Source organism: Sander vitreus, chromosome 19, assembly GCF_031162955.1.
Source record: "Sander vitreus isolate 19-12246 chromosome 19, sanVit1, whole genome shotgun sequence".
Classification (NCBI taxonomy): domain Eukaryota; kingdom Metazoa; phylum Chordata; class Actinopteri; order Perciformes; family Percidae; genus Sander; species Sander vitreus.
Window position 1 is genome coordinate 14,743,615 of NC_135873.1, and position 65,000 is coordinate 14,808,614.

Below are 65,000 nucleotides of genomic sequence, written 5' to 3' on the forward strand. Positions count from 1 at the left end.
GTTAAATGACAATTAACTAAAGATGAATTAACAGCTAATTTACCATCTCATCACCAGCACTTTTTTGTTTGTACTGTATTAATGCAACAACAACAATAATTCAGTTCTTATTTGAAAGTTGAAATTCTGGTAGGTTATTTGTTAGATGATTTGGTGCTGAGAATAAGCAAGTATCAGTACTTACTGAGGCTGCAGAGAAGTAAAGCTGTTATCAAGGTGAAGTTCCTCATTCTGTGTTTAAACATTTCACTGCAAAGATAGATCGTACCGCTGAGCTCTGATAAAGAGAGTTTAGAGAGGCGGGGTGTCTTTAGATTTTTATCTTGCTGCTCACAGCGACCTGCCAATGCAATGCCTTTGCATTTTTGTTTAGTTTATTGGTTTACACACATACAAATACTACAGATTAATATACACATAATCAATAAAATATGTTGCGGAGGGATGCAAAAAAACTCAGAGGGGCTTAATCTGGCACACTCTAATGCTTACTATAATTAAAATATTGATAAGAAAAAGAAGAGAAGAAAGAGTAGAGAACAAAGCCCAAACTACTACACACAATATCAAATCAACAGAATAAATATGAAAGGTAAAATAATATTAGAGTTACATGGTTTTTTACAAGACATCCCATAGGGATAACATTGCACGGACAAAAACAACCTTTAAACAGCTTGCAGAGCCGCGCGCACATAGAGGTTGCTCACTCGACGCAGCGGCCGCAGGTCCGACTCTGACCTGCAGCCTCTTAGCCGGCGTGTCATCCCCCCTCTCTCCCCCTTTCATGTCTTTAGCTGTCCCATAAAAAATAAAGGCCTAAAATGCCCCAAAAATAAGAGTGAGGATGCCTGATCTTTGAGGAGAATGATTTTCATGCACACAGTAGATGATTCATAAATGCCCTTCTGAAGGGCAGTTAAGCTCAGAAACTTTTTTGGTTCTTGGAGACTTTTCTTTGTTTTTCTTTAACATTAAAAAAGCTTTAAGAAAGATTTTGGACTTAAATAGGTCAAAATATCGCCAAACATTTTTTCTACGCTTGGCTGTGGCGGCAGATGAAAACATCATATATGTGCTAAATCCAATGAGACTGTACTAATTAATACCTGAAATAAAACTCAAACACAATATTAAAAACGAAGCTTTCTACGTTGTTTTCCCATTGTTTGAGATTAATTTGGCACTTTTTAAAGTGCTCATATTATGCTTTTTCTTTCCTTTATTGTGTTATATATCTTTTTTGTGCTTGTTATAGGGTTTACAAAGTGAAAAAGCCCAAAGTCAAAGGGACTTACCATCTCCAACAGAAAACACTGTTCACAAAACTGCTCCAAACAGCTCTGCTGTAGAAACATGCATCACTTTGCACATGTTATAATGCCTCGCCTAGCTGCACGCCCTCACACTCTGCTTCTGACTGGCTAGTAGTCCTTACCTAGCTACTGTCAGGCACGCCTCATACTCTGCTTCTGACTGGCCAGTAGTCCTTACCTAGGTACTGTCAGGGCACGCCCTCATACTCTGCTTCTGACTGGCTAGTAGTCCTTACCTAGGTACTGTCAGGGCACGCCCTCATACTCTGCTTCTGACTGGCTAGTAGTCCTTACCTAGCTACTGTCAGGGCACGCCCTCATACTCTGCTTCTGACTGGCTAGTAGTCCTTACCTAGGTACTGTCAGGGCACGCCCTCATACTCTGCTTCTGACTGGCTAGCAGTCCTTACTCCAGCTACTGTCAGGGCACGCCCTCATACTCTGCTTCTGACTGGCTAGTAGTCCTTACCAAGGTACTGCGCATGTGTGACTCCCAACAAACATAATTTTTGAAAATTAAACCATGTAAACCTATTCTGATATTGTCACAAACACCAGGAAATGGACCCACAAATGTCAGGTGAGTAAAGTTCAATGGATTTTATTAAAGCACTAATAAAATTTACAGGCAACAGTGTCCAGGAACGACAACGACGACTAGTTGGTTGGTAAACCGTCTATAAACAGTGTCTGGATGGTTATTATAAAGTTACAACCTATACAAAAAAAAATATATCTATATACATACACACATATATGTATATACTGTGTATATATATCTCTCTCTATATATATATATATATATATATATATATATATATATACACATATACACACACACACACACACACAGTATATACACATATATGTATATACTGTGTATATATATATATATATATATATACACACACAGTATATACATATATGTGTGAATGTATAGTGAGATATTATGTATGCAGCTTTATAGTCAACCATCCAGACACTGTTTATAGACGGTTTACCAACCAACTAGGAACCCTTAACAAAGTGTTGGGAATATCTGGTCCTTCTATCTATGTATGTATGTTTACAGATGTTTTAAAATTGGTTTCTTAAAGGTTTACAAACGTTTTTAATCATTACCTGATACCTAATATAATATATGAGGGATATAATGTGTGTAACAATAAACTGTTAATTTACAGCACTACTAATAATTAGTAAACATTATTAATTATAATTTAATGGTTTATTAACAGTCAAATGACTGTTTGCTAACAGTTAAATGACAATTAACTAAAGATGAATTAACAGTCAATTTACCATCTATTAATGATGGTTATTATAAAGTGTTACCAAAGATGGTCTAATCATTTTAGATGGACTTGTAGGCCGTTATATTGTTGGGTAGTTTAATTTATAATAAAATATTTTGTTTAATTCATAAAATAACTAGTAACTGAAGCTGTCAGAGGAATGTAGTGGAGTAAAAAGTACAAGATTTCTCTCTGAAATGTAGCGGCGTAGAAGTAGAACGTGGTATGAAAAGATAAGACTCAAGTAAAGTATAAGTATCTCAAATTTGTACTTAAGTACAGTTCTTGAGTAATTGACATAGTTCAAGTTAACATGCAGGCAGCTTCATTGAGAGGACTGAGTAGAGATCACAGAGGAGATGATGGCGGCTGCACCCGCTGGAGCTTTGCTGTGATCTGTCATGTCTTAAACACGTGAATGCTTTCATATGAGGATGTGAGAGTGTCACACTGCTTCAGGCGTCTTTTCACAAGTTTGATAGATGCTCATGAAGATAAAGCAGCAGCGTTCAAGTCTGTCCAAAGTGTAAAGATACAGAGACAGATATCTTCCCTGATACTGTTTGTGACCACAGTTCAAACTGCAACAATGGGCATGTGGGGGTCAAGACATATAAAAACTATACCAATCTTTATAAAATACAGAGAGAGAGAGATGAGATTAAAATCTTAGTGGTTTTATTTGACTCTTTCCCCATTCACCCATAAAAGAACACAGCAGGAGATGAATATGATAAAGCATCAGTTCCACTCTGAGTCTATCTGCAGACAGCATAAACAGCATGAGTCTCCACTTCTCTCTCTGATGCAGGCCTCCTGTTCCTTATTGTTGCTGCATACAAACTCAGTGCTGCATCTCTCAGGTCAGAGTCCAGATTCTGGAAAGAGTCAGAACAGCTGAGTTAGTGAGAAAAACTAAATCATACCTCTGCTACCTTAAAACATATAATAGGAAATGATAAAAGTTGATTCACCTCAGGCTGTTGTGGATTCTGTTCTTCATTGGCAGCTGAATGAAAGAGACAAAACGTCCAATCAGGTCACTGACAATCATTATTCATCACTACATTGCTCTTATTCCAAGACGGTATTTTTAATCTATTGATTCGTGTACAAGAACACGTTTATCTCGTTTTTTTCGTGGTGGCCAGCACGAAATGGGAACCATCTATATGGTTGGGTTTAGGAAAAGATGAACGGGGAAAGCAAACGTCACACCGCGGGACACGATCCGCGGTCTCTGGGTGACACGCGACGACAACAACAACGGGATGGCGGAGGTTGGGTTTAGGAATAGAAGAACGGGGAAAGGACGCGTCACACGCCGGGAGACAGCCGCCGGGAGACAGTCGCCGGGGACACGCGACAATAACGGGGCGGTTGTGATTAGGAAAACAACAACGAGGAAACAAAACGCCACACACGGGCCACGATCCCCGGTCTCCGGGGTGAAAGTCCTGTGTTGTTTGACCCATCCACCACCCCAACCAACCTCCTTACACGGATTTTCGGCATTTCATACTACTCGCTACCGTAGTCGTGCTGTGATCACGACATATGCTTCCTATTGAAATACATTAGTTTACATTTTCGTGCTGGCCACCACAAAAAAAACGAGAACAACGTGCCCGTGTACACGAATCAATAGATTAAATAACGTGACCATTTCACAAACTGCCGTGAGACTGGGATGCTTATTCTGATTCAGCAAACATGACATTTTTTATTCTCTCAACATATTTACACAATTTTAGAGAAGTAATAAAATAAAAATAGAAAACAAGATAGAAAGAGTAGCTTTCAGGAAGTACCTTTCTGAAGTTTCCTGTTTTTAACAACCAGACCAATGATGACCATTAAGAGGAGAAGAGTCAGAGCGCCCAGGATCAAACTCATCAGCTTTGCTGTTCCATCAGACTCTGCTGAAAGAAAGAGAATAGAATGACTCTGTTTCCATTTACTGGCTCAGGAACTGTGAGAACATTAAATCTTTTATGTTGAATCTTACTTTCAGACTTCCTGTCGTCGTCATGAGATTCATCGCTGCCTTTTAACAAAATAAAAGATACATTTACTTTTGATTATACTTTGAAAATATTGTATCACTCTTATTTGGAATCTTTTCAAATAGTCACATGTGTTCTTTTTGGGCAATTAATAAATTAGCAAATATAGAAAGACGTTTACGAGAACATCAACCAAAGTTAGGACAAAAATGTGAAAGAGAATCTTACTTTCAGACTTCCTGTCTGTCATCATGAGAATCATCACTGCCTTTTAACAAAATCAAGATAAGTTCATGTCTGATTTTACCTTGGTATCACTCTATTGTTTTAAAATGATGAAATGTGCTCTTTTTTTGCCAATTATGATTAGCATTATATAAAAAGAAGAATACAGAACACAGGATTTTTATAATCTTACCTTTAACATTGAAGTGTATTGCGCTGAAATCATAACGTCCTCCGGTGTAAAATCCACATAAATACAGTCCAGAGTCAGATACTGTCACTGGTTTGATTTGGAGAAAGAGAGTGGAGTTGTTGGTACTCATGCTGAATCTTCCATTTTGAATTCCATCTCTGTAAGAAGGATTTGCTGTAGAGCTCAACATCGACGAGATCCAGCTGACCTTGGTTCTGTTGAACACTCTCAACCAGAGTGTTAGACCGTCTTGGCTGGACGGGTTAGAGCATGTGAGTGTGACTTCTTCACCCAGCCGACCCGCCACAGTCTCAGTGTGAGACTCAGAACCTGAGACAGAGATCCAGCCTGAAACAGACAGCAGAGACTTGTTACAGGAAGGTAAACAATACCTCTTAATAAATATAATAATAAGCAAATAAGTTTTAATGCTGGAAGTTATCAAGTTGAGAGAAAAGTATTGTCAGTACTTACTGATGCTGCAGAGAATTAAAGCTGTTATCAGGCTCCGTTTCATCGTGGTGCGTATGATCACAGCTCTGTGATGTCTAACTGAGCTCCAGGAAGGCTGCTCTCAACTTCAGAGGTGGAGTCTTTTGTTCTTGCTTATCTAGTTGTTAAAGTTGTGGATGCGCGTGGCCTAGCAGGGTGGAGACAGAATGGACCGCGCAGGGGAAAGAGAGAAAGAGAAAAAGTCGAGGCGGCGAGAAAGAGAAAAGCTGGAGCTGAGAGAGAGCACATTAAAAGAGAGAAAAGCCCTGGAGGTTAAGTGCAGCTAACAAACTAAAAAAGAAATGGTAGCAGGGCCGACCACAGCATGTCATACTACCCTTCCTGAGCTAACAGAGCTTTATGATGATCAACACAAGTCCAGTCGGGAAATACCACTCCAAAAGTATACACAATCATATATATGAATATTTGTATCTGTAGCCTTAATTATGGAAGTGCAACTGACTCTTTAAACTGAAGAGACTAGTTGGTTTTTACTATTGTGGCTGCTGTTTGAAGTACTGTTGTAACTCACCCTGGTGCTTGATGGAACACAGCAGTCCTCACAGAAGCTGATGTATGATGTCACAGCCCCTGTGTACACATCCAGACTGTTGGTAGCAGTCCTGAACACATCCCAGTTAGTAGAATCCAAACACGACTGGAGATCCTCCACAGCCTCACTGGTCCACTTCCTTGATGTCCTCACTACAGGTTTGCAGAGCTTTAGTTTCTGCCTGTAGGCGGGGATCAGGTGGACCATGAAGTGGTCAGATAGTCCCAGTGCAGCACGGGGGAACGGCGTGATAAGCATCCCTGACTGTGGTGTAACAGTCCAGAATGTTCTCCTCTCTGGTCGGGCATTTAATATGCTGTCTATATTTAGGGAGTTCATGAGTGAGGTTCCCTTTATTAAAGTCTCCAAGGACAATAACTAGGGAGTCCGGATTGGTCCGCTCCACACACAGTATCTGGTCGGCGAGCATGCGCTGTGCGTCCTGCACGTTGGCCTGCGGTGAGATGTAAACACCGACCAGAATGAATGAGTGGAACTCACGGGGTGAATAAAAAGGCTTACAGTTTATGATGAAATATTCCAGGTCAGGAGAACAATGCTGCTGGATCACTGTCACGTCGTTGCACCAGCCGCTGTTGATGTAGAAACAGATTCCTCCACCTTTAGATTTTTTTTTAGAAAGATCCGTGTCTCTGTCCGCTCTGAAAAGCTGGAAGCCTGCCAGCTGCAGCGCAGAGTCCGGTATTAATCCACAGAGCCACGTCTCCGTGAAGCACAAAACAGCAGATGAAGAAAAGTCCCGGTTTCTCACCAACAGCAGTTGTAATTCCTCCAGTTTGTTGGGCAGTGAGCGCACGTTAGAGAGGAATATTCCCGGGAACGCTGTGCGTAATCCTCGCTGGTGGAGACGCACAAGCGCACCGGCCCTTTACCCTCTCCTCCGGCGCCTCGCTGCGTGAGCAAAGGTTGGCGCACCTTTGACCAGAATGTCCAAAATTTCCAGTGAAGGTAGAAGAAAAGTGGGAAATAAGTCCGATGGTGTTGTTCCCCTGAAGTTCACGAGCTCTTCACTGGTGAATGAGATCTGGGTACAGAGCTTTATGATTATCAACACAAGTCCAGTCAGGAAATACCACTCCAAAAGTATACAACAATCATATATATGAATATTTGTATCTGTAGCCTTAATTATGGAAGTGCAACTGACTCTTTAAACTGAAGAGACTTGGCTGGTTTTTACTATTGTGGCTGCTGTTTGAAGTACTTTTTGTGTGTAGTAAAGAAACTAAAACATGTGTTACTGGCATAAGCTAAACTGATTTTCTTTCTTTTTTTTCAACAAAACAGTATATGTGGTATTTTTTCAATATGAATGTGGAGATAGGCCTGGGCTGACGTTAGATTCCCAGCCTGAATGTAGCTGATCAACAAGCTCTATTTGGATGTTTTGTATGGAGAGGGAGGGAGAGATGCTGTGCTGCTGCCAGAAGAACCACTGACTGAGTTTACTCTGAGCAAGAAGTCACTAAAACGGGTCTGAACGGAGCATGCCCACTGTACGAGACCCGACTGGCGACAGAAATCACACTCATTTATTGTCTGTGCACAAAGCATGCTGGGATACCTCGAAACGAACAAAGCTGGCAGTGCGACAGGAAGAACACGCCCTAGAAATGGTAGAACGTGCCGCCCATGTACTAAGGCTCAGTCCTTACCACAGCGGCCCAGCTTCAAGTCCGACCAGCGTCCCTTTGCTGCATGTCATCCCCCTCTCTCTACCCCCTTTCCTATCTTCATCTGTCATGTCAATTAAAGACCAAATACCCCTCTAACTCGTAACAGGGTGAACGGCACTTCTGCATTCACTTTGCGGCCCTCTATCGGCTATAACCGCGCTATGCAAGTTTGCCAGATCGGGTAGCGGATCTGTAGTTCCAATGACAGCGGTAATGGACAATTCCGCTTCCAACCTGTAGGGGGACCAAAGAGGAAAAGTGCTTTGTTGATGCTTTAAATCACATTCCCCAACTCCTTAGTCTATATCCACGACGTTCCACTTCCAGGATTGCTCCGTTGCTGTCGGAATTCCGCCGGATTTCACTATTTTCAGCCGGATGTCTGGTTCCTTCCATTTTGTTGGCATTCTAAACTCTGGTGGATTTCTGAGGACTATGGTTAACTGCTCCTCAGATCTCTGCAGGGTAAATCCAGACAGCTAGCTAGACTATCTGTCCAATCTGAGTTTTCTGTAGCACGACTAAAACTACTTTTGAACGTACACATGTTCCACCAAAACAGGTTCCTTCCCGAGGCTATTTTGCAGAGGCAACGTCGCTCCATCCGGCGCTTAGCACCGCCCTAGATGATTGCGATTGGTTTAAAGAAATGCCAATAAACCAGAGCACGTTTTTCTCCCATCTCAGAATGCTGTGTGGACTAGCCAGACCTTCCTCCGCAGCGCTGTGGAGGAAGGTCTGGCAATGAAAGACTACCGACTTCTCCACTTGTCTCCCTTCTTTGCGTCTTAGGCCGGCTACACACTGGCTGCGTTGCGTGAGCGTGTCAGCTCAGTGGGGTGTTTGTTCATATTTTGGCTCCCATGTTAAAAGGTTAGAGCTTACACACTGCCTGAGCTGACAAAACGCGTGCATGCTAGAAATAGAACCAACGCCTATTTTTCACGCGACACACAAGCGTGTCAGAATAGAATAGTAAAAGATGTTTATATGTCATTTTGACACGAATACATATTAATAAATGACATGTTGATATTTGAAAGTCTCTAGGTTTTGATAGAAATGCAGATAGAAATGTAATTGAATCGATTTTCTAATATTGCACCTGTCAATACAGAACAAAATATTCTGTAGCCTATTTTGCCGTCAATACTGCCGACGTTGTATTTGCTGTAATCAAATCAGTATATATTTATGTTTATCATGGTATTTCATTTTATCAATGGGAAACATACATTTGTACAGACAAGGCTAGCAGCAGCAGCGCCACGTCAGACACGTTTTTGGTGTGTAAAGACAGAAAGATCCACGCAGTCGCCACACAGCTGACACGCGACAGAAACGCCATGCTCACGCCACGCAGGCAGTGTGTAGCTGGCCTTAGTCCCTCCCACCGAGGAGGCACGGGAGAGATGCTAGTATATCATGTGAGGAGAGAGGCAACGAGCAAACGTGCTTTAGAGGGACGAGACGTCCTTTCCTCTGAAGCGTCACATGAATTTGTCAGCTGGGCGGAGTCAGCAACTCCTTCAGCTGCACGGCTTCCGGGAAGGCTGCTCTCGTGTTTCCTCGGTTATAGCTCCTCGATGATCCCTCCTCGATGCTCGCTCCTCCGTCCTCGGGGCAGAAATAAGGGCTTTGAGACGGCCTTCACAGAGGAGGGACAGAACAACTTCCAGTTCAGCCGAGGACCGAGGAGCTATCAAATAAGGCACGTGGGATGTACCTATAGTGTTGTCATCTGCTACAATGTGTGCTCTGGCTGCTTGTTGAACCCGAGTGTCCCATTTCTAGATTATTAAATATGATGCATGCTTTTTCACAGCCACTTTAATAATGTGTCTGCATCTGTAGCTTAACATTTCCTCGTTCTGCAAGTGAGGAAGTACCTTTTTTCTATACGTTATCCATTTGCAGACTTAAAGGGTTAATCAAACAGACGCTGCTCATGTTTGTTCTGCACGAGCTGTTGGGATCCATGACAGCTGAATTAAGAAATGTATTTTCATAAAATAAAAGTATATGGAATAGTCGTTTTCCCCCATAAGATGCTTTATAGTGTGAGAGTGTGAAGATGTGTGTTTACATTCACACCCACTTCATGCAGTGACTGGTCAGCTGTGCAGAGGTGAGAAAGTTAGCGGGGTCTGAACTTCTCTCTCTAACCCCAGCAACTATTTCTGCCACTTGTCCTATAACTACGTTCCTGTAACTACTTAGTTGGAAAAAGGCTAATGGGCATGCGGGTGTCAGACACATTCATACAAATCATAAATCAATCTTTTTAAAATACAGTATTGTTTTATACAAAACTTCTACACAGCTCTGGAGGCAAGAGTGCACCGTTTCTTGTCATATTTTTAGAAACCTTTAAGCTAACAGCCCTTATGCTTTTCACCCACAGACCACACTGCACTGTCTCTTCCTGTCACACAAGCCTCTCTCACACTTCCACCTCTGCTAACCTCCACCCCTAACCCACTTCATGCAGTGACTGGTCAGCTGTGCAGAGGTGAGAAAGTTAGCGGGGTCTGAACTTCTCTCTCTAACCCCAGCAACTATTTCTGCCACTTGTTGTGTGAACAACCAAGAGCAACACTAATCTGCCTTCCAGGAGAGGCCGTCTGAAAATGTACGCCTTCATCTCCATATTTAAATGATGCTGTGTCTCTCCCCCACAGTTAATGTCAGAACAATGTAACTACATTCTCTCTTATGTCGAGTTACTGCAGTAATGGGATTCTTTTTCTAAATGACAACGAGCAGGTGAAGGGAAGAAGTATGCAGATCCTTTACTTCAGTAAAAGTACTAATACCACACTATGAAAATACTCTGTTATAAGAAAAAGTCCTGCATTGAAAATGTTACTTAAGTAAAAGTATGTAAATATAATCAGGAAAATGTACTTAAAGTATTAAAAGTAAAAGTACTCCATGCAGAGAAATCCTCACATTTTAGAAACTGGAAACTATCCAAACAGTTGTGTGTTGGATGGTCTAATCATTTTAGATGTACTTGTAGGCCATTATATTGTTGGGTAGTTTAATTTATAATAAAAACATATTTTGTTTAATTCATAAAATAACTAGTAACTGAAGCTGTCAGAGGAATGTAGTGGAGTAAAAAGTACAAGATTTCTCTCTGAAATGTAGCAGCGTAGAAGTAGAACGTGGTATGAAAAGATAAGACTCAAGTAAAGTATAAGTATCTCAAATTTGTACTTAAGTACAGTTCTTGAGTAATTGACATAGTTCAAGTTAACATGCAGGCAGCTTCATTGAGAGGACTGAGTAGAGATCACAGAGGAGATGATGGCGGCTGCACCCGCTGGAGCTTTGCTGTGATCTGTCATGTCTTAAACACGTGAATGCTTTCATATGAGGATGTGAGAGTGTCACACTGCTTCAGGCGTCTTTTCACAAATTTAGCCGCTTTCCGACCGGAGGGATTTTTGCAGTTCCTAGAACATAATGTTCCTAGAACCCTTTTTTTCTCCTGTTCCGACTGGACCAATTTGGGGATTTTTAAGTTCCTCTGGCCACAGTTCCTGTAACTTTCAGCTCCTACTTCAGGGCAGGGTCTTTTGCCTTTTCCCTTTTCCGCATAGTGGTGGTTAGATGGCTGTGTTATAATAACAAAAGGTCAGTTCCTATGGCCACTTGGCCAGTGTGAATGCAAATGGAAAAAGGCTAATGGGCATGCGGGTGTCGGACACATTCATACAAATCATAAATCAATCTTTTTAAAATACAGTATTGTTTTATACAAAACTTCTACACAGCTCTGGAGGCAAGAGTGCACCGTTTCTTGTCATATTTTTAGAAACCTTTAAGCTAACAGCCCTTATGCTTTTCACCCACAGACCACACTGCACTGTCTCTTCCTGTCACACAAGCCTCTCTAACACTTCCACCTCTGCTAACCTCCACCTAACTCTCTCACACTCTGGACTGTCCTGTCCTCCATCAAAACGCACATATTTGACTAAACCCACTCTGGCTGAGAGAAAGTAAATGTTGAGATGTAAAGCTCTGCAGTGCTCGCTCTCTCTCTCTCTCTCTCTCTGATTTAATAATAACTTATTTCACTAGTAAATTGCTGTTGAACAACAAAAACAACCACCAGATGGTAAAGGACATTTACAATAACTCCAAATGCACCACGAGGCTGTAGTTTACCAGTTTCATTGAACGCACCATCTGTGTTGTTTCTCCAACGGCAGCTGCAGATTGTTACATCCCGGTGTTGAATCCTCTACAGTAAAACACACTTTTTTTTTCTCAGATTAATTAATCAAAATTAACGCGTTATTTAGGGCTGTCAAAATAACGCGTTAATTTCGATTACACGTTAAAAAAATTAACGCAGATTAATCCATTCCATAGTGACGTTTGCATACAGACGGAAATCTGTTGTCACTGATATGTCTGCTCTTCTCTCTGCTGCTCTGAAACAGACGATACAGGAAACACAAACACCGCTGCACGTGACGCTAGTTAACACTATACTCAACAGCAGCTAACGTTAGCCTACCGCTAGCTAGTAGCTGGATTAAACACGGTTACAATGCTGACAGCTAACGCTAAACGGTGTAAAGTGTGACTGTGTTTTACTGTAGAGGATTCAACACCGGGATGTAACAATCTGCAGCTGCCGTCGGAGAAACAACACAGACGGTGCGTTCAATGAAAACTACAGCCTTGTGGTGCATTTGAAGTTATTGTAAATGTCCTTTCCCTATCTGGTGGTTGTTTTTGTCGTTCAACAGCAATTTACTAGTGAAATAAGTTATTGTTATACATTATTATTAAATCATTTAATTTTGACCATATGGCCTTAGCAATAAACAAGCCGTTCTTTGATGTCACCAACTGTTGTTTATCATAAAAATAACCTAAAATGGTCAAACAGCTCCGAGCTTGTCAGTACATTTAAAGCCAACAATATATATTTTTTAACAGTCCTCTGCTGATAAACAGCGTGAAAGATGCAAATGTTGACATAATAGTCAACATGCTTATGGTGAGACTGAATAAAATGCCTTATGTGTAGTTGCACATCAAACCTAAAGGGGGCACTTATGCTTAACGTCTTATCAATCTAAATTAACGTCTAGAATATACATTATTTTTAGGTTGCCTACAGCTTTAGACAGTTATATAATAATCATTTACCTGCATGTAGGGCTGTAGCAGTTTGTGTATTCATACTGAACCGCCACGGTCCAGGGGTCACGGTCGGTCACAGTCCGGGGGTCACGGTCGGTCACGGTCCGGGGGTCACGGCAGGTCACAGTCCAGGGGGGGGTCACGGTCGGTCACGGTCCGGGGGTCACGGCAGGTCACGGTCCAGGGGGGGGTCACAGTCGGGGGTCACGGTCCAGGGGATATGGTCGGTCATGGTCCCGGAGTCACGGCCGGTGATGCTCCGGGGGTCAAGGTCGGTCACGGTCCGGGGGACACGGTCCGGGTGTCACAGTCTGGTGCATGCAGCCGCTCGTGGAACAGAAGTTCACAAGCCCAAAAATGTCAGCTGCACGCCATGCTGTTAGCAACACGTGCTCAGGTTAGCACAACAAGCGGATTGGTGTACGAGGCAGTCAAACTATTACGAGTGCAAATGAAACGCCCGAGCATAAAGACTGCCTGCGGGTTTCTGTCAGCTACAACAGCGAGCAAGCAGCATTTGGACGCTAAAGCAGAACACGATAAAACAAATACTGTAGCAAATGTATCCTGTGCATTTGGGGTTTTCTTCTCCTGTGCACCGTTAACACCACATGAATGTATTAATTACCAGCATTATAACTTTCTGCACTGGAAAGAAGGAGAATTCTGTTAAAGTACAGATGTTTCCCCCATGCTCCCCTCTCAAATGCTTCAGGCGGTGGTCCTTTTTGATTTCCATCACAGTTGAACGGAGACTAAAAATAGTTTTCATTGATTTGCGTTTAACATATTATACATACAGCATTCACAGCAGGGGATCCTAGAGCCGAGTCCTGCCGTTTAGGTTCTGCTTCCCCAGAAGGTTTAAGGTTTTTCAGTTCCTTCAACCACAGGCAGACTGATCTTCTGGACGTGCTGGAAATTTCCAAAAGTGTCACATCCTGCCACTGTGTGAGCCCACCACCTCTGCAAAACAGAGCCATTTAGCCTTGCGAGAGTGGAGGACTCTTCTGTTCACCATGAATATCCTGTACTCGGCCTCAGATCGAGTTTGACCCTTTCATATTAAAGTAATAATTAGAAAAACCTGTATTCTCCTCTCCTTGCTCTGGAGTCTGTTCTTTATCAGCTAAGTGACAGAAAGAAAAGATCTGTGTCACAGGTCAGGAGTTGCAGGTTGGGACCCAAACGCAGAAGAGGAGACAAGGAGGTAGCAGGGAGAGTTTTAGCAATTTAATGACTTAAATAACTTAGAGACCAAGTCAGGAGGCAGACAATAAATCCAAACCAGGAACACTGGGAAACAGAGCGCCAAAAACAGGCCAAGAACTTCTCGACACAGAATAGGACAAAGAACTGACAACAAACTAAATACACAAGGAGATAATCACAAGACAAGGCACAGCTGGAGTGGGCAGGGAGCTGGAATAACCAGGGAAAACACTGATTGGGTAACAAGACAACGAGGCCGACAAGGCTAGAAACAAAACAAGGGCATGTTCAGCCCCGACAAAACGTATCCGGGCGCAGTGTCAAGAACGGGGGATGTACGACACACCCACCAAACGAGAGAAGACATAACTCAAAGCCTGTGGCACAATATTCTGAGGACACATGTCATTCAACCTGGAAATCACGGACTGTATTTTAATAACTCCTTTCTAGTCTTTACGACTACTTAAAGCGCTTCAACAAAGTACAGGAACCATTCACCATTCACACACATTCAAACACTGGTGGCCGAGGCTGCTGTACAAGGTGGCACCTGCTCATCAGATGAACATTCACACGCCGATGGCGCAGCATCGGGGGAAATTTGGGGTTCAGTGTCTTGCCCAAGGACACTTCGACATAGGACTGTAGGGCCAGGGATCGAACCACCGACCTTCCGATTGGTAGGCATAGCAAAACGGTGTACACGGTTTTGAGATTGAACGTGCCCCAGGTGTACAAGGGAAACATACTGGGCAGGGCTACAGGGACACATAAGGTACACACAGTGCAAGCCCAGAAAACTCAAACACAATGAATGAAACATGAAACCCCAAATCCTCAAGAGCCAACGACATACTCACACAGTCTTAAATACAGTAAATTAAACAAAAGTCAGAAGGCTCCCGGCCACAAAGCAGGACTGTGACAATCAGTCAGTTCTTTGATCATTGTCTTTGGTTTGTATTTTTACAGCAATTTTAAAAGATTTTTTTTAACAACCAGAACTATGGAAGCAGAAATTGAAGGCTGAACCCCAAACTTTACTGTATTTTTTGTTGTTGTATGAACTGTTATGCCATCCATTACACATACAATCATCCTCCAAGGTCCAGCTCCGACATAACAATTTCTGTTGAAGGATTGATACACTGTGTACCTCTCAGATAGCCAAAATGCAACGTTATTGTCTTTTTTCTTCGAAGATGCACAGAGTAAATGCTCTCATATCTGGTTGTGCACGTGTGAGTACTTTCCACAAGTCTCATTAGGCAGCATCATTCTTGATCTTATAAAAACTGCTAGGCTTTTGACGTCTGTGGTTATGTGTGATCTCCAGTCTTCCTGTGGTTGAGACTTTACCGTTGCTATTTGTTGCCTGCTGGTTTGCGTCTACACTTTGTCTTTCCAAACCACCTAGCCACAGATTGTCTTTTTTTCATTATGGCAGAAGCTAAGCCAGTGGTTAGTTTTTCTTTTAAGGCAAATTTCCCACTTTAAAGGTGTCATTTTCTCCTCAGCCGTGCTGACACCACTGCTGTCTCTTCCTTTCAAACACGTGATGTGTACCTCTCTCACTGCTCCACTCTGTCACACAGTCATCTGTGTCCAATGGGCAAAGTGACAGGAAGATTTTGAAAGGAACAATAAAGAAACAATAGGAAGTCATCATTAATAGAAGGATGTGACATTTTACATAAATACTGGAACATTATTTTATAATTGCTTCTAGTGACAAGGGAGATGGTAACACTTCAAATATGTGTTTCACCCTGACTTGCATTAGAAGTGACCCTCAGGACTGGCATAAAGAAATGAAATTAAGTGATTGTAAAGTAACAAAAAAAAACATTCTCCGCTGACTGATGTTTCTGCCATTAAAGTCTTTAGAAACCATGTAAAATCAAAGATGGCACTGGGTTTCTTCCTCCTTCACCAGCTGGAGTGCTGTTCAGCAGCTCTGTGCTCAATGCTGCCACTGCTGGCCAGAAGCTGTACTGCAGTCATTTATAACTGATTAAAACAGTGGTCTCATTTACATGTTGTTCTCCTTTAACACATTTGCTGAGCCCCTGAGTGACTGAATTGTATGGGTGAGGTGAACATCCAGGAATGTGATACAGCATGTGGTGTGACGGTCCTGAAGTTGTCCTCTTCGTCTTTCTAGTTGCACTTCTTGCTTGCTTTTGGATGGAAAATCAAATATTTCAAAGTCCAGGTTCTGTAAAGAAGAGTCAGACAATATTCACATATATGAGCTTAACACGACAATACAATGATTGTATTGCACACTATAAAACATATAAAAGTAAATCTTAAAAAGCTTAATTAGCAGATAAGAGACAGAAACAATCAGTCAGGTACTTACAAAGGCTGCCGTAAATACATTACGATTGATACGAAGGACAATTTTAATGTAACTGTGATATTAATAAGAGGAAGTGCTAAAGCAGCATTAAAAAAGAGAGGGCAGCCCTCAAACAGCACCTGTCTGAAATCGAGTGATTGTGACAACAAGGCCAATGATGACCTTAGTGAGAACAACAGTCACAGCGCCCAGGATCACACTCATCAGGTTCACTATTTCACCAGGCTCTTCTGCAAGAAAGATGATTCAATTAGATTCTCTTGCACAATGATCGAGTATCATAATTTTTGAGGGAACTACTTTACTTATACTTTACCGGCTTGAGAGCTGACTGACATTAACATTAAAGAGAAATGTTCGTATTCCATCAGTTGATACATTTGAAATCTGCACAAAATATCTTAATAAGAGGCAGGGAGAACGTTTTACCCTGACTTCTATGTTGTCCTGAGGTTTACCACTGCCTATATAGATGATGATGATGATGATGATGATGATGATGATGATGATGACAAAGTTCTTCACATTACTCTTAATCTTATTGTAACAGTACGCCATCGCAATCCCACTTTCACCATGTTGAAATATGATACAGTGCTAAAGGATACTATACAACAATCTTACCTTGAACCTCTAAATAGGTTGCATCGACAATAACCAGGTTTTTTGTTATGATATATCCACAGAAATACAGTCCGGAGTCGGATGAATTCACTTGTGTGATTTTGAGAAAAACAGCAGACATGTTGGATCTCATTTCAAATTTTCCATTTTGAAACCCATCACAGAGTATAGCAGGCTCAGGAGCCTCGAACATGAAGGAGACACAGCGGGGCGGGGATCTCTTGACCGCTCTGAACCAATATATCTGAGAGGGAGTAGTGGAAAAGTTGGAGCACAGCAGAGTGACGTCTTCCCCAGGCTGAACCTCCACAGTCTGAGACTCAGAACCTGAGACAGAGATCCAGCCTGAAACCCAACGGACAGATTGAGTTCTCAGGTGATAATGCAACAACCACATAACAATTGTAGTAGCAACTGAAATCAAGAATATTTTGATGTGAGTACTTACTAAGGCGGCAGAGAAGTGAAGCTGTTACTATAGCAAAGCTCATCATTGTGCATAAGATCGTCTTACTGCAATGAATCACTGAGCTCCAGGAACCAGGCTTAAAGAGGAAGGCGGGTTTTTCTTGTATTTATCTTGTCAATCACCGACCACACAACAACCCACCAAACCACTCACACAATGCTCTATTTTCTGGGCAGTACAGAAATCAGCCCATGCAGCAACATGACAATGTGGCTGACACTGAGGTGTACTTTGGTATTTTAGGTATTTATTTTAGTGTTCGTTGCAGCGTGCATGGTGCAAATGTAGCTATCTGCTAATATAGCTCTACCATCAGAGGCACCATAACTGTGGAACATACATATGTGGAACATAAAAAACATTTCAAATATGATCACAACTTTGTGCCATACAAGCAGTTATAATAGGCTGCAACTAGTCTATATCCACGACGTTCCACTTCTGGGATTGCTCTGGTGCCGTCGATGTCCGTAACCTTCTGCTTTCTTTGCGTTGGGAAAGAACTCCGGTGGATTTATGAGGACTATGGTTAACTGCTCCTCAGCTAGCTAGACTATCTTTCCAATCAAACGTACACGTTCCACCAAAACAAGTTCCTCCCCGAGGCAATTTTGCAGAGGCACCGTTGCTCCGTCCGGCGCTTAGCGCTGCCCCAGACAATTGTGATTGGTTTGAAGAAATGCCAATAAACAGTTTTTCTCCCATCCCGGAATGCTGTGTGGACTAGCCAGACCCTCCTCTTCAGCGCTGTGGAGGAAGGTCTGGCAATGCGAGACTAGGCTGCAACTGAATATAACATTACTACAAACTGTCTGCTCCTGTAACCAATTCAGTAAATTATAATACAAATTCTCAATGAAAAAATCAAATCCACTATCTGTTGAGCTGTACTGCACATTTGTACGCATCTCAGTTTAATGACACTGTCATCTGGCTGTGCAGGTATGAGGCTGCACGAGGCATATTCTCTGCATGCAGGGTGTAAATGTATGAAGGTAAAAGAGTGAAATGAGTGTGAGGTAACTGGACAGTGTCATCTGTAAAGAAGGTGATTGCATTTCCTTTATAACAAAAATATGTTTACATTTGAAGAGAAAGCAGTAAAGCTTTTGTGTGAAAAGTAGTACAGCTTTTGTCGCTTGTGGTTTTATTGCAGAGAGCTGAAGGCCAGTCTTCCTGTGGCTGTAAGTGTTATCACCACAGTGGAAAATGATGCGGAGGAGCACAACACTTGTTGTTGCGAACATGTGCATGCAAACACAGCCAGAGCAAAAAGCTAATTATTTTTGTTTGTTTCATATACACTATGTCGGCATACTGTACAATAGAGACAAAAAATAAAAAGTCAGTATATCCAGATAGAGAATCAATACAGTGTACCTCCCTGCAGACTCTCCCTATAAGGACATTTGACAGAGATCAGTTTCCTTCACTGGCTCCTCCTCCACCAAACCTCATATATGTTTATTTTCATCTTCAGATTACGATCACAGACACACACACAAAAAAGACAGAGATTGAGAGAAAGATGCATGTGAGAATTGAATCTGAACAGTATAAAGAAAATAATACATTTAATTTAACATTGAATATGTTTCTCCAAATTAGATTTAAAAAAAAGTTATCTTAATGGCCTATGCTTAATACACTGGGTATTTACTGGAGCAGAGCTGTATGCACCTATTTCCAAATACAAAGAGAGGATCAGTAAGGATCCTTTAAGCTAAAGTCTAATGCAGAATACACAACATGTTGGCATAGAATCCAGGGGTTACTCTAAAACTAGGTATCAGTAAACTGTACAACATGGCTTCGAAGACAGTGAAACTAGGCACCGGGGTGTGATGAAGTTTTTAAAGCAGCATTACTCTTAGTTATTAAAAACAGCGAGTCATTTGGTGTTTGTGGTCATGGCTGAGGACTTCCTGTGATGGAACTCATACAGAACATGTTTGTCACCGCAGGGCACTGGTTCATTCTATTGCTATTTATATATTTATTTATTTACTATACTTCCAATCTGTACAAATACAGAAGCTGATATGATTTTGTCAAAACCAAGCAGGTCACTTTGCACGGTTTCTTTTTATACTTTGCTAGCCTGGGCTCGGCACTCTGATACCAGGTGTGCTCCGACCACACTGTGCCGTCTCTTCCCCCCCCCGCCCCCAACGGACCATTAGACTCTCCATATGAGTAAGTTTTTGACTTTATCATCGTCATCGGCGTCTTTGTGGCTCCTCCTCATCAAACATCAGATGTGTTGCTGTTCCTCTCAGATAGAGATCGGAGGCAGACACAATGAGAGAGACATACTTTTTGCCGAGAGAGAGACGGAAAGAAACACAAGGAAGGAAATGCAAACTGACCATGAGTACAGGAACTTTATTTAATAAAAGAATGTTGCCATTGACTCTGGCAGCAGATGCATATGATAAAGCATTAGTTACACTGAGCGTTGCAGTCCTATTGCTGCTTGTGTCTATCTGGTGGCAGCATACACAACATGTGGCTCCAGCTCTCTCTCTGATGCAGGCCTGTGGCTTCTTTTGGGTTTCGCCTGGAAATTTAGAGCTGCGTAGTTCAGTTCATCTGAGCCCAGATCCTGTAAATCAGAGTATTCAGAGTCACACACTGAATCACACACACACACACACACACACACTGCAGCTGAGTTTGCCAAAACTCTGTGAAATTGGTGAATTTGTTGGTAGTTCTACAAAGGAATCGTTTAAACTAAAATAAGTGTTAACCACAGCATAGCTAAGAAAAACTCTGTTTAATGATGTAGACATAGGCCACATTGTATGACAAACGCTCATTAACAGAACTAAGATTGCCACATCTTACAGAGGTTACATTTTGTTTTTAAATAACCATTTTCTAACTGGCAGGAAGGCTACATGTTCTTTCTCATGACAAGATATCTTCTGGTTGAGCATCTTTAAAACCGTAACACACAGTTTATAGAAGTTAATGCTGGGTTCACCTTGTTTCTTTCTGGCTGCAGTTCTTCATTCACAGCTCAATGGGGAAAAAAAGACAAAAGTTTTATTAGTTAATTTTTACTGACCGTATACTTTGCTTTGGATTTATCCATCATGTGCATCAAATTATAGATCAACTGTACCTGTCTGAAGTCTCCTGATTTTAACAGCCAGAACAATGACGACTATAGTGAGGAAAACAGTCAGAAAACCCAGGATCACACTCATGATGTTTGTCATTCCATCAGACTCCTCTACAAGACAAAGGACAAGAATTAGAGTCTGTTTTTAGAAGACATGGTTTAAGATTTAAATGATTGTGTGCCTCTGTGGTAACTCGCACAATGGTAAAAGGAGAACCTTACTTTCAGTCTTTAAATCCTCTCCAAAATCAGATACATTGTTACCTTTAAAACATATATAAATGACATCATTTGACACATATTTGTTTCTTATTTGTCTTCATGTCGTTTTTTATACTACTGTGAAAATAAATGTGAGAAATGTAAATATAACGAGAAACACAGATCTCTGAGGCTTAACTACAATCTTACCTTGAACTTTTAGATATGTTACATTGACAATGACTGTATGTTTGTCCATGTGAAATCCACAGAAATACAGTCCAGAGTCAGATAAATCCACTCTCTTGATTTTAAGAAAGACAGTAGAGATGTTGGAGCTCATCTCAAATCTATTTTGAAATCCATCACAGAAGGAAGCATTGCTATCATATGCGTACATAGAGGAGACACAGCTGGGCTTGGTTCTGTTGATCACTCTGAACCATTCTGTTGTAGTTGGAGTGCTGGAAATGTTGGAGCACATCAGAGTGACGTCTCCACCAGACTGGACCTCCACAGTCAGACAGAGAGTTATCCCTGAGTGTATCATGCAGCACTTACTGTATTAATGCAACGACAACAATAATTCAGTTCTTATTTGAAAGTTGAAATTCTGGTGCGATGTCACATGATTTGGTGCTGACAATAACCAAGTATCAGTACTTACTGAGGCTGCAGAGAAGTACAGCTGTTATCAAGGTGAAGTTCCTCATTCTGTGTTTAAACATTTCACTGCAAAGATAGATCGTACCGCTGAGCTCTGATAAAGAGAGTTTAGAGAGGCGGGAGTGTCTTTAGATTTTTATCTTGCTGCTCACAGCGACCTGCCAATGCAATGCCTTTGCATTTTTGTTTAGTTTATTGGTTTACACACATACAAATACTACAGATTAATATACACATAATCAATCAAATATGTTATGGAGGGATGCAAAAAAAAAAACTCAGAGGGGCTTAATCTGGGCACTCTCCAATGCATACTATAATTAAAATATTGATAAGAAAAAAGAAGAGAAGAAAGAGTAGAGAAAAAAAAGCCCAAACTAAAATTACACACAATATCAAATCAACAGAATAAATATGAAAGGTAAAATAATATTAGGAGTTACATGGGTTGTTTACAAGACATCCCATAGGGATAACATTGCACGGACAAAAACAACCTTTAACAGCTTGGTAGAGCGCGCGCCCATATATAGAGGTTTACTCCTCGACGCAGCGGCCGCAGGTTCGACTCTGACCTGCAGCCCTTAGCTGCGTGTCATCCCCCCTCTCTCCCCCCCCCCCTTTCATGTCTTTAGCTGTCCTATAAAAATAAAGGCCTAAAATGCCCCAAAAATAAGAGTGAGGATGCCTGATCTTTGAGGAGAATGATTTTCATGCACACAGTAGATGATTCATAAATGCCCTTTTCTGAAGGGCAGTTAAGCTCAGAAACTTTTTGGTTCTTGGAGGCTTTTCTTTGTTTTTCTTTTAACATTAAAAAAGTTTAAGAAAGATTTGGACTTAAATAGGTCAAAATATCGCCAAACATTTTTTCTACGCTTGGCTGTGGCGGCAGATGAAAACATCATATATGTGTTAACCAATGAGACTGTAATTAATTAATACCTGAAATAAACACAAACACAATATTAAAAACGTTTCTACGTTGTTTTCCCATTGTTTGAGATTAATTTGGCACTTTTTAAAGTGCTCATATTATGCTTTTTCCCCCCCTTTCCTTTATTGTGTTATATATCTTTTGTTGTGCTTGTTATAAGTTTACAAAGTGAAAAAGCCCAAAGTCCCCCCCAAAGGGACTTACCATCTCCAACAGAAAACACTGTTCACAAACTGCTCCAAACAGCTCTGTTGTAGAAACATGCATCACTTTGTAACATGTTATAATGCTCGCCTAGCTGCACGCCCTCATACTCTGCTTCTGACTGGCTAGTAGTCCTTACCTAGGTACTGTCAGGGCACGCCCTCATACTCTGCTTCTGACTGGCTAGTAGTCCTTACCTAGGTACTGTCAGGGCACGCCCTCATACTCTGCTTCTGACTGGCTAGTAGTCCTTACCTAGGTACTGTCAGGGCACGCCCTCCTACTCTGCTTCTGAATGGCTAGTAGTCCTTACCTAGCTACTGTCAGGGCACACCCTCATACTCTGCTTCTGACTGGCTAGTAGTCCTTACCTAGGTACTGTCAGGGCACGCCCTCATACTCTGCTTCTGACTGGCTAGTAGTCCTTACCTAGCTACTGTCAGGGCACGCCCTCATACTCTGCTTCTGACTGGCTAGTAGTCCTTACCTAGCTACTGTCAGGGCACGCCCTCATACTCTGCTTCTGACTGGCTAGTAGTCCTTACCTAGCTACTGTCAGGGCACGCCCTCATACTCTGCTTCTGACTGGCTAGTAGTCCTTACCTAGCTACTGTCAGGGCACACCCTCATACTCTGCTTCTGACTGGCTAGTAGTCCTTACCTAGGTACTGTCAGGGCACGCCCTCATACTCTGCTTCTGACTGGCTAGTAGTCCTTACCTAGCTACTGTCAGGGCACGCCCTCATACTCTGCTTCTGACTGGCTAGTAGTCCTTACCTAGCTACTGTCAGGGCACACCCTCATACTCTGCTTCTGACTGGCTAGTAGTCCTTACCTAGGTACTGTCAGGGCACGCCCTCATACTCTGCTTCTGACTGGCTAGTAGTCCTTACCTAGGTACTGTCAGGGCACACCCTCATACTCTGCTTCTGACTGGCTAGTAGTCCTTACCTAGGTACTGTCAGGGCACGCCCTCATACTCTGCTTCTGACTGGCTAGTAGTCCTTACCTAGGTACTGTCAGGGCACGCCCTCATACTCTGCTTCTGACTGGCTAGTAGTCCTTACCTAGCTACTGTCAGGGCTACAGGGCTACTGTAAGACATAACATGGGAGAGCAGAGAGACTACAAAATAAAATAGGAAAAAACAGAAAACGCACAATCATGACAGATGTAACCTCTAAATACAATTATGAACCTGAAAATGAGCATAATATGAGCACTTTAAATGACTTCATCTGCAACGATTTAAGAGCCTTGTTAGTGGTATAAAATAGGGATTTACCAAGTGCCCCGAAAGCTTCATTTTGCGCCGGAACTGTCCTTTAATCCCACAATGGGATGAAGGTAAATGAGTGAAATGAGTGTGAGGAAATTGGACAGTGCTGTCTGTAAAAAGGGACAGTTTGACAAGAGATGGGCATACTAATGATGGGATTCGAACTGATTGCATTTCTTTAACAGAAATATGTTCACATTTGAAGAGAAAGCAGTAAAGCTTTTGTGTGAAAGTAGTGCAGCTTGTTGATGCTTGTGGTTTTATTGCAGAGAGCTGAAGGCCAGTCTTCCTGTGGCTGTGTTATCACCACAGTGGAAAATGATGCAATGGGGCACAACACTTGTTCTTGCGAACATGTACATGCAAACACAGCCGAAGCAAAAAGACATTTATTCATGTACTATATTTGATTTTGTCAAAACCAAGCAGGTCACTTTGCATGGTTTCTTTTTATACTTTGCTAGCCTGGCCTCGTCACTTAACTGTAAGTTGTGCTCAGACCCCGCTGTGCTATCTTTTCCTGTGAAGAGATGCAAGAGATGCGCGCCTTATCTTTAGGAGAAATGTTTGGGTACGTTTTCAAGTCTGCGGTCTGTCCTGTGTTCGTGGTATCACTGTTCTATAAGGAAGTTAAATAAATTCATGATGAAGCTTTTTGAAACCACATGGCAGGAAAAAAGAACGTGTTAGTTCTTCAGCAGATTCTAATCTGCTGCCATATTTGTAAAACACACAGTGTGATTGTCAGACTGAAGTTACTCGTGTTAAATCGTGTTCTACTGAAGCAGACAGATGTTTAAAGCATCCCACACGTTGACCCTATTAGCACCCAATCAAATGTAACCTCATTTCTAACATGGTGTCCTTAAGGCCATTTTATGCTTCTGCGTAGAACCGACGGAGTCCCGCGGCAGACCCCTCTGGTCTACGCCGGACCCTACGCTGTAGCCTGACGTGCACCTCTCGAAAAATGTAACTACACGTTGCAGCAACGCACGTTGCATAGACGCACGTCGCTCGGCCGTGGCTTGGTAGTGTTGCATTTCACCCGACTCATTTCCTGGTTCTCCTTCTCCATAAACAACATGAAGTCAAGGAGAGGGTTCACTTTTCCTGCTCCAGATTCCCCACCGTGGTCAGAAAGAACAGGGGAGACACTTTGTTTCTCTCTCTATGACTCTAGAGTCGCTACTCGCTCCGAAGCTAATCACCGTCACTCTCTCAATTCTCCCCCGCTCTAACGTACACACTCCCCCACACACACACACACACACACACACACACACATGCCGGCTCGACGCACACACAAGCGCACAAGTATAAACATCAGGCCACTTACGTAGGCTACGGCGAAAGCTCTGCGTGGAGCCTCCGTAGAACCATAAAACAGCCTTTAACCTTGTTAAGCTTCTGTCTTCATGTTTACAAGTATGATTCAGCATCCAGCTACGTACTTCTGAGGAAGCTCACACTCCAACATGGTGGAGTTTGGAGAGGGGGGGTCTCTCTAAGTGTCAAAGGTATTGTGCTTCTCTTTTTCTTTGGCTTTGACTTCCGATGAAATGCAGATGTTGCACCAGTGTTTGCTTATCATTACAACAAGGAAATATGCACCAGAGATTATATAACAATTGATAGTTTCATGCATATACACTCTCAAATCAACACCCTTCCATTTTAATTCATTTGGAATTTAGTTTTTCAGTTTTCATATATGCTCACGGAAAAATAACAGGATTTATAAAAAAGACGCTAATATTAAATACAAATGAATGCTCGGATTTTAAAGCTATAGTGCGTCATTTCGGCCGCCCCCGTGAGGAATTCTAATGACAACAAAACTGTTGTTGCATCCACGTGACACGAGCCTTCCGTGATCGCGCACGCGCCCCCCCCAACCCTCCTGCACGCAGTTACTAGTAGCCAAGGAGGACACGGAGGATTAAAAAAACATGATGGACTCTTCAGAAGAGGTCATTATCTTGAGTAGCTGATAGTCTTAATTAGCTTTGTAGCAACTCACTTGGCAATGGCTTGAATGTAACGGATGTTCATTAATTCCGTTCATTTATGTTACGCACTAAAGCTTTGAGGCACGAAGCAAAGAAAAATGAAAGGCCCAAAATACACTTCATTGCATTCAAATATTAAATACAAGAAGATCCTTTTTTCCTGTGGATCGTAGGAGCTAAACTCAAGGAAATAGTCCAGATGCCAGCATCTGAGAGCATGCAGCCAGGAGGCTGTGTTGACTTTTAACTGCACCGTACACACTGGGACCTGTGATGGGGAACAGTGTTTACTGGTTCCGACACAGATCTCGCCAAGCAATCCTTCACACACACGGGGAACGGTGTAAACACACGTCCACACCAGGGTCTCCGTCATGCGTGTACCATTTGCAGAAGATGCTCAGCTGATGCTGGGACCTACTGCTGCGCTGTGGCCTCCTGTGGGGAGTTGCTGTTCGGGAAAGAAATTAAGCTGCTTGCCGAAAGGCGACGTGGAGGACCAAACGGCACAGATGGAAATCTTTGTCCGGCTCTCCATCATTAGAACTGGAGCTCTCGTCTTCTTTGTAACTATTTGTCTTTTGGTTTACATCAGTAAGAGCCGATGAAGTCTTTAATGCTCGAAATGAGTCTCTTACAGTTACACCTGGACACTATTTTCCTTTGTTTTTGTGTCTAAGTGACTGATGGGAACAACAATCTCCAGTATGAAGCAAGATCACAGCAGTCGGCAGTCAGCGAAGTTAATGGACAACTTGCCCACCTTCAATTTAGACCCACAAAAGTGCTCGTTTTGCCACTGACAGGCTCAGATTCATATTCTAAGCGTCTGACAACATTATGGAAAGGATTTCTAAGGAGGTCGACCGTTTTGTGAAGGGATCTCTGTAGGGATTCCTTCCATAATGTTGTCGGACACTTAAAAAAAGGGGCAAAAGCTGCACTTTTAGTGGACGAAATTGATGATGCACATTTGCCCTACAGGGTTATATTGCAGCCCGGTACGCAACAGCTGGTCACCGAGGTCTTCCTCAATACTGGACCAATTTTAAACAAAAAAGTAAAATGAACAAAAACATAGGAAAATGGGATCCAGGTTAAAAAAAAAGTATGTTATCACAAAAAGAAGTCATGTTGGATACACATCATTTTGTTGTTTGCCTGTGTTACACTTTTCTCCAAAAAAAAAAAACTTTGACGTAGCAGTGAGAATACTTTGAATTGTCTGATCAAACCATAACCTTTGTTTGGGTTTTTCTAACCACATCGCTACTTAACTTCTGTGATTTTGTGATTTTTGTGCTCATGAGCTGTGTGTGGTTTAACACACAGAAAGACATCAATGAAATTCTGCTTCTAAACACACAGTTTGATCACAAAAATAGGTTCCTGTGATCCCCTGAAAGTCTCAGTGGTGGAGTTACATGGGTTCCTTGCAACAGAATGAGGACATCCTGCTCGAAACCACCAACATACAGACACAGAGAGAGCAAACTCTACCTATGTATAGAAAGTTCTCTTCTTTTACTGACGACCACACGACTTCTTCAAAAGACACTGACTCTGAAAGGTGATGAAGCTTTACTAAAAATGTGTTCCCTTGTTTTGCAGGTTGTCTTTAGTTTTATGGATGAAAAGAAATATACTACATTTTAATTTAGTGGCTGCATCCTACAAAGAGTTGTGGTTTTTCTTTAATTGTCTCACCACTATTCTATTTTACCAACGATTATGTTTAAAAGCAGTCTGGATTCTGCTTTACTCCGTCATGTTGTTTGTCAGACTGGACTACATGCTGAGATAATTGTTATTGACAAACTACTGTGATTCATAGCAACAGGATTTCATTCTGCAAATATTCGATCAAATCACATATGTGGTTTTAATCCACATAAAACCACAACTTTAATGGGGAACAGGGGATGTTTAGGAAGAGATAGCAGGTCAACAGTATATGCCACATAAAAGTGGTATACATCATCTGACAGCTGGGAACCTTAAGGTTCATTTGATATGCAGCTAAGCACTGTGTATCAAGTGTTTCTAGTCATAGATCAGAACTAAGTATTAATTCATTAATTGAGTTCACTGAATCCACAAATCTAAACATTTCCAGTCATACCCAATTTATGTAACTCCAAGACTGTTTATGGACGAATAGGCAAAAATAACAAATGTATATGCATGAGAAAAGCTGCATTGTTATTGCACAAACTGTAGTGGATTAGCATAGAGTGGGAATGTCTGTAAAGGGGAGACTTGTGGGTATCTTGAGGTGAGAGGTTAAGGAGAGACCCATTTGAAAATGGCCATGCAAGTTTTTCCCTCGCCCAAATCTAGCCTAACTTTGGAGCGGGTTTTTTTTCCGGATTCCTTAGATCCCTGGTTCTTAATTGAAAAGTTGTTACTTCCAGGCACTAATTGCAAAGGCATGCGCAATGTTATTTTACCATAACAATCTTATGAATATTTATTGTTGTATATTAAAGCATAAAATGCAATAATGTCTGTAAAGTAATTGAATCCCAGTAGAAACCATGGAGCTGAAGTTGACTGTGGTCAAAACAGTCATGCTCAAAATAACTGAGCGTGTTAAATGTTGCTTAGCATTATAACATTACAGTACACATTAGCCATCAAGCATTATCATAGCAATACAGCATAGCATATCATAGTAAGCTTGATCAATATTGAAATATATCAATAATCTACTGTAGGCTATTACTGTTCCAAAATGGCTAATAATGAAAAAATCATGCTGCGGCAAAATGACTCTCTGACGCGTCGTCTGGTTAGAGCAGGTTAAGTTAGAGCAACTAGGCAGTAAAGGTCAAAGGTTATATAACTCCATTGACAGGTGAACAAAATGACACGGTCCATGCCGGTGTCCTTGATTAAAATTTCTAATTTTTCTGGGTTTGAACATTGTTGGAAACATATGGGTGATGTTGATAACACAGCTCAACAAACATTAGTATAGTTGTATTTTAATGCGGAAATATTACATATTATGGAATATCTTTAAATCCTATGTACCAATCTTGATTACATTCTTTATCAATTAGCCTACATAAGAGCAGATTACTTATAAGAAAAATCTAGCTTGGAATATATATAAGGGCTGTCAAAATAACGCGTTCATTACGATTAATTAATCTGAGAAAAAATAACGCAGATTAATCCATTCCATATTGACGTTTGACCCGGACCGTTCTAGCCACCATTGGACTGTAAAATGAAGGAGGGAGACGAGAATGTTGTGCCTGGATCATTAATTGGAACATTTACTTGTAAAAATCTTCTTCCTGCCAACCCTGGCTACCGAAATCTGGTGCCACTGGCTCTTCTCTCTGCTGCTCTGAAACAGACAACACAAACACCGCTGCACGTGACGCTAGTTAACACTATACTCAACAGCAGCTAACGTTAGCCTACCGCTAGCTAGTTAACACTATACTCAACAGCAGCTAACGTTAGCCTACCGCTAGCTAGTTAACACTATACTCAACAGCAGCTAACGTTAGCCTACCGCTAGCTAGTAGCTGGATTAAACACGGTTAAAATGCTGACAGCTAACGCTAAACGGTGTAAAGTGTGTTTTACTGTAGAGGATTCAACACCGGGATGTAACAATCTGCAGCTGCCGTTGGAGAAACAACACAGCCGGTGCGTTCAATGAAACTGGTAAACTACAGCTTTGTGGTGCATTTGAAGTTATCGTAAATGTCCTTTTCCCATCTGGTTGTTGTTTTTGTCGTCCAACAGCAATTTACTAGTGAAATAAGTTATTGATTGTTATACATTATTATTAAATCATTTCATTTTGACCCTATGGCCTTAGCAATAAACAAGCCGTTCTTTAATGTCAACAACTGTTGTTTAGTACCCTCTTTTCTTAAAAAGTATCAGGCACCGTTAATTATGTATGCGATTAATTTCGATTAATTAATCACAGAGTATGTAATTAATTAGATTAAATGTTATATATATATATATATATATATATATAGTACTTATGAGGCTTTGTGCTCTGCTCAGGACAATTTCTTCACTATATATATTTACATAGCAAATATTTGTTTGCGGCTATATTAATGTTTTGAATGTCAAGTACAGCTCCGTTTAACTATACTTCAATAAACTATCGATTGACCTGGACCACACATATCGTACAACTTCACATCTGCACTTTATAAACTACACATAATTCAGCTTGTGGACTCTTATATGGTACTGTTAAAAAGAAGGCAAAAGTGTGTCGTGATCACATCTACAGTATCTGTAGATTAAGAAGAATGAAACAAATTATAAAAATGGAGAATAAACAGGTAACTAAAATCTGAAGGGCTCAATATGTAATATTTTAGGACGTGAATGTATTTACTAGGGCTGTCAAACCATTACATTTTTTCAATCGTGATTAATCGCTGAAGTTCTATAGTTAATCGCGATTAATCGCATGTTAAAATTCACAATTAAAATTCTATTATTTTGCATTTCAGAACTGTTTTTAAGTACATATTAACAATGGAAAGCAATTCTTACTAGTGTATCTTGATTGGGAATCAAATGAATACAAAGAAAGTGACTTTATGAACTTTATAACTGATTATTTATTTACTGTAAACAAATGTGTGAATCTGTCATTATTGCACAATTCCTCCAAGTACCTAACTAAAACACCACAGCAATTGACTGAGATGTAACACTAACACGTTGCTTATACAGTACAAACAAAATGGTCCAAAAACCAGATGCCACAGCAGGACATTTAACCTTTACATTTTTAACAAGATTTGAGAACAATTGACTGAGATGTAACACTAACAACCACCGTTAAGGCAAACGAGTGCCTGTCCAGCCAGAGTCAATATAGTGTTTAGTAACTCCTAAATAATGTTGATTATCACTGACGTCCAGTGATCACCGGTTAATGAGACAGCTGTTCCAGTTTAGCTGCTTTCTCCGTGTCATACAGGCTGTGTATGGTCAAACTACTGTCCCCCTCGATAGCAGTGTATAAGACGGGTCAGAACATGTCAACCGTAGTACCTCTTTAAGACCCGAGTCCTCTACGATGCTGACAGGTCTGCAGTTAGTTGCCACCCATTTTGCAAGAGCTGTAGTAATATTTTTGGATTTGGTTTCATCCACAGGTCGGCAAGCAGCACTCTCCAAAATACTGCTTTGCCTGAGCCCGCTAGCATCAAACTGCGTCACGTTAATATGCTTAGCTCGTAGGTGGTAGCTCAAGCTTGACGTGCTTCGGTGATATTTTAATTTCGGCTTTACACAAAGAGCATATGGCTTTCGACTTGTCTACTGAGCCGACCAGGAGTTTTTTTTAAAAGCGCCATTCAGAAGTGTGTTGCTGCTGTCTTTCTCCATGCCGGCAGCCTGCCTGCATTCTGCAGCAGATGATGTGTTATGAAGTACGGCAGCGCCAAAGGGTCAAAATAGTAGCCGTTAGGCACGACGCAAAGCCGAGTGAAGTGTAAAATAAATCAATATTAATCGCATGCCGGCATGCGATTAAAAAAAAAAATTAATCGCATGGCAGCGGCCCTTAATCGCATCGCGATTAACGCGTTAACGCTGACAGCCCTAGTATTTACATAAAAAGTATAGATTTTCTATGAGAAGCCTGCCCTTCAGACATAAAAAATGTTTAGCAGAAAACAAGGTGTCAGAAAAAAGATTGTTCTGGTTTGGGCACTGAAAGTCAGATACAACTGTACTAATATTGATAGTTCACTGACATCTTGTAAATCTGTTTCAGAGTGACTAACTGAAGTCATACATTACACAATGCATTGAAATAATACACTACTTGTTAGGGGTGGTAATCACCACAGGCCCAATACAATATCAAGATACTTATGTCCCGATATTGCGATTTTGAACATATTGCAATATTCTGCTATTTACCTTTTTTTCAAACTTCCCAATTTCAAATGATGTCCCCAAAAGGAACATTACTAACCATCAACTGTCCGTTTTATCTAAAGAGATACATTCGTTTGTTCGTTTCACTTCAAATTTCATTGCTGCAAAATGGGATTGTCGCGCAGACAAACTGACCAACACACATAATAGATCCATGGAGTCTGTATCCATACAGTATTGCCATGAAAAATATTGCGATACTATGCTGTCAATTTTTACATCTACACACATTCAATAGCAGTACATAATTGAACAGGGACTCCATGTTACAGTTGGAAATATTTTATTCATGCAAGTCAGCTTTCAAAACAGCAATACAATGTACTGTAAATGTATCAGGGCCATCAAAATTGTGTAAAACGAGATTCTTTTAATTTCATTGTATGCGTTACTTGACTTCATGCGTTATATGGGTTTAAAAAGGTATGTCTACAAGACCTAGAGTGGATTTTACTAATCCATTCAGTCAAATTCTTAACTCTCGCTTCCGTTTGAACAAAGCTAGGTATCCATGAAGCGTCTCTTCATTTCCAATTACAAAAAACATTTTTTTTTTTCCAGATTTCAACTACGGTCATCAAACCCTGCTGGATTACCGTAGTCCAAATTCAAGTCGCTGGCATTTCCTAACCTGTCAACTATATACACATTGCTTATTTCACAGCAAACTTACCGATGCAAAGAGCAGATTTACAGCTGAATGGATAGCTCAGTGTACAATGAGTGAAAAACAGTTGGCTGGCTAACACTCCAGGGCTACTACAAACCTCTGTAGTCAATAGTAAACTAGCAACATTTACCTAGAGAAGTTCAATGTGAGCAGTACTTTCTACTTCAGTAGTCCTTAAAGCCCTTGACTTACCTGTTGACTCTGAAGGTCTCCAGCAGCCTTTGATGTCATCTCCCCCCAGATTCAAGGTAAACTAGTCTCACCTATGAGCTCAGCTGGTGGAGTATGGCTTGGAGTGTTACACCCTTCTTCGTATCTTATGCTCAAATGTGAACATGGTCCAAATTTTGGCACTGAAGGGGACAAGCTAAAAAAAGGTACGCTGATGAATTAAGACCAGAGATATCTAATCAGCGTGACGATTTGAACTAGTTTGTTACACGTGACTTCTCCATTAATTAAACGGATAATCATTCAACATGGGACATGCTTATTTTTTTTCCGAAGATTTAGGCAGAGTTCTCGATTAAATTTAAGTGGTGACACAGATGGTGTTTTAGCGCGGGGCATGATTTTGGGCACATGTGAACAACATTACTGCACAAATCCGTTTATTAAAAACAAGTTCGACAATGGACAGGTACATGTGAACGCTTTGCGGTGACTGTCCTATTAACAGTTTCTTTCTACATTTGTCAAACCCCTACGTCTTAGTAGTTTAACTTTCCACAGCACCGCCACATTGAGGTTTGGTTTGCGATGGGAATGCGTAACATGATGGAACCAACGTGCAGATTAGATTTAACACTAAACATGATTCAGTTCAGTTAAATCTACAGTCACAAGTATCGCCTAGACTACTGAAATTATTCAGCTTTCTAAGGTCACACACAACATCAGAATACTAATTTTGTTCAACGTAAAAGTACAAATAAAAAAACCGCCTAATTCAGACGTCAAGCAAAAAAAAAAAAAAAATTAATATATATATACTACAGCACAATGACAAACTAAAACAATCAGGGGGGGGAAAAACGAGTAAAAGCTTTCCCAAAATAAAAACAAAAACAGACGAGGACGTCGGCAATTCAGTTCCTCCTGTGAGCGTCGCAGGTGAACGTAACGCGCTCAGCCACAGACAGGAAGAGGATAGTGTCACGTGCATCAGGAGGCGGCGAGCGGCGACGCAGTCGGACGACGATCCTGAAAAAAGAGCAAATGACACAAAATGAACTGTCTGCAACTGTTGACACAAAGCACGTTGTTCCATCTTAATTGTGTACATGTGGAGTTCTGCATCTCGAGTGGTTCTTCAGTAACAGAGATCCCAGACCGAACAGTCTTGTTTGTCGCATTACTCCACACACTGAAAGCTAATATTAGCTGAAATCCAAGTTTGTGCACAGGCGTACATTACCAACAAATTTACAACTTGCTAAATGGCACTTTGTACGCACGCAAACCTTGTTTTCCCCCACAAGATGTGTGGTGTACAGGATAAGTCACAAGCTGCCTCTGCCTTTAAAAAAAAGGACGACTTTCAGATAAAGATATGAACACCAGTCTACCTCAGACCTATTCTCACCTTCACATGCCAGGGCCTTGCTTAATAAGCGTAGCGTGCAGGCGGTGGCGGAGGCAGCCGTTCTGCGTAGGGGTCCCTGGCGCGTGGAACTCCGTATGCCGGGACCCGGGAAACCGGGGAGAGTCGAGAGCGCTCGTAGGAGTAGCCATTACTGGCAGGGGGCATAGGCGCGCTAGGCGCTCTCCGGAGGGGACTGCGATCTCGGGCATAGTACGAGGACGGAGGAGGTGGGAGGGGACGACGCTCATAGGGGTCAAGCGACGAGGTCATAAGGCGGTCTCGGACGACGGCTGAGGGGGGAGGGGGAGGAGGAGGGGCGCCAGCACGTTGGTCCTCATAGGCCATGCCATAAGGACGGGCTCTGTACTTCTCATAGTAATCTACCACGCCGTATCTCTCCCTTTCACCCTCATAGGGTCGTTCAGGGTAAACGGATCGTCTGGGGGGAGGGGGTGGCAGCGGAGGAGCAGGGTAACCTGGGGGTATATGGCTGAGGCGGCCTCTCATGTAGCTGGGTGGGGGGGGGAGGTCGTGCCTCTCTCCCGGGTAACGAGGGGGCCAATAGCCACCCCTGTCTGGGGGAGGAGGGGGGTAGTCATCCCGTTCATCATGTCTGGGACGGCTCTTAGAAATCTGAACATGGATGCGTTTGCCTAAATACAAACAAAAACAAGGGGGGGAGGGGGGGGAACACAAATTAAATAATTTGGTGTAACTAATAAAATGTGTTACAACTACATCTTTACTACATAATAGCCTTTACTTACCTTGAAATTCTGAATTGTCCAGTCCCTTGATGGCATCCATGGCCTCTTCAGAGTTAGACATGTGTACAAAAGCAAAATTCTTGACAACTGCACACTCTGTGACCGAGCCATACTCTTCAAACAGCGCACGGAGCTCATCATCGGCTCCCTTTTCTACATTAGCTACATGCAGTTTAACTGCGCCCTGGTTCTTCCCGTGGCTGGCCTCCACGTTGATAGGTGTGCCGTGAAGCTTGTAGAGGTGCAGATTCTTAATGGCTTTGGTGGCGTCCTTGCGGTCATCCATGTGGACAAAGGCGTAGTTCTTGATGATGGCACATTCTGTGACAGTGCCGTACTCCGTAAAGAGTGCCTTGATTTCCTCCTGGTCTGCTTCTCGGGGCAGATTCCCCACAAAAATCTTCACCATTGTTAAAGATCTGTTTCAGAGCAAATGAGAGAAAATATAATACATATGACATAAGATGAGCCAAAAAAAAACCTAATGAAATTATTTTTTGTGGGACATTTTTAGGCCTTTATTGACAGGACAGCTGAAGAAATGAAAGGGGATAGAGGGGAGATGACATACAGCAAAGGGCCGTAGGTCGGAGTCAAACCCGGCCCTGCTGCGTCGAGGAGTAGACCTCTATATATGGGCGCCCGGTCTACCAAAAGAGCTATCCAGGTGCCCAACATTGTTCATTCTTAATCATTTGGTGTTATACTATAAAAATAACTGTGCCTAAATCATTTTCTATGGTACTACCCGGTCTCAGTTGTGAATTAAATGGGCCCGTGCACTGCAAAATGGCTGACGTCAGTTTAAAGAACGCAGCGAGTCAACTAGCTAGCTAGCTAGCGTTACCTAGCCTTAATTGAATCATTTTTTGACACCAGTTATCTTTACGTTACTTATTTCAATACTAAAACATTTTTAGGTTTCTGTTGCTATAACGCGCTGCGGATTATTACCTAAATGAAAACAATTTCTGGTCTTGGTTTTGCAAATTTGCTAGTGCTAGCTAGCTGTTAGCTACGGTTAGCTTCGGCCACGCTATTACACAAAGCACCGCTGTCCGTCTCACTGAAAACGTAAAGCGGCGAGCTGGCTAACAAATAGTCAAACGTTAGTAAATGTTTCATGAGTATTAAATGCTGCTGAATTGTAAATATCAAGACACAGGCGTGTACATTTTGGTTACCTTTTTTTTTTTTCACAAGGCGGTCCTTACAAAGAACTCCAATCCTTCTCGAGAGCTGTTCTTTAGGCGAATGGGGGATGCCGACTTCCGCTTGCTTTTTGCCTGCCTTCTCTTCTTCTGTCTATCGTCGGGTTCCCCCCCCCACCCGGATCACAGCCACACCGCTCCCCCCACTGTCCAGGAGGCTACAGGCCATCGTGCTTATATGGATAATGTCATTTTCAAAAAGTTTCTACATCAGAAATTTGGGTTTTATTTTAACCAAATTGTCCAAAAAAATAATGTGGATGGTTCCCTGCAACGCTCTTCACAAGTAAAATAAATGATCCGTTCACTACTATTATTTTATAGTATTTGAAGAAAATAATTGATAAAAGAACGTTGAAAAAAATGACGAAAATGTCGGAAAAAAAGGTTCAAAAAGTGGAAAAAACACAACAACAAAAACGTCAAGTGACAGAAAAATAAACGTTTTCATTTTAAATTTTGACCCAGAAAACGTGCATGGTGGACGGGAAGACGACACAAGGGTTAAACGTTTACCGTATCCGCTTTTTCATTTTGTTTTCTACGGTTTTATGCCCACATAGACGTATTTATTTACAAGTTATAGACCTACAGCTCATGCAGAAGGCATGTTTCTTCCTACAAACATTATGTATTGTTGTCAGCCACAGGCACGTTACTTCCTCCGTCCCGCTCCAACTGAATCCAAATCAGGCGAGTGACATTACAGTGACAGTTTTTTCCAATTGCTAAAACACAATTTTGCTAACTATAGGCTGGTTTTATCAAAACACTTAACACAAAAATGACAAAACCACACACCCCAACTGCAAAATACCTCATATATCCTGCAAAATGAAGCACTGCAACCAAAGCTACATATAGCATTATCAAAATCAAACTTTTGCACCAAATGGCACACACTTCATTCATATGACCAGATTTTTTTGTCTAACCAACTACACACTGTTGGGTATAATGAAAAGCACTCTCATCTTTAGTATGCTTTGCCATAATACTAAAAAAGTTCAAATTGTAGAAAATTGTTCACATGCACAGAAATATTTGCAGATACACACACATGCTGTCATTTTTTTCACCAAACAAGTCAGTGCAACATATGCACAGCAGATATATTTACATTGGACTGAACAGAAATATGCTCACAAAAAAATTGTAAAGTGAAAAAGAAAATTTCAGAAAATATGTGCAGAAAAAATATAGATATAGAAAACAAAGAGGCATCATAGTGCTTAGGCCTACTTCCTGAAGTGGTAACAATTACTGTAACCATTGAGGTGTTTGGCCAGGTGGCGCATATGTTGGCCAAATAGCTCATGTAAAGTCATTTTGAATGGCAGTGTTTTGAAAACATGTGACTTGCTGTCAGATTGTTGTGTCTTATGCAGAGAACCGTGTCCAGTGCTTTTAAAAAGTGCCATTTTGAAATGCAAAGTGCATGTGTGTAAAGCAGAACATGTGTTTGGACTTTTGGAGACTTGAGAAGAGGTTTTGCTCTCTGTGTGTCAGTTTAAATGATTGTGCTATGCTATGTCGTTTTAGTGAAATAAATAAATACCTATGAATATTTTTTTTCATCAATTCAATTATCAATTACAATAAAAGCCACATAGGTTACACACAATACACAATAATGTCTGAGAGCAAAAACAAAATGGGGATGGAAAGTGAAACTATTAAATCATCTGACCAAAATGTCTATAAAGTAGCACCACATTGAAAGAAAAGATGGATACAAGTTCCATCAGTGCGTCCACAAAAAGAAGCTATCAACATCCATATACTGAGATAGAAAATCTTTTACTTTGTTAGAAATACAAAACGTATGAGGTAAAAAAAAAGCCATGTTTTTGTTTCCATTTTATATCTTCCAAATGTGAATTCCAATAAGACTTTCCTCTTGGAATCATTTTGTTTTTACTTTGCAAAATCTGACGCATACATGTATTATTACCTCTGCTGACTGTCTTGCCATCACAGCTCGTAACTAATCATGGATTCTTATGGGTAGCCTAAATATCATATTCATTGCAGTAAGTGGAGATGTTCCAAGCCTTCCTTTGTTTGGTTTATAAATGATTTTAAATTGGGTTTAGTCTAGTAAAATTGCATATTCAGTCATCACAGTTTGTAATCAAACTAAATTATACAAACATATGTACAAATATCATATGAAAGTAAGTAGGAAAGTAATAATCTAAACAGAAAAATAAAATAGTACAAAAGTGACAGACTTTCAAACTGCGTAAGTAATATAAACAGCAGGAGCACGTAGTCAAAGCTATTTGAGCAGACATCATATATTAAGATAGCTTTCCTTTTGGAAGTTGTTAGTCTGAAGCACGGTGTTGATCTAGAACATTTTTGCCTTATGGATATGGAACTTGCCTAATAAAATAAAGAGATTTACAATATTACATAACTTTCTATCTTTACATTCAAAATAGGTAATGATATGTTTCCCTTCAAGTGTGATTGTACGTTTTGTTTTAGATACCATATCATCTTCAAAGCTTTTCCAGAATGCAATACAAAATGAACAACGATAAAAAAAGATGGGTTAACGACTCTTGTTCAATCATGGATGTATGCATGCGCACTCCGTTCATGAACGTGACATAGCAGGCTGATTTTTTTTTTAAACATATCAGAGATACTACCCGTGTACCACTAGAGGGGGCACGCGGACCACCAGTGGTACTTGTACCACAGTTTGAGAACCAGTGGGAGCCATTACGTCATGGTGTTTTGACCTGGTTTGCCAGAAATCCCCTTCCATCACATATGTGATATGTCCAAGTCTGGTAATAACCCTGTCTCGTAGGCTACTTATTAACCAATACGGTCACTTGTCACTGCTTAATCCATGTAGTTACAATATATAAATATTTGATTTATTTATTTTACCTTTACTTTACCAGGGAAAAGAATCACATTGAGATTACAATCTCCTTTACAAGTGAGCCCTGGCCAAGAAGGCAGCACATACAGGATACACTGTAAACAAGCGCAGACATGCCACTAAAGGAATGCAAGTTAGAAACTAGGCTACTTCTCGTAATCCACCGTCCTGCATGGTTAATGTGTAACACTTTAACTTTATAGCAGGGCTTAGTTTAAAGTATAATGCAGCTGTTTGTTTCTACATTTTCAACTTGATTATTATTATTATTTAGGTATTATTTTGCACCCTGTTACACTATTACTCCATGTAGGTTAAAAAGGCTGTGATCTTATTATAATAACAGCTACTTTTAATGAGCGTACAGTATACCCACTACAATACATTAGACTACACCACTGATCTTAATCTTTAGAAACAGGTTTGTCCAGATTTGCTTGAGATGACTATAAGTCGCCTCTCTTGGTGTCAAATTCTCTGAAAGTTGTGCACTTTCTGTTCCACTCTGTGGTGGAAGATGTATTAAGTAGTCTACTTACAGCAAGTAGGCCTAAAACTACAATAACTGAAGTATTTAAGTACAATCTTGTCGGGCTTTACTTCAGTGTTTCCATTAGCCTATATCCACTAGTTTCTACTTCTAGCCTACTCCACTACCTTTTAGGAGGGAAATATTGTAGCCTACTTTTTACTCCACTACATTTATTTAACAGCTAAAGTTACTTTGCAGATATAGATTGTTTCTTGTCATGGTGGGTATATGCTGCTTTGTCTGGGCATAAAGGATCTGGGTCAGGAATGTGAAACCATGCAGTTAGTGACTTTCTTTCTGTTTCAAGTTGCATCAGCAGGGACTTTTCGGTGCTCTAATGCTACGTTCAGGCGCTCGTTTTAAAATTGTATATTAGAGAACAGCAATCCATTTGATTAGAGAACTAAAAAAAAATAAAAAATAAACATAGGTAGACTACAATACAGAAGTAGCTACAAGAACGTAAGAACATGAAATATGCCTATTACAATTTCCCCAGAAGCAGTCTGAACCCCAAATATATATATTCAGCTTAAAATAGCCTAATCATATTTCAGGAGCATGAAACTGAATGAATTGTTGCCATTTAGCTTGATAAAAGACGATTCATTTACAAGCAAAATTGTTAGCTAGCTAGACAATTAATAGGCTAGTGTCAGCACTAATGTGGAGTCAGTGACATGGCGTTTAGGCATTTGGCATTACATTGTTTTAAATTATTCTTCGTCAAAAATATGTTAGTGGTCCACTGAACTTGTATTTGTGTAGACTGACAAATTGGCTACTAACATTCTTACCCCCCAGTTGTTGGACAGAACTTCCATGTTCACCTCATGTAAACAAAATGAAATCGAAATACAGACCTTTCTTTTCACCACCGCTTAACCATATCCACAATTTGCAGCAATGCTTTTTTTTTTTTTTTTTTTCCCGTCCCGAATTTGTACTTGAAAGCAGCATTGCACTGGGTCTTCTATGAGTGACGAAACTCCAGAGAGGAGGAAGAAAACAACTGAGCGCTCGAGACTGTTGTTTTCTTATGGAGCAGCAGCACCGTTACTCAGTCAGCTGTTGCTTAGTACTCTACATTTGATCTAGCTTTTCTGTGGACGGAGTATCTATCTATTTCTCCAAAACTTCAACATTCAGGTAACGTTAAGACACAGACATCTAACAGACACGGCACAAATGAATGTATTAGCCTACTTTACTTTCGTCTTGACTGGTAAACTACCTGACCTCACTGGACTCCTAATAGGTTTGTTTGTCTTCTTTCCCAACAGCCTTTCATCACTGAAAGTCAATAGATTAATCTAGCTCTAGATACTGATTTCATCAGGAGCTTTTATTTGGATTTTTTCCTCATGATGAATGTCTCCCAGACAATGGAGACGGAGGAGGATCTCCTGACTCGTCTCCACGTCCAACTGTACCACCCTCAGCAGAGTTGTAAGGGCCTTTTCGGTCTGCTTCCTCTGGGGACCAAGAGCAAACATTCGGCAGATGAGCCTCTCAGGCTGGGACGTGACGCCCAGGCCTGCACTTTCGCCCTGGTCGACGCCCGGGTGTCCCGCAGGCAGCTGGCCCTCCACGCCTACCGCACCCCCCAGAGCCCAGACTTGCTGTTCGCCATCCAGAACCTGAGCCAGAGGGGGCGGCTGTCCGTGAACAGCTCGGCGCTGGGCTACCTGGAGAGGATGGATCTCCCGGACAAGGCCCTGGTCCGGTTCGGAGAGTATGAGATGCTGATCGTCCGTGAGTCTGGCGAGGCCAAGGGGAGCTTCGAGGTGGAGTTTGAGGTGCTGGCAGTGCCTCCGCCCAGAGAGACATGCATGTATGTGCCTAGTATGAGCCCTGTCATGGAAACAGGCTCACGCGTGATCAACAGTCTTCCAGGCGAACTCAGCGTTGGCCTCCTTGGCCCCCTTGAGACCGACGAGACTCTCATGTATAATTCCTGATGTGACTTTTAACTTTGTTATCGACTTGCATTTGATGCAATACAAATGACAATGTGTAGTTGTTAGAGTTAAGGCAGGCTAGAACTGGATCCCTCCTTGTAATGTGAAATCATAGTATTATTATTTAGGTCTTATTTTGCACCCTGTTCGCCTACTCTAGTTCTCCATGTATCGGTTAAAAAGCTGTGATCTTATTATAATAACAGCTACTTTTAATGTATAATACAGCTATTTGTTTCTACATTTTCAACTTGAGCACATTAAAGTGTCTATTTGTAAACATGCTGTTGTTAAATAGTGTTTTATCAGCCATACATTTTGATAACTATTTCAGGTTAACTCTAGTTAATGACAATCATCTATTACTTTGATATGCCCCCTCCCCCCAAGGAGATATAGATATAGATATATATATATATATATATATATATATATATATATATATATATATATATATGGTACAGTATACCGACTACAATACATTTAGAAACAGGTTTGTCCAGATTTGCTTGAGATGACTATAAGTCGCCTCTCTTGGTGTCAAATTCTCAGAAAGTTGTGCACTTTCTGTTCCACTCTGTGGTGGAAGATGTATTAAGTAGTCTACTTACAGCAAGTAGGCCTAAAACTACAATAACTGAAGTATTTAAGTACAATCTTGACGGGCTTTACTTCAGTGTTTCCATTGTATATGCCACTAGTTTCTACTTCTACTCCACTACCTTTTAGGAGGGAAATATTGTACTTTTTACTCCACTGCATGTATTTAACAGCTAAAGTTACTTACTTTGCAGATTTAGATCAATAATACAAAAATATGAATCTTAAGTATAGAATATAAATATAAACTAATCAATGATCATAATTTTGTTGTGCATTATACGCTATACAAAGTAATTAAAAGAAAGCTAATCAAATAAAGACCTGAATAAAGATTCTGAAAATGGGCCATTCTGCATAAGGAGTACTTTTTGTAAGTATATTTCGATGCTAGTACTTTTGTACTTCAGAGTTTGAATGCAGGACTTTTACTTAAGTATTTATACACTGTAGTATTGCTACTTTTACTTAAATGAAAGACGTGAATACTTCTTCCACCAATGATTAGCCTATAGTTAAAGTTCTACATCCAAAACGTCACTTACGAACCGTGCAATCACAAGGACCATCAGAAAAATGTATTTCTTATGCAGTTGCCCTGTTATATTATTGCAGAATATATAAGGTAGGGTTATTATTATGCAAAAATAAAACTGAGGACGCCTGGGTACCTCACCTGGTAGATATAGATATATATATGAGGTTTACTCCTCGACCCTTTGCTGCATGTCATTACCCCCCTCTCTCCCTTTCATTTCTTCAGCTGTCCTATACAAATAAAAGCCTGAAATTTCCAAAAATAAATTTTATTAAAACGTGCAATGTTTCAAACTGAAATGTAATGGAATAAAGTTGCATAAAATGGAAACACTAAAAGTACCCTAACATTGTACTTAAATAAATGTACTTATTTACTTTCCACCACTAATTTCAGAGCCGGTGTGGAGACATGCTTAACAGATTTTCTAATGCATGACATGATCAGACAAAAAACAACAGGAGTTAAAAAATACAAACACTAGTAGGCCTACAAAGAAACATGGTGCTGCTGTTTTTAATAGCTCTAAGGCCAAAGTCCGGTCGGTTTGGACAATCCTAATCTTATCATATTAAACAGGAAATGCAATGCGAGCTCTTGATCTAGTCATTGAAGCATGTTGAAGATGTTATTGGAGTTGTTAACAGACAGCAGGCGTCAGGAATAACAAGTACCAACAGCGTGATCTTTGTCTATAAATAAAACCACCTCCGGCCATACAACACTGTGATGACCCTCAACAACACTCATGATTTCTGTAACCAGAGTCCAGAAACAAGGGAGTGATCTTAGGGGAAAAGCCCGTTTGAACTCAAATGACTTGAGTGAGCAAACAAAACTTCCAAAAAGAGGAACAGAGAAATGACACATCCTTTGGCAGATCTGTGAGGGGGGGAGGGGGATTTACTTAACTCAATTTTTTTTTTCTTCTCACCTCAATAAACACAGCATCGTTAGCCATTGCTGAACAAGCACATCTGCTAATTTTAGTAGAAAAGAGGACACACATTGTCAAATCCTATGATTAATCAAGACAAGTGGCATAGGCCGATTGTAGCCTACTGCCGTGTAAGGGAATTCACTATTTTTGTAGACATTAGGCCTACTGCTGAATTGGAGTAAAAACTGTGATGAGATTTTGTAGTACCTTCTTGTCTATATTTCGTATATCCCACACCTTTTAAGGTAAACTCTGGGCGCTTGGGTAGCTCACTTGGTAGAGCAGCATCTGTATATATACCCTTTACTCCTCAACACTGTGGGTCACTCCCCCTCTCTCTCCCCTTTCATGTCTCCATCTGTCCTACAAAAATAAAGGCCTTAAATTCCCCCAAAAAAATATAAAACGTAAAGTGTCTTTGTATAATGCATAGTCAGATAGTTTGAAGACGACGAGACAGCTAAGACATTGATTCAGACTTTTAGAAAAATGTTTATTTACTCAGGTTTAAACTTCTCATACTAAAAAACTAAATACAAAATTCTATATCCATATTAAAAAAAAAAAACTCCTTACTAATACATTTTTATTAAAATGTGCCACAAACATCTGTATGCAAGTAGGCTATATTGTATAAAATAGTTTTAGGGTTCAGAAGTAGTTCATAGACATGAAGATTATTGGTAAAACAGAAAAAATGTTTTGAGTAAACTGACGACTCCTGACTAAGTGACACATTTTCTGGATATTTCAACTTACATTCAACGCATAACAGAACTGAACTAAACTGTTGAATTAACCCAAATAGTGAACGCAATAACTGCAGGACGTTTGTTTAAACGTGGGATTTCAATGAACTTTGAGCAGATTATTTCTTGTGACTCAGAGATTAGTTTTCCTGTCATTTTAAGAAACTTGCAATACAATTCTTTCTGCATTATGTAGTCTGTTTGTTTTAATTTTTTGTTTGTTCAATGTTTAAGTGTTTTCCAAGTAGCATAATTCAAAAGGGACAAAGCTTAGGAGTAAAAAAAAAAAAAAAATCTGCCAATGTGAAAAGAAGAAAAAACCTTGGGCGTATTTCTCAAGACAATGAACTGTTGCATCACTGGTACTCTAAATTAAAACGTTATCAAAGAAGAGGTGAGTGGCCTATTGTGAATCTCATAACTGCTCAAAATTGAGCGAGATTGTCCGTCATGCCAGATCAGATTTTCTCCATACGGAATACAGAGGTAAGTTCTGTTTAGCCACGTCCTGAAGAGTGGCACTGCTTCTGGCTACCAAAGCCTTAAAATCAGCCTCTTTGCAATTAACATTCCATACATAAGGGTGTGCTGTACAGAGGGACTATGAGTCAGTAGAGACAGGGGGTAGCCAAACAGTGCCACTTCTGGCTTTGGCTTGAACACACAGTTGTACATTTCAACTGGGATATTCTACTGGAGAGGACATACCATTTTGGACATTTTTTTTTTTTTTTTAAGACAAATTCAGTGTTCTCTTCTCCCTGACACTTGGCCATGGTTTTATTAGCTATTTGATTGTTTTAACTGCATACTTCTCTAATGCAGGACGAGGCTTTTTAGCAGAGAGGGAAGGCTCTGGGAACATTGATTCTGGTCCTGTTTATACCTAAAATAATAATCCAAACTTTGGTTGTCTTACACCCCTTAAAATCAAGAAGGCCTCACAAGCCCCTGTTAAGCTGTGGTGACCCGGGACCCCTCAGGTTGGGGAGCAGCAGGTTAGAGGACCCCCCCCCCCGTGGGTGAGACTGATGGAGGGTCTTTGTCATTGTTTGAGACGGATCAAGCGTGCGACAGTGCAGGTTGTTCCGAGGACTGGACATTCCCCTCTAGCTCACCAGTCAATCCACCTCCTGTGGAAACAGAAGACACTTCACTCAAAGCTCACAAAATAGAGAAGTCTGTTATGGACTTCACAGTGAACTCGCACTGCTTTACCTTTTTAACTACAGGGCCACCTGACCCCATCTTGTGATGTTCAGAGACCACAAACTCCTTTGAATTCATTTTTAAGAACCATTACAGCTGGCAGAGCAGAGACATGCCTGGAGCCGAAGAAACAGGGTCAGCGATCCCACTCATCACAACACTATCATATCTTCATTACCTCATATCTAGGAGAATGATTAATGCAAAAAACTTGCAAGATGCACAACTGGAGTGCATTAAATAAAAATGTCAAGGCTTCCAACAACTTTATAGACTGATTCTTCCTAATGTATGGGAACACTGCAGTATGAATTAATTAACACAAGAGGGAGACATGAGACCATTAGTTGCGTGAGTAAGTGTTTGAAAAGTTTAAACGATACCTACCCCTCTTCTACAGGATGCTGCACATCTTCCGAGGAGGACTTACCATGAGCAGGCATCTCCAGCATTGACACTAACAACCTACAAAGAGCACACATACTAAGAATACCAAGACTGCATGCAATTTGTGGTACTTACACATTCATAAAATGTTGAAAGTAAAGGACAATAATGGAAACTGACAAAAGTGTAGTGTGAACTCAATGACAGGGAAATGAAGAATGCAAATCTAGACTTAAATGTTGCAAGACAGAAACGTGGGCCATTGGAAAGCTCAGTTAATTATTGTTCTAATTCTAGGAACACCACTAATCGACTCGACACAAGGTAGGCTATGGACAACGGTTACTAAGGAAAGCTGCAGGTGTGTGTGTGTGTGTGTCTCTCTCTCTCTCTCTCTCAGGGACAACGCATTGCAGCAGATAAGAAGCTGCATCAAAAACACATTGGTTGTCAGTCCTGGATTTGTGGCCAGCTACACTTTTTTTTACACTAGCAACGATTCAAGAAAGTAGTAGTCTATTTAACCTTGGTGGTCAGGGAACAGCTGCTCTAAAATGATTTCCTCACTTCACATTGCACGCTTGGTTGCTCACTTGAACCAAGTTTGATGGCAAGCAGATGGGTCTTTTGTTTGCAAAACACCCAAACAGGCTCGTTGGAGATGAACTGCGCCTGTAAAGTGGACGAGAGCAGGCAGCAGCAGCCGGGGGCGGTGACAAATAGCCGGTCAAGTCGGACAGTTTCCAGCCGATTCCAGCAGCCTTCAGGCTGAACAGGAAGTCACAGAAACACTGTGGTCTGATTCTGATTTAATAAAATGTTATCAGATCCATATATCAGCTCGTACACAGTCTCCAGTTGTTTTAATTATGACAGAGTAGATGTCAAAATGCTCTACATGCAATCTGTTGCTGATTTTAACTAACACACTGTAGATGATCTGTAATCTGAACAGATTTAGTCTCTGACTTCTAAACATCACTATCATGTGGTTTGCCCAGAATAAACATTTAAATCAGACAAATAGTTCAAATCCCTCCAATTCAAAAACCGTAAAAAGTATATAAAAACGTCATCATGTTGAGTCGATTCTGACCCAATCAGCTGTTAGATCAGCTGATAGGCCGGTGTTTCCCAGCATGCCCTGGGTCCGCCTGGGTCTTGCAGTCGGTGAAAAGCAACTGCGCTGCCTGCGTCTCAAACCTGCGGCCGCCTTGATCTGGTGAGGTTATCAGTGCCCACGTGTGCATGACGTCAGAGCGAGTCGGATCAGGTCAGACACAAATCTAACCAGCATGCATCGAGCGGCGATCGATTCTGCGCAGACCTGGCTCGTCTCCAACGAGCCTACTGTCTCGCGTGTTTTCCAGCATTTTCACAGGAACTGAACAGGGCTGACAGAACATCACCTACCGTGTGTCAAGCGGATAACTCTCAAGGGTGTGAAGAATGGCGCGTTAAGAGTTAAACGCCCGAGTAATACTAGATCTGGTCTGGTGAATGGTGGCAGCCTGCCGAGTCGTTAAAAGGCTTACACGAGGAATAATTTGACAGTTAAAAGCGAGTTTTTGGTTTGATTTGTTTATTAAAAAGCCTTTAAATGAAATGCAACTTGTAAAGTAAATAAAAATCATACATAATGATGCTATAGATTCTATTTTCGCAAGAAAAGATAACAAAGTGTAAAAAGAACAAAACCACACTGGAACTTTTGATTTGCCTAACATGTTACGCAAATGGGACAACCGGCCACACCATGTATTTTATAAACTAATTTTGATTAACCAACCTTAGTGTGAGCACAATGATGCCGTTTACAAAGACTATATATGGTTTCCATTTAACTGACTTCCCTTGTTATAAAATGTCACAGTTTCCCAGAGGCCGTATCAATTTAGAAAGATTGAAGAGCAGGAGATTTGGGGCATTACCAGTACTGCGTCACACTGAAATAACCAGCATCGTATTCTGCAAAAACATTTTGAAGGAGTTGAACAGTAACACAAGCAGAGGAACAGAAAAAAGGCATAAAACAGCTCAGAAGAATACGTGAACTGTAGACATGGAATCATGTTTCTGTTTGTTTCGTTTTTTTTTTAAGTATGGGGCTCCAGTAAGTCTCAGGCGAACGCAACGCAATCCACCATAGACGGGGGGGATGTATAGCGCCACGTACATCTGCAGACGACGACGATCTTGTCATATTCTAAACCTGGAAAGAGAGCACACGACATGTCAAGGAGCGCGTTTTACTCAGGACACGCGCAAGACTGATCTTTGATGTTAAAGCAGCAATATTTTAGGATTCTATCAGCATTGCTAGGTTGTTGTATATTGATCTCTTGGCTGGACTAGATCTACAGGTACTGAGAGCTCTGGCTGATGGTGATGGTTTAAAGCGTGATTCTACCTCAATTTACGGACCGAGCTCTCACATTCATTTCCGTACATTTGTCATTTTAAGATTTCATCAAATCATGCCTACTTCCTATCAATGTGATTTAACATGTCATGAGCCATCCACTCTTATGTCCTCACCTTGAATTACACTCCTGTGTGCCTAATAGCCCGCATATCGTGGGGGTGGCGGCGGCGGCCCTCTCTCTGAGAAGGAGTCCCTCGGGCGAGGAGCTCCGTACATCGGCGGAGCATACATGGGAGCCCTGGACAGCGGGGACAGCCGGGACCGCTCGTAGGAGTACCCGTTACCAGCTGAGGGAGCGGGCGGAGGCGGGGCTCGTCTGATGGGGCTTCGATCCCGGGCCATGTAGGACGGAGGAGGAGGGGGAGGGAGCGGACGGCGGTCGTACGGGTCAGGGGGACCCATGCCGAGACGTTCTCTAACCAGTGCAGAGGGGGGAGGCGGAGGAGGGGGGTCACTGGAACGCCTGCCATCGTAGCCAGCCATGCTGTAAGGGCGGGCTCTGTATTTCTCATAGAAATCGACCATCCCGTAGGCGTCACGCTCGCCATAGCCACGGTCGGGATACGATGCCCGTCTCGGGGGAGGGGGCGGCGGAGGCAGAGGAGCGTAAGCGGGCATGCGCTCTCTGTAGGGATGCTCGGGCCTCTCCCCTGGGAAGCGGGGAGGATAATAGCCTCCTCTGCCTGGCGGAGGGTGTGGGTACTCCTCCTCCTCTCCTCTGGGTCTGCTTTTTGATATCTGAACGTGTATGCGCTTTCCTGAGAGAGAGAAAATCATTGTCCCTCAAATCTAAAAAAAAGGCACCCCAAAAAACGTCCAAGCCTGTAATTCGTAGTAGAATATCAAATTGACTTACCTTGAAACTCTGTGTTGTCCAGGCCCTTTATGGCATCCATGGCCTCATCAGAACTGTCCATGTGTACAAAGGCGAAGTTCTTGACAATGGCGCACTCTCTGACTGTGCCATACTCTTCAAACAGGGCACGGAGCTCGTCGTCGAAGCCCTTTTCTACGTTGGCGATGTGGAGCTTCACAGGGTACTGGTCCTTCCCTCTGCTGGGCTCCACATTGATGGGTCTGCCATTCAGCTTATGGAGATGGAGCTCACGGATGGCTTTGGTGGCAGACTTGCGGTCTTCCATATGGACAAAAGCATAGTTTTTGTACTTGGCACATTCTGTCACTGTGCCATATTGGGTAAACAGAGCTTCAATGTCCTCCTTCTCAGTGTGCTGAGACAGGTTCCCAATGAAGATCTTGACCATTGTTGCTCCAGTGTACTCTTTAAAAAAAAAAAAAAAAAGAAAAGAAAAAAGGGGTAGAGACACCATTTAGTACCAGAAGGTTACCCCTGAGAGAGCAAATGGTGAACCCATAACGTCATTATCAGGAATTAGACAGCTTGTAATGGAGACGACTGTAGGTAGATGCTAGAACGTAGTTAACGACAACACGGGCATACCGCGCAGGCGTCAACACAAACGGTTATTTGAACCCTGTTTTAATGGCTTTTTTATTTATATAGCACAGTATAATTACACAGAAACTCAAAGTGCTAAACAGCATAAAACGCTAGAACAACGCATAAACAGAAATAAGAATACAGTATAATCAGTTTCTATGCGGCGTAGTAGTGAATATGAGGCCAAATGCAGCAATAACCTACTTCAGAACTAATTCTACACGAAGAGGTGATTAATATTATAAGTAACGAGATGGAAACCTAACAGTCTTTTAACTTAACATTTACCCGTAATAGCTAGCTAGCTCCTAACTTAAGTGTTGACGCTTGCGCAGTAACGTTATGCCGGCGGTGGGTCGAAGACCGTTTCCCCGACGAGGTGCGTTTCCCCTAACTTACCTTAACCTGAACCAAATATGCCATGGCCTTAACCACGGGGCGCGCGCAATAATTTTAACAGGAGGGAAACACTATTCGACTGGGGAAAAACACTTCACCACAACACCTAACGTTACGTCAAATACGTTCTGTAGCAACAGTCTAGCATGTACCCGACAGAGCTCAACAATTATCACAGCTGTCAACAAGTGGCACGCTTATCTTCGCCCTTATTAACCTTTACGTTAACTTATATTATCGGTCTAAAAGCTGTACGACTTCAAATACAAGGGACTTTAAAAACAAAACAAAAAGTCAAATAAGTTTCCGCGTTTTCACTTCCTGGTCAGAGTGCTGCTAGCAAGGCCGAGCCAGGCTCGTTTCATTTGAATGGAGCGAGCCAAGACTAATAGTTAGCTATTAGCTAGCTAGCTATCCACGTTAGCCATGTTGCCTCATGTGTGACTAAACCAAATACAATTTCAGTTCAACCATTGATATTGTTATTGTATGCAGGTACGTTGATACGCGTGTAAAACTAAAGTGATATGAAAGCAACAGAAACGAACAGAGAGAAACAACACAAAAACGAAAGACTACTCACAGCTTGCGAACGGCGCCACAACGAAGTCGAAACTCCTCAGTTACGTTTCATGGATACCGTCCGTCTGGGGGGGGAGGGGATAAAAGCGCTCAAGTATGAAACTGATTGGTGGATAGTTGTGTCTCTCAAAAAGTACGGCCTGTGATTGGTTAAAGGTATGAAGAAAGGCTTTACCCGGAAAAAGGCTTTTGTTCATTCATGAGATGGCCTTCCTGTTTTGTAAAAAAGTTCGCTTTTAACTTTTTTCAAACTTTAAAATTGGACAACGAAGTTTGTGTAAAATATATATGTATTATCTTTCTTTTATTTTGTCAATATCAGTTATTCATCTTTATTGGATTATATATGTTAATATATAGACACACTTATTATCTTTTGTCATATGTATTCATATATCATAGGCTATATAATAAATAAAAGTGGTTGAAGGACATGAATGATGTTGATGAAATGAATAATTAAAATTGTGTTAAATGATGTCCGTGTGAATTATAATCCCCACGTAGGAATAATTAAATACTACTATAAGTGCGTGGATTTAGGTCGAGGCGATGTGAATAACTCATGTCTTTCATCTTAACATCTCAACGTGTAGTGCATTTTTAATAAAGTGAACAACACCTTATTAAAATATAAAGCTGCATTCATATTTGTTGTCGTTGTTATTTTTGTCTGTATGGCCACTTGGGGGCAGAGCTCCACTGCAAGCTACGAATTCATTGTTCCTATTAAAAGAAAATTGCTGATTTCGGCTTTAAATATGTAGCTTAATCTGTGACACAATGTAGCCCAAGAGAAAGGATCAACTCTTTTTAAATATCCCCATGCATATCCTTTTCAAACTGAAATTAAACAGAAAAAAACATCGTTGGCATTTTCATGACTCACTTCCTGCGGAGAGAGAAACCATTTCCTGCCAGTCACCACTCTCCATGTGTGAATTTCACCTGGACAGAAAAGACAGATCTCTCTGTCCCTGTTTGGTCCATTAAGACTACATGAAGAAATAGCTCTCATGGGGATAAAAAACTGAACTGGCACAGCAACAATGTAAACCGTTGCACATTATATACAATCTAGAAAGTATACAATATTGCTGAATAGGTCAATGTAAACTCACAATGAAGCCAAGGCACGTTCGAGGAATACTATATGCATGATAAACTGACACTGAGAATATGAAAAGTTCAGTAAAATGGGAAACGACAAAACAAATGACACGTGATTAATGATATTCTAAGAGTGATACTTGAAATCAATACCTGCTTGTGCAGTGCAGTCTTCTGAATTCCTCTCTGGCTTGGACGTGAGACAGAATTCAGCAAACCAGACTCAACATAGATACATACATTTCATATTTAAACAGTTTAGTTAATGCTACTAATTTGATCCGTGCATCGTCTTCAAGCACTGCTTGTTGTCTGGAGACTTTGGGAGGAACAAGCCCTCTGGCCATTGTCACTCCTGCTGACGTTCCTCTGATTAATCCCATAAGCATCATTTAAAAAAAAGAAAAGAAAAAAGCACACCTGAAAGATGCTACATCCCTATGGGAGTCCAAGAAAACAAGTTCATCTCCGACAGCAGGTAACTTTCCAGGAAATAGTAAGGGTGAACAGTGTATTATTATTCCAAGAATAACTTAGAACCACACTGAGAAAAAATACAGCTTCAGAATCTCCCAAATGCCATCCAACTCACCCCAGATTTTTTTTTTTTTTTTTTTTTAAAACAGTGGCAAATAGATTACCATGCTGCCATAAAGCTGACTGGCGAAGCACCCAGCCAACAGTTGCTGTATGTACACTGGGTCTCAGTGTCTCTGGAGCTACAGTGTTAAGACTCCCTACTGCCCTTCTTGTATTGTAGGCTCACACTCCTGATCAGATGTGTTAAGAATGTCCCTTTATTAGTTTTTTGATTGGAAAGTGAATGTTTTATTCCGGCACTTACGTTTTTCTGTTCATGCCTGTCAAACACGTAATTACATAAGTCCAAGAGGGGAGCAAATACTTCTGACAGATGCCGTGCACGTTCCTGTGTGCTCAGGAGTATCATTTACAGGTCGGGGAAAGATGCATCACATCCAGTGTCTTTGTAGGTCCAGAAAACAGTCAAACAACCATGATGCTGTAAATATCCTGCTGAGTCACTCTACAGTCTGTCTACAACAGCTGGAATTCACTCATGCGTCTATAAACTCAAAATTGGCATAGTTTAAAATCTGAAGTGAACACTTTTTTTGTAACCAAGTAATTGAATTGCTTAAATGACTGCAGTATAATATACATTACTTAAAAAAAAAAAAAAAAATGTTTCAACTGATTTTTTGTTCCGGCTGCTTTTGTCAGAGTTTGGGCCTATACTAAAAAGAACAAACTGTTCAGAAAAGATGTATACCAAACAATGAAAAGTCCTTTATTGCCATCAGAACATGAGTGAGAAAACCAGAGACAAAATCTGACAGAGTGAGGAGTCGACTGTACAACCAGCATCCACACAGACACGCGCACACACACACACGCACGCGCACACACACACACACACACACACAGCAGCCAGCAGTCTTTCAACAGGACGTGAGGGATACAGATACATTAGGATATACAGTACTCACACAATGAGGTATCAAGGTAAACACAAACATTCCAGATAGGGCTTCGTCCTCCACTCACACACATGCAACTGAACCAAGGTACAAATACTCAAGTGCTCGTTCATTCTTTAAAAACACAACATACAGGTGAGCAGAAATGTATGACAGCAGCATCTGGGTCATCTCAACCACACTCCCATTCATCTTGTCTCTCAAAACCTTTGGTCATGTGGACGCTTGCATGTCATGCACAATGTTGCCCTTTGTAATTTAATACTTTGTGTGTGTGTGTGTGACTCCGAAAACTTGTGAGCGAAGGAGTGGGTCCCTTCCTGACTCAAATCCACCGATAGAAACTTGGGCGTTCTGGGCAGATGAGTGGCGGGTGGGGGAAGGAAAGGATTTTTTTTATTTTTTTTTTTATTTTTTTTTTAAAAAGTCACAAATAGTCTCACTCTCTTCTAGGTAGAGTTTCTACGTTAGTTGGACATTCAATGTGTACATTAGCAGCAATTCTAGTGAATGAAACAATGGCTTTGTAAGTCAGATTAATTAACACCCTTTCCTCATGCACAGGACAGGCACCACCTACTAGTCGTTAACTAAAACGCCATGCAAGTTAGAAAAATAGACTGCAAACTCACAAGACAGAGAAATCAAAGTTCATCTCCAGAGAAGAGGTTGATTTCACTTCAATTTTTTATTTCATATTTTCTAAGATGTGGAAATAGCAACAAAAAGAACTTGAGAGCGGTAACCAAGACAACAGTAACAATATGAGCAGAGAGCCACGGGAGGTTTCGAGTCCCTCTCTTACTCCATTTTGCCAACCCAAACTGCTAGGAACAAGACAGACACCACGCTTGGTTTTGTTCAGCTTTTCTGTTGCGGTCCTCTACTTTGCGCCATTACGAGGCGACCGCGCCGACTTGCACGCACCCCTGCCGTGTATGCCTATTGTATGTATCCTGCAAGTGTGAGCCTGTGTGTCATGTGGCTTCTCAGGTCATTTGAAGCTGTCCCAATCCCCACAGTCCGCAGTTTCCAGGCCCTTCCCCCCCACTAGCAGCACCTGTCCCAGAAAGGTGGTTCGCCCTCGTGTGCATTCGGAGCTGTGTGCTGCAGTGGTTTTTTTTTTGTTTTTTTTTATCAAGACACAAGTGTGGCTGGAAGCTAGCACCGCTGCCCCCTCCGACACAGAGAAAGAGGCACGGTATAGTTTTGTCTTTAAGTCTAAATCTATAGTTCAAGTCTGCCGTCTGTCTGGTCTCAGCTTGTCCTGTTTACAAGGCTGTATGGGAGCCACCCTGGACCCTCAAAAAAAGACCTAGAACAGGTAGGAGGAGGAAGGCCCCCCCCCTTAGGCCTGTTGATAAATAGAGATGCCTCACCGTGCGTGCGACCCGCCCAGGGCTGCGTTACGTTTTTGTTACCTCACCCCTCCCCAGTTTTGTTTTGTGGTTGCCAAATATCGCAACTGTGCACACACAAACACACACATACACACGCGCGCACGTACATACGTACACGCGCGCACTGACCCCCCCTACGCCGTCCATTCTACTCGGAATGAGAACAAGCGCCTTGAATTTCGTGTTTGGCACCGGACTTTCCCCCTCACATTGGCCAGCCACTCCCTCCTTTTCTGTATCCTCTTTTCACTCATTTTTACAAATCACTCCCTCACAGGTCTGTTCTCTTCTTGGAACCGAAAAAAATAAAAATAAAACCCTGGAAGACCACCTTTCTCTCTTTTCTTCCTCTTGGGAAACAAAAAACAAACTTAAATGGAAAACTCAAGTTTTTTTTTTATTATTATTATTTTTTTTCTTCAAATTCAAGGCACAATGTCTATCAATATTCCAATCTGTCTGTCTGTCTCCACTCCCAGGTTCAGTGTGCGAACGTCGCGTCACATAAGCTATTGGACTGTCTGCTTGTGCGCCACTCCCTACAGCTTCCATCTCTCTAGTCTGTACTTTAACACTGTTAAGAGACGCGTCTGTTTTGGTTGAGAGAGCGACCGCCAAGTCCAAACCAGTGATAAACAATGAACAAAATTAACAAAAAAAAGAAAAGAAAAAAAAAAAGACAAATAAAGACAACGGTTTCAAAAAACAAACAAAAAAAGTCTCGTCCTGTTTCTCGTATTTCAGTATTTTTAAAAATCAAGTCACATCCACCAGCTCTTTTTTGGCAAGCTAGTTTTTTTTTGTGTTTTTTTTTTAAATAAGCACTAAGTACTGATAGATAGGATAGCATACACCATTAACGTGTGTTTTTAAGTAGATGCGTTTTGTCGTTTTTTTGTACTTTTTCACTCTCATAGTATGATTTCAGGTATTTTGTCAGGTACTTTTCACTCATCTGTTTAAGGTTTAAGTTAATGCAAGCAGGGACAGAGTTTGCCATGGAGTCTTGCTCTAGACTTGGGTTTCGCGAGGGACGGGGCCGTCTCTTTACGAGACCCCGTTGACCAAGGTCAGGGTCTCGCTGGCCGAGGTCTTGCCTTTGCTGGGGGAACCCTTGGAGGGTGTTCGCTCGTCCTTTGTGGCGCTGGTCCCGTTCTCCTGTGGGGGGGGGGGGGGCAAAAGGTGAGAATGGACAATGGACAACAATCGGATTTATATCAAGAAAACTAAGGCCGGGGTCAAATGGGTGTTTCTGCCTGTACCTTGGGCTCGGGGCCAGCGTGGTTTTCCTTCTGGGGCAGGTTCTGTCTGCTCTGGGACTCAGCACGGGATATGTAGTCAGCAACAGTCACTGAAAACATTGAAAATGGTTAGCTAGAACAATTGCTGGGAGCTACATTGTACATACAGTACACTTAGAAAGAGATTCCGAAGGCCCTGGTGGTACTTTAAGATGTTCTATCAGCACCCCTGTAGCCCATAATAACTAACTATAATGCCAAAGACCAGACTGATCTCATGAAGTGGCGTATGTATGACACGCCAATTCGTATGCCATTTTTGGCATGTTATCAAGACGCAATACTCGCTTTTTAGCGTGTTTATCAACGCCGTTCAGATAACACACCACTTGGCGTGTATGTTTACGTCTGCCGTATACAGCGTAGACATACACGCGGATAGCTCAAAATGCGTACAGATAACACGCCAGTTGGCTAAAGAAAGTGGGCGTGTGTGTTTACGCAAAGTCTTGATATCACGTTGCAAAGACAAGCATGATCGAAGAGGATTTTATTGATAAGAGAATATCCTGGTCATTCTGAAGAGGAAAATGTTGACTCGTAAAACATGGCGACTCACCACTTTCACCTGGCTGTCTGTCACGGCTTGCTGAACCTCCCTCTGGGCGGTTGCCGCGGTTACGGCGGCGGCGGCTTCGGTTGCGGCGCTGAGGTCGCGCTTCTTCATCTAACAGTCAAATGAGGGAAAGGGTTACTATCTCCGACAAAGTCACAGCTGAGAGATTTACAATGTGCCGGTGCATTCCTACTCTGAGCCACGGCAAACGTTTCTGGTTCACAAATGATTATGCAACAGAGGCGAGAATACAGCACTAAAGTTCTCACCCAGTCCGTTCTCGCTGGGGCCGGCCTGGCCGTCCGACTCCGCAGCGGCGTCCATCACGCTGGGCTCCTGGTCGTTGCGGCGGCGGCGGGAGCGTCTGCGGCGATCTCCTCCCATGCCTTCGCTGATGTCTGCGTCGGCCAGCTCTCCCTCACCCTCCAGCAGGGAGTACGGGTTACTGTCTGGGTCCCTCAGCACTGGATGTGCCACAGAAAATTAGTATTGCAACTACACTTCTACTATCTTCTCTCATTTCTTTTTCACTCTTTTTGTTTTAGTTTTAACACAAAGACTGCCTTATTTAAAAAAAAATTGAGTATCCTTCTTAAGCCGACTTTAAAGCTACAGTTGGTAACTTTGGTTAAAACAGATCGGTGACGCTGTTGTGCCTCATTGTTCTCCCTGAAGATTGCTGGAAGTGATGTAATGCAGCGTTTTATGTGGAGTGAGCACTCCCGCTGGACTGGAATATAGCCTAATGCCACATTGTTCTTTTTAAATAAGCGCTGTGCGGTGGATCCAATTGTTGCCGATGTGAAGAGTGGTTTATGTGGATATTTAAAGAAACTTAGTAAGTAAGTAACCTTTTATCTATATTACACTTTTAAAAACACGCAGTTACAAAGTGCTTCACACACACACGCAATCCACATATGAGTTACAAAATAAAAAATACATTTTATATACAGCATAAAGGGGGTGCAGCCCTTTACACAAATGTATGTAACGACAAAGTGTTAAATTGAGAACAGGATTTGGTGCGGTGGTGGCTGAGCTTCCTCAGTAAAAGGTTGAAATCTAAGGCCCTGGTTTGTTGGTAACCTAAACATGGGCTTGAACTACCTGAGCTGATGGAGTTGGAAGGCTTGGATGCTGGCCCTCCGCGGCCTCGTCCTGGGTTAGAGCCTCGGCCCCTGCCCCCCCGTCGGGAGCCTCTCTCATCGCCGCCGATGCCACGGGGCCTCTGGTCTCGCTCGCCAAGATCCTCGGACTCAGAAGCATTGGACAGTTCAGAGTTTGTGCCTGGATCAAGCAGATCAAGTAAGGTAAAAACAAACATAAGCACAGGACGTTTCAAATGACAGAATCGTTTTTTTTCTTCTTTTTATTGTCTACATTACTCTCCGATGCGTCCAGCTGAAATCATGATTCAGCCCCTTCATTCTCACCATATCCAGAGTACTGGCTGTTGGAGGGCCTACGCCCTCTGCCGCGGCCTCCGTAGGTGCGAGAGGTGTGGAGTGAGTTGCTGCTGTCATCTGTCATGTAGCCTTTCTCCCGTTCAACACCAGGGCCCCCAGTTCGACTAGGAGGCGCGCGGTACCCAACCCCAATCTGACGGAGCTGCTCGTCAATCTGGAGACGCTCTAGGCGCAGCTGCTCCACTTCCTACAGGAAAGGGACGATGAGACAGTTGGAGTTGTAGTGTACACTTCAAAGCCTGTTCCTCAGCACGTGGTTTATTGAAATGTTTCAACAAAATGCCCATTCCTCCCTGCATCCCATACACTTTGGCGTACGGCCATAAGTAAAATGCATGGAAAAACAAAAAGCACCTACATAAACTGCCTTTAAAAAAATAAAGTTAACAAAGTGAGTTACTCCTGTCTCACCAATACCATGGAGGACATATTGCATCTTCCAACATTTAGTGAAACATAAGGTTCCTGAGCCAAATAGCATGACGAGGTGACCTGGCCAGCGAGCCAAAAGATATCAATTTAAATGGAATTATTAATTTAGACAAGGTGTAAAACAATGAAGCTGTTCTGGCCGTTATCTCTCACACACACACACACACACTCACACACTCACACTCACACCTCCAGCTAAGCGGTCACCAAAATAAAAGTCCCCTCCTGTCCATGTCGCATATTGGCCGTTGTGGCTCTGCACTAAAAACATTATCCAGATTCTAGCAACTATCAAAAATAACAGAAGTGACTCCTTGGGGGGGATATGTCTCATGCAACTAGGTATCACCTCAAAATGTTAAGACTTACCAGAATTGAAAATAAGACTTAATACATTTTATGACCTTAAATTCTGAAAATCTAATTTCAGGATCAACGGGAACCCCGATTATAAAATCGACATTAATCAATTGAAGCATTACAGCTTTCAACTCACAGCAGTAACAGATTTTGCTGCCGACTACTAGTTTGGCCATGGTCTTAAAACACCTGCTGTGGGCCTGGGCTGGTCTTGTGCTCGTTATTAAGTCTATCACTCTACCACTAAGTGGCAGTAATGCGTAAAGTTCAGTGTTCCAACCAGATGGGACTGTGGGCAAATTCAACCCAGCAAGAACCCTGAAAATAACCATTTAGACAGAACACCTACTTCTGTTGAAACACCTACCAAATGTTATCAGATGGCTGATTTGATTAAACGTACTAGTTGTAGTGATCAAGGTTGGGAAAGGGCTTTTTGGTAGAAAACGGCAGAAATGTTCTGGATGTGCTTTGAGCCAGTGAACAATTCTCCAGCTACACAGTATCATTTTGCCGGGGATTACCCAAACCACCGTTCCAACCATGTGCAACCAATGCTCTCACTCACAGCACAAAGTCACAGCCAGGATAAAGTTCAATGGATCAGTTTGCTTGCTGACATCTTTATAGAAGAGAGGGGGGTGGGCTTTGGCTAGAGCTGGGCGATATGGAGAAAATCAAATATCACGATATTTTTGACCAAATACCTCGATATCGATACCGCAACCAAATATTTACACAATGAGATTTTTGATAAATAATCATCAGTAATGTGGATATAATGACTTAACAACATAACTTTACTGTAATGCAGCCTTTAAAACCAGAAAAAGACAACACTTATGCCATATTACGATATCCAAAATCTAAGACGATATCTAGTCTCATATCACGATATCGATATAATATTGAGATATTGCCCAGCTCTAGCTTTGGCGTCTAATGGCAGCAGTGCAATGACAGCAGTTTCTTTTGGTGGTTTAGTGGTGGCTTATTTGGAGGAGGGGGTCTCACTTCACAGTGCGACAGCTGCCTCCACCAACAACAGCTGAACCTCCACGGAGGGACGTGAAGGAAGTGGGGCAGGGCAAGGGTTTGGTGTTATTTTTGGAAGCTGAGGGTCCAGATAGCTGGTAATCTAAACTCATGTGTACCCTTCACCCCATCCCAGAGAGAGGGGCTATTTATAAAAGCACATGAGGTAAGGGCAAAACGAGGTGCCCTAAGCAGCTTTCCGCATGTGGTGTAGGACAGGAGGGTAACAGGTGACCAATACGAAATGACCCTGCACATACGCCCACATCTCCCAACAGCACCCTGTCCTTACCCCCACATGTCACGTAACATTTCCTCGACTAAATGTCCAGACATTCTGAGCAAAAAACACCTCTATGGAATTAAAGTCAGAGTAAAAACGGCCGCAGCAAGTGCAGACGACAGAAATGCAGTAAACGTACGTTTTTTTTTTTTTAGTGATAGGAACAGAAAAAGAGGCAAGTGCCGCCATCTACTGGTGAACATGGAGGATCGACTAACCTGGAGATAGGACACGTGGTACTCCAACAGAGCCTGAGCATTGCTGATGTTCTCTTTAGTTCCCACGAACACGAAGGGAACCATGCCCTGGTCAAACACAGAGAGGTTAGATGAAGAGTTGAGTGTCTTTAAAAAAACAACAAAACAAACAGATAATCATCTATGCTATAATTATGAATCATATTTCTCTACGTCTGTATATCTGTATCAGTGTCTGTGTTCCAAAGTAGCAGCAGTGACTCCCATGCCTCCCACAAAGAGCCTGGGTCTGTCTGAGGTTTCTGCCTAAAAGCAAGTTGTTCCTCGCCACTGTTGCACCAAATGCTTGCTCGTGGGAAATTGCTGGGTCTTTGTAAATGATAAGAGTGTGGTCTAGACCTACTCTATCTGTAAAGTGTCTTGAGATAACTCTTGTTATGATTTGACACTATGAATACAATTGAATCATCACTATAAACACTGAGCACCATTATCGGGGAGATATCCCCGACTAGGAAACAGTTCAGACCTTCGTCAAAAACAACATTTAGTTGGAAAGATTAGTATGCTTAAAAACCACAGGAGGCACACTCAACAGAAACATATCAACCCATCAGAGACAACAAGACAGTTGTGCCCACACACAGCCATCGTAACTGACATATGCTGTGCAGTGGGCTGTGTGTATTGACAGCAATGGAAACTTAAGTGCTAGTGACAAAACAAGAGAGACAAAAGCAGCAGAATGGAACGGTGTCAAAGCAGACAGCACATGGGACTTTTACACTCCGCTGCAGCTAGCTACTAATCTTTGCTTTTCGGGGTGGTTATAGGGGACTGGGAGGCCAGCCGAGCGGTCCATTCACCTCTTTGCTGCTGGCAGTGTCGTCCCTGCCTGCCCCCTGCCTGCCTACCTCCTCACGGGGAAGCTTTTTGTCGTTGTCTCCCTCAATCCTGACACGGACCACGCCCGACTTGTCCACAATCTCCTGAATGACTTTGCCGTTCTTGCCGATGACTTTGCCTGCACATTGGGGGGGGGGGGGTTTAAAAAAAAATTAAGGACTATGTGAAGTGGGATGCTGTCACCAACAAAATGAGCTTCCTCAGGAATGTAGCTCACTCACCTACGAGGTTCCTGGGTACCTGAAAGTAGTCTTCTGTGAACTCAAGATACTCTCTAGCCTGTTTTACTGCCTCTGGGGACTGGAACAAAAGACAAACATCAGACCAAATTGCACTTCATCTTGCCATATATATCGGGACAAGAACTGACATAGCAAGGACATACAGTACAATGGCACACAAGCTCATTAAGCAGCGTACCTCTCCGTAGATCCTGAACGTGCAGCTTTCCTCCTCCAACTCGATCGCTGTGACACCAGGTACCTTCCGTGCCTGCTGGATGTTGGCACCATGGGAGCCGATGGCTAGGCCCATCAGGTCCTCCCTGACCCTCACCTCCTCCTGGTATGCTGACGCTAACTGCTTACTTGTCTGGGGGGGTGGGATGCGTAGGCGGTTTGTGTGCAATCATGTAAACTAAGCTAAAATGGTTGGCTAGGGCTTCTAATGTTTTAGTGACAAATATCCACACGTACAGGCAAAATTAAGTGTGTATTTGACAGGATGTGTGCAAAAAGAGTATGTTTACCTCCAAATGTTTGGTGGCTTCTTCGTTGCGGGACATTAGCATAAGCTTGGTACGGATGCTGCGGAAATGCATGTCGCTCAGAAGAGTTGCACGCTTTACTGTGGTTTCATTTGTAGACTGTGAATGACCAAAAAACAGATTAGTTACAGTTTATCAACATTTGTTTTGCCAGTCTTTGTGAATGAGCATATTAAAAAGGATTCTTTAATACTGACAAAGTTGTCAAAAATGTGGATTCAGACTTTTGTCATTGTATTTGTTTTGTCTAAAAAAAAAAAAAAGAACACCTAAGAGAGGCAGGAAGAGCAGGCAAGCTATGGGGCATGAGCTGGATTCAAATCCACACCTAACTATCTTAACAATACCCAACAAATTCCTTTCAAAGTTTTATGTGAGATCTATTACAGCTCCTTTGTATTATTTCCTCATCTGTGGATATGCATCAAGTCCATTCACTTGTTGGTGAGTTAAGACCCAGCTGAAGTGTGTATTCCGAGTACTAACCAGCACAATGAGTTCGTGTGTTTGGGCACTGTAGAAGATGCAGTTGGCTCCGATAGCTTTCCTGAACTCTTTGTGAATGTTGTCATTTTCGCAGCTGTCGACAAGAAAACAATCCACAGGAGAGTCAGTCCTTGTTATTCATTTGGCAGCAGTGGGCCTTTATAACATCACGGCTCACTGAGACAACTTGTGATTAATAACTGAACATTCAGAGAACGGTGTTTCGACCTGTAGAATCATGCATTCATATACCCAAGAAAATCTCAGTTCATCATTTACTTTTTTTTACTGCAATTTCTCTAGCACTGCTCAATGTCTGGGTCTTAAGATGCCGCAATGCTGATGTTAATTCAAATAAATCTATCTTCAGGATGTACATTTGACAATGTAAAGACACTCACATGTCCCTCAGGTCTTCTGGGACAGGGATGGGGACCTTGTGGAAGGAGTTTCGAGAGGAAGGGCTGTTTGGATTGAGGGGCCTGATGCGCTCTGCTGTGACAATCTCGTTGTATGTGGCATCACATGCCGCGTATTCAATCACGTAGAACTGAAAACAGCACAAGAGATACAGATTTTTAATAATGTAGCCAAAAATGTCAGACACATGAAAGTTTGACGGCTCAGATAACCAATGTGAATTGAAAAAAACAAACAAAAAACATGCCAAGCTATATACAGAGCGGAACTGCTGTATTCAATCCAGTTACAAATTCTGAATCTGCTGTCAAATAAAAAGTTAACTGGGGTCTGCTTTCTCAAATTAAGAAATTATACTTTACATCACAAATACATTAAATCTATAGCTTCATTTTTTTATTAAGTGAAGCTATACTACATTCCCTTCCCAGTTTAATCTGTTTCAATGATGGAACAGAGTGTGTAACAGTAAGATAAAAAAAAAATAAAAAATGACGAGAGAGAGAAAGGGGAACCACAGGAGAGAGTGAGGCAGTGAGATGAACACCGCACACTCCATGCTCAAAAGGACAGAATTAAAGCCATCAGTCAGTGCTAGACATTCCTGCAGACATTCCTCTTATCAGACGGCTCCAAATAACAGCACTACACCGGCAGCAACACCGGCAGCAACACCCCTGGCACAGGAGCACTACAACGCTGTCCTTTCCATAATCACACTGACCCACTATTCAACCTGCCACTCGTACTGGTGACCAAGAGCCAACTCTGGTTCTTGGTTATTTCAAACTTATGAAAAAACAAACAACAAATACGTCAAAATAAGCCAACTGTGCCAGTTAGACCGAGCCTGGTGCAAATCCATGTTGTCACAAGAAGACAGTGCCAAGAAAAAGCACAGGGTGTATGGGAAATATAATTTGAAGGTACAGTGTCAGACCACATCAGGACATAGTGGCTCTTTGAGCTCATTACCCAGCAGTGCTTATCTTCCTACAGGCCGCCTGTATTCACTCTGCATATGGCAGTACTTAAAGCTCAATAAAACAGTTACTGGCAGTACCACAAAAACACTGATGACGCTGCTTCGCCTCTATTACTAATTATTACAAGCGTGAGATACAGAGGAAGCTGGATCTCATCACTGACTCAAGGTATCTCCTTCTTAACAATATTAGCCCTGTTCAACTAAATAGCTCCAGGAACTTTAAAGCCCAAGGAACTAAAACTCAGAAACCAACAAGGTCTTCAGCGCATTGGTGCTTCCACCGCGTTCAAGGCACCGTGAAGATTAGGCAAACAAGACCGGATTTGCTGTGGTTTATGACAAGACAACACAACATGACGTTGTGCGTAATATACAGTTGTGTGACTATATTGTTTGAACTAATGGACACATGCAGAGGTCGAAAGGAGATTTAAAAAACACCCTAAAGACAAACACGTCTCCAAAGTAAAAAGAATATGCTCCGTTTTCGTGTGCATCAGCGATGAAAACATTGTTTAATAAAGTTTGCTTTTTCTATCCTTTTACCAATTGTTTATCTCATTTAAAAAAAAAAAAAAACACACTTACCTCTCCCTTCATCATTCGGACCCGGGCCAGCCACCAGCCACATGGCTCCTGTTCATTGGCCCTCGAGTAAACCTGTAAGGAGAGTGATCGACAGCTGAGCCAGAGACAACTAAAAAAACTACAACTATTACACCTGTTAAGTGTGCTTCAAGCGTTTTGTAATGGAAAGCAAGATGTCATGACAGTGAACATGGCCATGGCTACAAAAAAGCAGACAGGATGCATACTGTACAACTAACTAGTGTTGTGTGTGGATATGGAGCGGTGTTTCCTCTGTTGATTTTGTAG

General features: G+C 41.8%; 6 protein-coding genes and 1 long non-coding RNA gene across 16 annotated transcripts in view; 1 reads left to right on the forward strand and 6 right to left on the reverse strand.

Moving 5' to 3' along the window:
- Nucleotides 1-3,267: 3,267 nt before the first annotated feature.
- LOC144534323 (uncharacterized) lies at nucleotides 3,268-7,164 on the reverse strand. Of its 5 annotated transcripts, XM_078276187.1 has the most exons (7): nucleotides 6,063-7,160; nucleotides 5,510-5,760; nucleotides 5,036-5,383; nucleotides 4,620-4,658; nucleotides 4,423-4,533; nucleotides 3,586-3,620; nucleotides 3,268-3,489 (listed from the first exon to the last, which is right to left on the reverse strand). In XM_078276187.1, exons 2-7 carry the CDS (start codon nucleotides 5,550-5,552, stop codon nucleotides 3,370-3,372), a joined length of 696 nt encoding a protein of 231 aa, XP_078132313.1. In that variant the 5' UTR covers nucleotides 5,553-5,760; nucleotides 6,063-7,160; the 3' UTR covers nucleotides 3,268-3,369. The 5 variants fall into 5 exon arrangements, with proteins under 5 accessions (XP_078132313.1, XP_078132312.1, XP_078132314.1 ...); XM_078276186.1 differs by having other exon boundaries at nucleotides 5,510-7,160; XM_078276188.1 differs by having other exon boundaries at nucleotides 4,423-4,530; nucleotides 5,510-7,154.
- An 8,869-nt stretch (nucleotides 7,165-16,033) lies between these two features.
- LOC144534324 (T-cell surface glycoprotein CD8 beta chain-like) lies at nucleotides 16,034-22,206 on the reverse strand. 2 transcript variants are annotated; one of them, XM_078276191.1, is made up of 4 exons: nucleotides 21,621-22,206; nucleotides 17,154-17,498; nucleotides 16,649-16,759; nucleotides 16,034-16,382 (listed from the first exon to the last, which is right to left on the reverse strand). In XM_078276191.1, exons 1-4 carry the CDS (start codon nucleotides 21,679-21,681, stop codon nucleotides 16,369-16,371), a joined length of 531 nt encoding a protein of 176 aa, XP_078132317.1. In that variant the 5' UTR covers nucleotides 21,682-22,206; the 3' UTR covers nucleotides 16,034-16,368. The 2 variants fall into 2 exon arrangements, with proteins under 2 accessions (XP_078132317.1, XP_078132319.1); XM_078276193.1 differs by lacking the exon at nucleotides 21,621-22,206 and adding an exon at nucleotides 17,602-17,685.
- Nucleotides 19,988-21,040, reverse strand: LOC144534325 (uncharacterized). The gene is made up of 4 exons (XR_013503531.1): nucleotides 20,975-21,040; nucleotides 20,753-20,863; nucleotides 20,612-20,646; nucleotides 19,988-20,227 (listed from the first exon to the last, which is right to left on the reverse strand). It is a non-coding gene; the product is annotated as an uncharacterized LOC144534325 (long non-coding RNA).
- Nucleotides 22,207-32,263: 10,057 nt separating the features above from the next.
- Nucleotides 32,264-36,311, reverse strand: LOC144534138 (RNA-binding protein 4.1-like). Its single transcript, XM_078275877.1, has 4 exons — nucleotides 36,204-36,311; nucleotides 35,020-35,438; nucleotides 34,253-34,905; nucleotides 32,264-33,870 (listed from the first exon to the last, which is right to left on the reverse strand). Exons 2-3 carry the CDS (start codon nucleotides 35,426-35,428, stop codon nucleotides 34,274-34,276), a joined length of 1,041 nt encoding a protein of 346 aa, XP_078132003.1. The 5' UTR covers nucleotides 35,429-35,438; nucleotides 36,204-36,311; the 3' UTR covers nucleotides 32,264-33,870; nucleotides 34,253-34,273.
- A 4,323-nt stretch (nucleotides 36,312-40,634) lies between these two features.
- Nucleotides 40,635-41,908, forward strand: tifa (TRAF interacting protein with forkhead associated domain). Its single transcript, XM_078276519.1, has 2 exons — nucleotides 40,635-40,813; nucleotides 40,948-41,908. Exon 2 carries the CDS (start codon nucleotides 41,029-41,031, stop codon nucleotides 41,623-41,625), a length of 597 nt encoding a protein of 198 aa, XP_078132645.1. The 5' UTR covers nucleotides 40,635-40,813; nucleotides 40,948-41,028; the 3' UTR covers nucleotides 41,626-41,908.
- A 2,856-nt stretch (nucleotides 41,909-44,764) lies between these two features.
- Nucleotides 44,765-51,012, reverse strand: LOC144534539 (RNA-binding protein 4.1-like). 5 transcript variants are annotated; one of them, XR_013503567.1, is made up of 6 exons: nucleotides 50,918-51,012; nucleotides 49,330-49,755; nucleotides 48,587-49,231; nucleotides 46,049-46,126; nucleotides 45,671-45,777; nucleotides 44,765-45,585 (listed from the first exon to the last, which is right to left on the reverse strand). XR_013503567.1 is itself a non-coding variant. In XM_078276518.1 (4 exons), the coding sequence occupies exons 2-3, from the start codon at nucleotides 49,736-49,738 to the stop codon at nucleotides 48,609-48,611; spliced, it is 1,032 nt and encodes a 343-aa protein (XP_078132644.1). In that variant the 5' UTR covers nucleotides 49,739-49,755; nucleotides 50,918-51,012; the 3' UTR covers nucleotides 45,616-46,126; nucleotides 48,587-48,608. The 5 variants fall into 5 exon arrangements, 2 of the variants coding, with proteins under 2 accessions (XP_078132644.1, XP_078132643.1); XR_013503568.1 differs by lacking the exon at nucleotides 45,671-45,777; XR_013503566.1 differs by having other exon boundaries at nucleotides 45,671-46,126.
- A 2,300-nt stretch (nucleotides 51,013-53,312) lies between these two features.
- Nucleotides 53,313-65,000, reverse strand: part of fxr2 (FMR1 autosomal homolog 2) — an 18,209-nt gene continuing 6,521 nt past the window's right edge. Inside the window, exons 4-17 of the mRNA XM_078275645.1 lie at nucleotides 64,713-64,784; nucleotides 63,118-63,266; nucleotides 62,717-62,810; nucleotides 62,213-62,329; nucleotides 61,885-62,055; nucleotides 61,686-61,764; nucleotides 61,425-61,582; nucleotides 60,580-60,666; nucleotides 58,219-58,438; nucleotides 57,893-58,072; nucleotides 57,052-57,246; nucleotides 56,786-56,893; nucleotides 56,188-56,276; nucleotides 53,313-56,083 (exon numbers count right to left, since the gene is read on the reverse strand). Of these exons, the coding sequence (XP_078131771.1) occupies nucleotides 55,973-56,083; nucleotides 56,188-56,276; nucleotides 56,786-56,893; nucleotides 57,052-57,246; nucleotides 57,893-58,072; nucleotides 58,219-58,438; nucleotides 60,580-60,666; nucleotides 61,425-61,582; nucleotides 61,686-61,764; nucleotides 61,885-62,055; nucleotides 62,213-62,329; nucleotides 62,717-62,810; nucleotides 63,118-63,266; nucleotides 64,713-64,784 (1,830 nt within the window). The 3' untranslated portion in view covers nucleotides 53,313-55,972. The remainder of the gene's footprint in view (nucleotides 56,084-56,187; nucleotides 56,277-56,785; nucleotides 56,894-57,051; nucleotides 57,247-57,892; nucleotides 58,073-58,218; nucleotides 58,439-60,579; nucleotides 60,667-61,424; nucleotides 61,583-61,685; nucleotides 61,765-61,884; nucleotides 62,056-62,212; nucleotides 62,330-62,716; nucleotides 62,811-63,117; nucleotides 63,267-64,712; nucleotides 64,785-65,000) is intronic.

What these genes read in the sequence shown, in the direction of transcription:
- LOC144534323 (XM_078276187.1), bottom strand. Translation starts at nt 5,552, where the DNA reads ATGAAACGGAGCCTGATAACAGCTTTAATTCTCTGCAGCATCA. An exon ending in AATACACTTCAATGTTAAAG is followed by an intron (nt 4,659 to 5,035) that starts GTAAGATTATAA and finishes TTTTGTTAAAAG; the next exon opens with GCAGCGATGAATCTCATGAC. An exon ending in AAACAGGAAACTTCAGAAAG is followed by an intron (nt 3,621 to 4,422) that starts GTACTTCCTGAA and finishes TCTTTCATTCAG; the next exon opens with CTGCCAATGAAGAACAGAAT.
- LOC144534324 (XM_078276191.1), bottom strand. Translation starts at nt 21,681, where the DNA reads ATGTTTAAACACAGAATGAGGAACTTCACCTTGATAACAGCTGTACTT. An exon ending in TGTACTTCTCTGCAGCCTCA is followed by an intron (nt 17,499 to 21,620) that starts GTAAGTACTGAT and finishes GTTGGGTTTCAG; the next exon opens with GCTGGATCTCTGTCTCAGGT. An exon ending in AACCTATTTAGAGGTTCAAG is followed by an intron (nt 16,760 to 17,153) that starts GTAAGATTGTTG and finishes TCTTTCTTGCAG; the next exon opens with AAGAGCCTGGTGAAATAGTG.
- tifa (XM_078276519.1), top strand. Translation starts at nt 41,029, where the DNA reads ATGATGAATGTCTCCCAGACAATGGAGACGGAGGAGGATCTCCTGACT.
- LOC144534539 (XM_078276518.1), bottom strand. Translation starts at nt 49,738, where the DNA reads ATGGTCAAGATCTTCATTGGGAACCTGTCTCAGCACACTGAGAAGGAG. An exon ending in GGACAACACAGAGTTTCAAG is followed by an intron (nt 49,232 to 49,329) that starts GTAAGTCAATTT and finishes TCTCTCTCTCAG; the next exon opens with GAAAGCGCATACACGTTCAG.
- LOC144534138 (XM_078275877.1), bottom strand. Translation starts at nt 35,428, where the DNA reads ATGGTGAAGATTTTTGTGGGGAATCTGCCCCGAGAAGCAGACCAGGAG. An exon ending in GGACAATTCAGAATTTCAAG is followed by an intron (nt 34,906 to 35,019) that starts GTAAGTAAAGGC and finishes GTTTGTATTTAG; the next exon opens with GCAAACGCATCCATGTTCAG.